Raw genomic sequence first — 70,319 nt, forward strand, 5'->3', positions numbered from 1 at the left:
CCCTTCTTAATAATTCCCAGCATGGCGTTGGCCTTTGTTATTGCAATCGCACACTGTCTTGACATTTTCAGTGAGTTATCTACCACGACCCCAAGATCTCTCTCTTGGTCTTACAGTCTCCTTTATCTTCCTCCCCCTTCCTTCTTCCTCTTTTATCTGTCCTTTCAAGGACAGCTCTGTGAGAGCTATGGCTGACCTAAGGCCATTCCAGCCACTGCAAGTGGAGGAGTGGGAAATCAAACCTAATTCTCCCAGACTAGAGTCCACACACTTAACCACTACACCAAATTGGCTCTCATTGTGGGGATGGAATTCTAAAGCTAAGGTGCCACCACCAAGAAGGTCCATTTCTGAAGGCAGAACACATAAAGGAGTTCCTCTGTAGAAGATCTTAACTGCTTGGCAGTTTATTCATTATTCAGGTTTTTAAAGCTATGATTCAAAAACTTCATTTTTAAAGGTTTCACAAGATTTTTGTATCATTTTAACAGCTTTTAAAATGCAATGTAAGACACAAAGGTATCATATACATGCACTTATCAGAGACATAGGATTAGCTGTAGCTTCCAGTCAGATGCAAGCTTGGTCTTCAGTCCAGCAATTTCATTTCCTCCCACAAAACATCATCATAATTATAAAATAGGGTTGTATGAGGGATACAATGTTGTAGGAGCAAAAATTGCACTTGTGCACTTACTGGAAATTGTTTATAGGAAGTGATAAATGTAGCTCTAGGAACTGCCAGAAACTTTATAGCAAAACCATAGAGCTACCTTTGTTGCTTCCTATAAAGAAGGAACACAAGGACACATTAAAAATGTATCCTACTGCCACTTGGAACAGTGGTACGCAATGGACCTGGGGTGGGGGATTCCTCACCTCCACTGGGGGTTTGGAAACACTATTATAAAGCCATCTGAAAAGCTGAATCACAGCAGAAGAAACATAATAAAACCCCTAAGAATGTGTTTTTAACTGACATGGTTTTATTTAATCCAGTGACATGGTTTTATTTAATCCAAGATGCCTTGTTGCAATGGAAATAAGTGTGGGTGTGGTGTGTGAATATCGAAGACACAATCGGATTAAGTCATTTCTTTAGTCACACTTAATTGCCAGGTTTTGAAGTCTGGAAGCAAGTTTCACAACTGCAGCAGGCTTTCAAGGCATTTCTCCACTTCTCCTGTGCATACCTAAAAGTATGTGCACATGCGTGCCCAATGTGGCACCCACACTATCCACGCTCACAAATGACCTCGATCACACTCTGTTCCATGGGTACAGGGTCCAGACAGCGGTGAGCTGTGCTGCCTACAATCTCGTCCAGCAAGAAATGCACCAGGTTCTCATCAGAAACAAAGCGCCACAGGTAAAGTTGCAGGTAGTAACAGTCTACTTGGATCTGCTGCAGGCCGAAGCGACCAAAAGTGCGCAAACGGACACACTCTAAAAACGTCTTCAGGCTGATCTTGATGATGCCAGTCAGCACAGAGACCTGGATGAAAGCCGACAGGCAGAGGTGAAATGTACAAGCTGATTTGTGAAACTTCCAACATTTCCTGTGGCACCTTAAATACTTAGTTTTATTGTGGTGGAGACTTTTATGGACTAAAGCCAGTTCATAAATTGCATGAATTGTCTCTTCAGTCAACAGCTAACATACACATACATGGCTACAGAGGAAAAAAGACACACGATACAAGAGGTGTATTTCTATAAAGCTTGAGTCCATTCAAGGTAAGCACCCACAGTGACTATTCATAACAGTGACAATTTGTTAGTTGAGTGGTCCTCATCTGATTGCAAACCCACCCAGAGCTGCATTTTCCACCACTTTTTGGAACAAGGTTGCCAATTCTGGGTCGGGAAATTCCTAGAGACCTGGGGATGGAGACCTGGGAGGGCAGGGCTTAAGGAGTGGAGGGGACTTAATGCGGATATGATGGCATGGAGTCAACCTCTAAAGCTCCCAATTTCTGCAGAGGAACTGATCTCTGTCATCGGGAGATCAGCTGTAATTCCAGGAGAACTTCACCTGGAGGTTAGCAACCTTGTTTTGGAAGGATCTGCACATGGAGAGACAATAAAGGTTCCACACCTCCTACCTCTCATTGCAGAGAGGAGGAGGAGGAGCAGCAGGATGGCAAGGCCAGGTCACTCAGCACTGGAGAAGGCTTCTCTGTAACACAGGCGGGTCCAGAGACTCTGGCTGCTCCCCTGGCTGTCACATGACATTCTGGCTGCTCCCCTGGCTGTCACATGACATTGTGACATTCTGCTGTGTCCTTGCAGCTTATGGGGTCCCATGCGCTTCCTGAAGTCAAACATGGTTACTGAGTCCGGAAAGGTTGAACACCACTGCCCAGGGCTTTTTTTTGTAGCAGGAACTCCTTTGCATATTAAGCCACACACCCCTGATGTAGCTAATCCTCCTGGAGCTTACAGCAGGCCCTGCGCTAAGAGCCCTGTCAGCTCTTGGAGGATTGGCTACATTGGGGTGTGTGGCCTAATATGCAAAGGAGTTCCTGCTACAAAAAAAGGCCTGCCATTGCCTAAGTCAACTATGAGAACAATCCTAAGAAGCCTTTTCAGAATCCTACTCAAGTGTTCAATGGTGATTACTTTTAAATACATTAACGGGTTTTTATGATGTTAAATTTAAGTTTTATTGTTAAATTTAAAGTTTTTACACTTATTATTGTATTGTATAAGATGTTGTTAGCCGCCCTGAGCCTGCCTTGGCGGGGAGGGCGGGATACAAATAAAATTTCACCTTACTGTAGATTTGAAACAAATATTTTAAGGACACTCCAACATCTATTGGACAGAAGGCTGCCCCGCCACTGAAGGGGAAAACAGACACTTGCTTGGGAGTGCTGCTTCAGCACCCAATCACCTTTGTTTCAGATTTTGGAGGGAAACACAGCAGCAGGTGAGTTCTGCCTCATGGAGGGAGCAGTGAGAGCTCAGGTCTGGCTCAGGAGAAGAGCAGAGAGAATAAAGGGTAGTTCTGCTTGGTAGTGCAACAAAATTATTTCCAGGAAAGCATCCTTAGAATTGCACTCTGCATCTGCCAACTGACAATGCAATGTTTGCATCTGATGAAGTGTACCCATGAAAAGTGATGCTACAATGAATCTGCTAGTCTTTCAGTCACTACATAGTTCATCCCCACTCTGATATGGAAGCACATGGGTGACTTTGGGCCAATCACACTCCCTCTCAGTCTAGCCAGTTCCCACGGGAGATAAAGGAGGGAGTAGATTTTAAGGACACTCCAACATCTATTGGCTTCAGGCAGGACTGGCCCTGCTCCTTCCTCCCTTAACAGATAACTCTTTATGCCCCTGCAGAGAAGCCCCATCTGGGTGTGTTAATATTCCTGGACTGTACAAACTAAGAATAAAATGAGCTCAAGGCAGATGTGCCCTGGCAGCACCCTCACCTTGTTGAACTCCACAGGGCTGAAGATATCGATGCGCTCGGAGAACAGCTTCTGGATATTACTCAGCAGGTTGGTATCCATGGGGGCACTTGGGGACAGGAACAGAAAGAATGAATTTATCTAACAGTCATTCACTGAGTTGCTTAGAGAGAGCAAAGGATCATCTCCAGGTGACCAAGCAAAGAGACTCTTGGTAAAGGCAAGGCATGTGGACAATTGTATTTAAATACCTCTGGTGTCTACTCTTACACAGTGTTCCAGAATTAATTTAGAACATGTAAAATGGCTGGAGATGAAGGTAGATCTAGGGAGAAAGACCCAATAGCTGTAGGCCCAATCTAAGTTGATGAAGTGGGGACTCCCCTCCTGGCATCCAACACATACAAGGAAGGTCAGAGAACTCCCACCTGCCCTGCTCACCTGGGCGTGTAGCTGGGCGCATAGCGACTCTGCTGCCGGGAGCTGCTGTACACTGAAAAGGTTCTTTTGCTGGAGTCGCTGCTCTGTGCTTTACGCACCCCTTCTTCATACAGAAGCCCAACCTGAGATGGGAGGCAACATTTGGGAGATGGGAGAAGGGAGTCAATAAAGTGGAGGCAGACTAGCATCTGACTGCATCAGGTCTCTGAAACAAGCCCTGCTGGGTCTTGATGAGGCTTCCTGAAAGCATAGCTTCCTGATCTCAGAGACTGGATGTGGCTACTTAGTGGCAAGTGCACAAACTTTGCACAAGCTCACTGTAGAGATGTTAAGGCCTGGGGGGGGAAAAACTGGGAAAATTTTTTTTGGGGGGGAACCAACATTTTTCCCTTAAAGCTTCCCCCCCCCCAATTTTTCCAATGCAAAAATAGGAAATTTTGGGAAGCACTGGAAAAAAACCCCTATGAAATATTTTCTTTTTTTCAAATGTGTGAAATGCTTTTAAAGACATGGTGGACATGCTGTAGACATATATGCTCTTAAATCCAAGAGGCATTTTTGCACCTAAAAGGATACCTAATCTTATGAGAGAAGCATACAGGACGTTAATGGCTTCCTAACAGTTGCGTGCCTTCTGCTGTCCAAACTTTCTGGTAATGTTACATCTCAAGCTCAGAGGCACCCAGAGGGTGAAACAAGTGGGACTCCTTCATAGCCCACCTCTTCCCACTTCTACCACTATAGGAACAAGAGAACAACTTCGATGAAATTGCTGAGCAGACAGGTTAAAACGGATAAAAGGAAGTACTTCTTCACCCAAAGGGTGATTGACATGTGGAATTCACTGCCACAGGAAGTGGTGGCGGCCACAAGCATAGCCACCTTCAAGAGGGGGTTAGATAAAAATATGGAGCAGGGGTCCATCAGTGGCTATTAGCCACAGCGCACGCGCGTGTGTGTGTATATATATATATATAAATTTTTGGCCACTGTGTGACACAGAGTGTTGGACTGGATGGGCCATTGGCCTGATCCAACATGGCTTCTCTTATGTTCTCTTATGTTCTTAACCACTTTCTCCCTGATGTTGTAAACAGGCTTTTGGGCAGAGGTGATGAATAAAGCCCAGCCCCCCCCTTCACCTGCACATCGATGGAGGTGGCATCCTCAACCACACGCTTCATGACGGCACGGACGTTGCGTGGCTCAATGGTTGTGATCCAGTCACGGGTCTCCACGCTCTTGCGCAGCATCTGCGAGATGATCAGGCCTTGCACCTTGACGTAATGGTTCAGCAGCTTCTGGGCAGCTTCACGGGCTTCAGCACACAGCCCCGTCACTGGGGTCACAGGGGAGTGGTCCTGGGGAGGGTGAAGGAGAAGCACAAAATCCCCCATCAAATATGCAGGTGTATGGCACTTGCTTTTATTGCAAGGCCTTATACCTTGTAAGCCATCTTATGTAGTGCTTATACTTTTAGACACTGTGTTGTCTGCACTGTTGTCTAATTCTGTAATCCTATTGTACTGGTTGCCTTATGCTGCGCTGCCTGTCTGCATTGGCTTATATCCTATAATCCACTTTGACTCTCAGTGAGAAAGGCAGACAACAAAGTAAATACAATTAAAATAGAAGAACTCTGTGTACATTTGCAGCTGTTACATCCACCCACTAAAGCAGGGGTGTCAAACATGCAGCCCGACAGTTGCTTCCTTCTCCCTCCCTCTTGCTTCCTTCTGCATAACAGCTTGCTTTGCAAGACTTGCTCAATTGCACAGGAGCTATAGAGCAAAACCTCTATTTTCTCCATTGGCTGAGGCTCCTCCTTGGGGCGGAAGGGAGGAGGAATAGCTTGCTTTGCCAGGCTCTCTCAATTGCACAGCAGGGCCACTGAGCCAAGCTTTTCTTCCTTCTACTGGCTGAGGCTCCTCCCCCTCCTAATCTCCTGGGGAAGGAAGGAAAGAGGGGGCTCCTCCCCCTCCTCTTCCTTTGCCCAGTTCCCTGGATCCCATGGGAGAAATACAAAGAAAGCACCTTTAAGACCAACAAATACTAATGTTTTAGGCAAGTTTTAAAAAAAAATCTTTGTGTTTGTCAATGTCCTTTATGAAGTTTACATCTCTACTACCTAGTCTTAAATAGGTACATACATGGCCCGGCCCGACAAAGTCTCATTTATGTCAGATCCGTCCCTCATAACAAATGAGTCTGACACCCCTTCATCAAGAAATTTTACTCAATGGCTAATTAAATTGTGCACTTCTCTTTCAGTGGGTGTAGTGATGGAGGACTTTCCACTCCAAAATAGCCAAGACCAAATATCTTGGTGATAAGAATAAAAGGGATCACTCTCACCTTTTGTACTGGCTGGAAAGGCTAGATAGTTAAGGGTTACATGAGCTAGCAGCTTGCTGACTTGATTTTATCTGTTCAAAATATTTAACCCCACTTTTTTGACTTGGCAAACAGTTCGCAAAGTGACTTCTAAATTCTCTGAAACCATACAATTATAAAAGAAAGTAAGCCAACAAAAAGGAATATCAGTACTTTAATCTGAGCCAGTAAAATGTTAACCTCCTAAATGTGACCATCAGAGAAAGAGACAAACAAGCCTCCAAGGGGGACATTCAACAATTTTTGGTGCTGCCAGTAAAAGAACACAGAGCATCTTTCTGCAGGACAAATCTGAAACTATTTTTGGGACTGCAGAATGAACAAGCTGCTGACATAAACACTGGCAGTATAAAATTCTGCTCAAAAAAGCAAATTTTCTGCAGCTAAAACGTGCCCCTGAAATCTCATTCCTAAGCACAGAAAATCTTATGCAACCCAACATCTGAGTTTACCATGCATTACCTAAATTATTTTCAGGCAGAACTTTAGAAACATTTTTAAGCAACATTCTCAACCCGCATACCTGTGGAATCATGGCATAGATAAGCCATGATCACAAAGAACCCAGTTCTGAGCAGAAGGAAATAGAAAGAGCCTTCCCTGGCATATGCTGATTTATGAGTTACACCCTCCCTGCTCTGGGACAACTTATCCAACAACCTCCCTCCCACACATTTAAAATTCTGAAAGGTGGTAAACGAATTTAGTGAATAAAGGGGGGGGGGGTAAGAATACCTGCACTAAGAATTGCTCATCAGTCAGTGTGAGGATGTAGCTGATAGTGGAGGTCTCATAGTCCAGGCAGAGGCGGGAGAGGAGTAGCAGCAGTGCAGGGGGTGTAGACCCACCCTTGTCCCCTGCACTTTCACAGAACTGCCGCGCCGTCTGACAGATTGACTTGATGAAGCTGACAATAAGGCCTTCGCGGACACCTTGGCTGCAGAATTCTCCCTAGGAGCATGAGGTGAAGGCCAGTTGATGAAGTGAATACAGATAGCCTAAAAGCTGCTCATGGTTAATTGAACAACAAGAAGAACACCCCGCCCTTCACTCAGCATCTCAGAGTGGCTTACAATCTTCTTCCCTTCCTCTCCCCACAACAGACACCCAGTGGGGCAAGTGGAGTCAAGAGTTCTGAAAGAACTGTGACTGACCCAAAGTCACCCAGCTGGCTGCAAGTGGAGGAGGGGGGAATCAAATCCAGTTCTCCCAGATTAGAGTCCACTGCTTGTAACCACTACACCAAACTGGCTCTCAGCAAGGGCTGATGGGGGCCACTGTCTTGCTCCCGCCTGAGCTGTGTCAAGAAGCAAGGCTCTTCAACTGTCTCCAACCCACTGTGAACAGGGAAGACAGGCTCTAGCATTATTTCTTCCTTATTATGTACCTGAACACACATGGACCTCCCTTATCCTGAACCAGGCCAAGGTTCGAACTGTCTACTCAGACTGGCAGTGGCTCTTCAAGGTCTCAGGCTGAGATACCTCACCTGTTGTGTTTTGTTTTTATTTTAACTGGAGGTTCTGAGAATTGAACCTGGGACCCTCTGCATACAAAGCAGAGGCTCTTCCACTGAACCACATGGCCCCACGCCTTAATATACTATGCACCTCCTCCTTGCCTTGGCTCATGCAAAGGGACAAGCCGACAAGAGGCTTAATGAGAGGCTCCCTGTAAAGTCTTTAGATGTTGTTCACATTGAGAAAGAGAAGTCTGAAGAGTTCTTGCAGACCTGATTAATGACAAAGCAGATGAATCACAAAAGAGAGTCCTAAACACTGAGGGACCAACAGGAAGCCTCTGCAGACAGGTTGAGCCTTTGGACGTCCAGGCGCCTGTTTCTACTGTAAGCTGAACTGGCTGATGTTTGGCACACCTGGCCCTTGTTAGGTGAGGCAGAGGTGGCTTTCCTGAAGCAGTTGCCCCAGAATCACAGAACTCTGTCCTAAGGGAGGTGTTTCACTGAGCCTTGGCCCCTCCCCTAAAAGGGGCAGCACTTATTAGAGGCTGGCCTTTTCTATTTGGGAAGGTCAAAATGAAATCCAGAAAGCATGTATATTAACATACGAATATTTCATTTTATTTTATTGCATTTATATCCTGCCCTCCCCTAACAGGCTCAGGTTGGCTAACAACAATTTTAATTTAACATTGCCTATCTTGGGTTTCTCTGGGCCACTGCAAAACTAAATACACTATAAGAAAATACTTTTAAATTTGTTTTACCTTGAAATAAGGCTTGTTGGAGAAAGTGATGTCCTTGGCAGTGAAGAGATGAACGTAGGTGAGCACTGACTTGATCTGGTTCAGGATGGAAGCCGAGATGGTGCTCAGGAGTTCTGCCAAGTTGGGGCTGTCCTTGCCCATGAGACGGGGGGCTGCCAGTGACTGGCGCACGTCTGTCAGGCAATCCATGTAGAAGCTCTGCAGGGCCTGGAGGTACTGACGGATGCGCTCCTTGGCTGCGCGCACCACAATCTCTGTGCCTTCAGCTGCTGCCCGAGAGGCTGGTAAGAGTTTGGCTAAGGCCTGCAGGCGCCGGTGGAAGCGGTCCAGGGCCCGCACCAGCAGTGAGTTGTCCCCCACACCCCTCTCCAGCTGGATGCGCCGCTCCACCAGGGCAAAGTAGCGCTCCATCAGGCCATCCACAAAGGTCACCAGCTTGTCACGGGCCATGCGGGCAATCCCTTCAGTGCCCTCCCGGCTGACAAACAGCTCCTGGTATGAGGCGATCACCAAGCACATGTTGCTGACAAAGCTGTTGCAGCCACGGTCGGTGAATTCGAGGATGTCAGTGGTCGGACCAGAGATACTCTGCGGCTGCCCCTCCCCCAGCTCGGCCTCCAGGGCCTGAAGTTCAGCCTCTAGACGAGAGCGGGCATGAGAGAGGAATTCGTCACATAGCTCCTCAGCCGGCTCACCCAGTTGCAGCAGAAGCTCCACGCACTCAGCTAAGTCCTTGGCACCGGAACCCCCATCCCTGAGGAAAAAGAATGAACTCTTACAGCCCATCTCTGCTACAGTGGATTTAGTAGTTGCACTCTCTCCACACAGAACCCTGGGAACAGTAGTTCTGTAAAGGGCTCTGAGCAGACTACAATCCCCAAGATTCCTTTGGGGAAGGTGTCCAGCTTCCTGATTCCACCCATTGCCTGGCAGACAAGTCCTCAAGTAGGGTATGATGGCAGTGACCCTTCCTTATTGCTTTCCCCAGTGGCTCCCGTTTAGTGGCATACTAACGTCTGAACACAGAGGTCATTTGGGGTCTGCCTCTTGAGTTTAAAGTCTCTTGATTTCCAGAAATAAGTATTTTGGCAGGTTACATACTGGCTCAGAGATTCTACCACTTTAAATGGCCAAACCCAATAACACAGTCCTGTCTACGACTGTTAACCACACGGACTCCCTGCAAAGAGGACCCTGATGCCTACTGTCCAATGTCATTGCTTACCTGAACTTCTCACGCAGCTTCTGAGCTAGGTCAGCCATGATCTTCTGGCAGTCATCCTGGATGCCTTGGAAGGAGGGCATGTGCTGGTACTGGTGGAGGATGGAGCGAGCTTTGCTGTAGTAGCGAACAGCCTGTGCATAGGCTTCAAGCTCCACGCACTTAGTCAGGCGGGCAGGCAGCTCGAAAAGGAACTGCAGCTTGCGCAGGAGTGCGTGCACACCTGGTGAGAGAAGAGAGGAGAGCGGTCAGATCAGAGCACAGCCATGGCCATGATGAGAATTCTCTCCTGATCTACATCTTGCCCTATCTGTCTGTTCTCTGCTGCTTCTAAATGAGGTTTTCAATGACCTCCCAATCAAAATACTGGGTCAAGTTCATGCCTGCACAGCCTCAGGAACACTGCAACAACTGCAATGTCCTGAACATGGTTCTTGGAAAAACCACAGGTAATAGCAACTGAAAGGGAAGGTAACAGAGTGTGTGTTCCCAAGGCAGGCTCCAGATCTGCAAGCCACACTTTACAGCAAGCCAATGATTCTGTAAGAAGCTATCAACAAAAAGGCAAAAACAACTGTGTTTCAAAGCAGAAGGTACTAAGAAATACATGGCTTGCACCAGGGCACATGCTTGAAAGGGAGACTTTCCTGAAAACCCCCATCTATGTCCATTATGAGGGAAGAAAATAAAAATAAAAATGCACTGAATGAATACTAATTGAAAGTATGCCCATGTGTCTAATTCAAATAATTTATTCTGTATTGTAGGATTTAGGGTCTCTGGTCCATCTTTAAATCCCAGCAGCTGAAGAGCTCCTCTGCTCATAGATGTCCATTTGCAGCCAATAGGCTTCTCTCCAAGGTCTTAGCCACTCCTGCCTCACCCACACAAGCCCTGTAGCAGAACCAAGGACCTTGTGCTCTCCTTCCCCAACAGTGGCCACCAAAAAAACACCATTCCTACCTGACAGCTTGGTGATCTGCTCGTGCTGATCCTGTAAGGTGCTGCTGATGCTGGCACTGAACTCTGTGATCACAGCCATGTTGGCTGCCAAGCAGTCCATCTCATCCTCCATCTTTTTGAAGTCGTTTTTCATCTTGCGGATTGTGTCTGAACAGCAGACAAAACGGGAGGGATTCAGGCTCCAAACGGGCACATACTTCAGAGCTGGTGGGCTCCCTGTACATTGCCATGGGCCAGCCAAACCTCTATCTGCATCTGGTCCCTGTCTTTAAAATGGGATCTTCTGTACCTGACTAGAAAGCTAAATATAGTAATAGACATAAAGGACTTTATAAACTGTTATAAAATGTGCTGTTATAAAATGAGGTCATGGCCACTGGCTTACTTGACCTTAAAGGAAGATCAGAGAAATTAATGGAGAAAAAGTCTACCGATAACTATTAGCCATAACAGACAAACTAAACCTCCAGGCTCAGAGGCAGTGTGCCATGGACTAGCAGTAACTGAAAGGCATGCAGCAGGGTAAAGCTGTTGAATTCAGGCTCTGCTTGTGGGCTTTGTTGAAGAACCAGCTTGGCCACTGACGAAAGTGTTATGCTGAATTAGGTGGGACTTTGAGACTGACCCAACTGGGGTCTTTCTATACAAACTTAGGAACTAAAAAAAAAAAATGGGGAAGAAAAACAGATAGATCTCTTTCAGGGTTATTAAAGAAATCAACCCCTAGCAGCAGCCCAACCACATCTCACCAGACTACACCAAGGCAGGAGGGCTCAGGTGCCCAAGTCCCCTCAGTACCTGTGGCGGAAATGAACTTGTTGTAATTCTCATAGACCAGTGTCTGCATATCGCTGTCCAGGGCTCGGATCTGCTTCACCATGTCAGTCTCACAGTCCATCAGCTGAGCCAGGGGGCACTCTTTCCGCAGCTGGTGCACAGAACAGAGGAGTAAGTAGCAGGCCTCATTTGGCCCGACATCCTTTGCTCCTAAATAGTATAATGCAGTTTCATATATATGGAATGTCCAGGGACTCAGACAAAGGTTTGGACCACCCTGCAAACTGAGACCCTTTAATGAGATAAGCATTTGCTTGACCTCCTATGAGACTGCTAGACATCAAGGCTGGTATTGTCAATTCAGACTAGTAGCAGCTCTCCAGGGTCTTGGGCAGAGGTCTTTTACATCAGTTGCTGCCTGGTCCTTTTAACTGGAAATGTCAAGGATTGAACCTGGGACCTTCTGCATGCCAAGGAGGTGCTCTACCAGTCAGCTCCCCTGACTGCTCTGACATATTTTTGTTCTGGTTTTCATTCTCCTATTCGACTGTATCAATTAAAACTATACTAATTAAGACTGAAGATAGGTTACAGAAATGGTTTAAAGCAACTGTATAGTGATAATTTCTTGAAACATTGGGAGCAAGTTCAGTTTTCTTGCAAAAGCAAGGGGTCCCAGCCAGGTTTGCCAGGTGGTGGTTGGAGATCTCCTGGGATTACAACTGATCTCTAAGTGACAGTGATTAGTTCCCCTGAAGAAAATGGCCACTTCAGAATGCAGACTCTATGGTATTACACTCCAAAGAAGTCCTTCCCTTTCCCAACCATGCCTTCCTCAGGCTCCACCCCGCAAATCTCCCGGTATTTCCAAAACCAAATCAGATAAACCTAGTCTCAACACTTCTCCCTCAAGCAGAGATTTAATTTATACCCCGCCCTTCGCTACCCAAAGGAGTCTCAGAGTGGTTTACAATCTCCTTTCCCTTCCCCTCCCCACAACAGACACCCTGTGAGGTAGGTGGGGCTGAGAGAGGTCTCTCAGAACTGCTTTTGAGCAGAACAGCTTTGAGAGAACTTGTGGTTGACCCAAGGTCACATTAGCTGGTGTATGTGGAGGAGTGGGGAATCAAACCCAGTTCTTCCAGATAAGAGTCCATGCACTTAACTATTACACCAAACTGGCTCTGAGTAACTATCCTCTTTCCTATTACTCCTTCCCTAACCTGCATGAAGAGTAAGGCACCTGTCTTTTTAAAGATCATTTGGGGCACTGAGCACTTTAGGCAGAATCCAGAAGACAGGGCATTTGAGGGGGCGGTTGCTGTGTGAAAGAGGCTTGTTGCTAAGGGGCGGAGTCCTGAAAATCACCTTAGTGAGGAAGACTTCCGGGTCGAAGTGAGGCCCGTTGATGTCCGTGGGGCCCCCGAGCTCCCCTCTGGCCGAGCCCAGGGTCTCTCCCGAGGGGTCCGGGAGCCCGTAGTAGAGCTTCAGCATCCCGTGTGGCCGACGCTTCCCGCCCGGCGGCTCAGGGCCACGCTCGGCCGGAGAAGCCGCCATCAGACTGGGTGCGGGTACAGCCCAAAACCGCCTCCAATCCGCTCTGGAAAAGACAAGAGCAATAATAATAGCGGGATGTATTAAGGACACAGCGCCGAATGCAACTTCCGGAAACAAAGTGTTGAAAAAAAACTTTCGCTGTCAGAATTCACTTCCGGGGAAAAAGTTTTGTTGAAACCCTCCTCTCTACGGAAACTAATCCCCAAAGGCTCCCTGCTTTATTAAAAACACTTCCGGGAATAAACAGGAAATTGTTGGGAATTCACTTCGGAGAGTTCTATTTCTATAGCAACCACCCACCTTCTGACCCATCCTTTCACTTCCGGCAAAGCGACAGTAAGCAAGACTAACGTTCTTCCTACAAATACAGTCCCCCCCGCCCCCCAATATGCTGGGGATAGAACAAAGCTCGAGGCCAGTAGCACCTATAAGACCGACAAAGTTTTATTCACACTGTAAGCTTTCGTGTGCGAAAAGCACACTTCATGAGACAACAGTGTGGGATGGAATTAGCAGTCCTACATATATAGAGAGAGGGTAGTGAACTAGTAAGCAAAATAATGAAAATTGGAGTTCTGACGATTGTTGCCTTTGCTGTTTTTTCTGGCCAGTCCACACAGGGTGACGATTTGCTGTTCTTTTAATCTGCTAAAACAATTTTCACTATTTTGCATACTAATTCACTGCCCTGGAGAGTTGGGGGTGGGCCTGGGGAGTAGGGTTGCCAAGTCCAAGAAATACTTGGGGACTTTGGGGACGGAGCCAGGAGACTTTGGGGGTGGAACCAGGAGCAAGGTTGTGACAAACATCATTGAACTCCAAAGGGAGTTTTGGCCATCACTTTTCAAGGGACCGCACACCTTTTAAATGCCTCCCTCCACTGGAAATAATGAAGGATAGGGGTACCTGGTTTTAGGGCCCATAGAGTTGTACCCCCTGGTTCAATCATTTTGAAAGTTGGAGGGTATTTTGGGGAGAGGCACTGGATGCTATGCTGAAAATTTGGTGCCTCTACCTCAAAAAACAGCCCCCCTGCAAGCCCTAGATAACCACAGATCAAATTTTCCATTATACCTTATGAGAATTGGTCGCCACAGGGAATAATGGCGTGCTAGCAGACATTTCCCTCCCCTGCTTTCTCATGACCCTGAAGCAGGGGGAGGGGTTCCAAACCAGGGAATCCCCTGCCCCCACCTGGGGATTGGCAACCCTACTGGGGAGACTGCAGCAGTGGTGTAATTCCACAGCATGTGCCCTCTGAAGCTGCCATTTCCTTCAGAGGGATTGGTCTCATGCGATCTGGAAATCAGTTGTAATTCCAGAACGCCAGGTCCCAGCTAGAGGATTGCAACCCTACTCTACCCTACCCCTGCCCTTCTAGAACCTTTGGAACATTATGACCTCACGAGTCCAGAATCCAGCTTTCTCCAAGCCTTTATAACAAGCAAGAAGAACAAAAGCACGCCAGCTAGCACCTCCTGCCCCTTAGCTTTCTCAAACGACAGCTGACTACAGGAGGGTACAGAAGATGAGCTGGAAGGATCCATTTATAACCATCACCTTCCCCAGTAAAGTTGTCCTCACCATTGCCTCCATCCTCCTGTTTCTCATTCACACGGGAGTCATCATTGGAGACCTGTATCACTTCCTTGGATCCCAGAGGGTGGATCTAATGAGTTTCCGTTATACCATAACTCTTTTGGTAAACATAATGCCCCTTTGCCTAAATTGCAGAAGCTTGTGTGGGAGAGATTATTTTTGGATTGTGGCAATAGAAATAGGCAAGCCCTGGCAGGAGATAGAAACCAAACTAGGGGCCAGGTTGTATGAAACATTAGCCACCTGTACAAACAGTTTACAAGGATTAAACAATTTAACTTCAGAACTGTATAAAAATATCAGATGAAGAGCTATTTGAGTCTCAAAAGTTTATTCCTTGAAAATCTTGTTGGTCTCTGAAGTGTTATTGGACTCTAATCTTGCTAATAAAACCTCGTATGCATCAGTTATATAGTGCTTTCCATTATCTTGTAACCCTGGTTAGTTCGTATCTGGGAGACCACCAAAGTCCAGGGCTGCTACACAGAGCCAAGCAGTGGCAAACCATCTCTGAATATCTCTTGACTTGAAAACCTCATGGGTCACTGTAAGTCAGCTGTGATTTGATGGCAAAAAAAAAAACTTGTAACTCTTACAAAAGAGCTAGTTTGGTGTAGTGGTTAAGTATGCTCTTACCTGGGAGAACCTAGTTTGATTCCCCACTCCTTCAAATGCACCTGCTGATGTGACCTTGAGTCAGTCACAAGTTCTCACATAGCTGTTCTGCTCAACAGGACCGGATCTACGTGTTTTTTTTTGGGGGGGGGGGGGTGGGGGGCAAAATAAAAAATGGTGCCCCCTTATGGGCCATTCTCTTATGGTCCCATAGAATACAATGGGCTCCATACCCAATTTGGTGCCCACCCCTCTGTCAGCGCCCAGGGCAAGCACCCCCCCTGCCCCCCCAGATCCGGCTTTGCTGCTCAAAAGCAGTTCTGGGAGAGCTCTCTCAGCTTCACCTACCTCACAGGGTGCCTGTTGTGGGGAGGGGGAAGGAAAGGAGATTGAAAGCTGCTCTGAGACTCCTTCAGTTAGTGAAGGGTAGGGTATAAATCCAATCTCTTCACAAATTGCAGACTTGGGACGTGCTGAAAGAATGCTTTGTCTAAGGCTACGTACCTAGTGAGTCTGTGGCAGAAACAGGTTTGAACCAGGGATGTCTTGGCCTGTTGCTCCCTCTTTTAGCCAATGTATTAAACCAGCTTGATATAGTTTATAAGTCTCTTTAGTACCCACCAATTAAGTAGACAGAACAGTTAAGGCGGACAGCTTTTACCCGCTGACGAAACAAGGATTCTAAATGGTACAAAACCAGGAGACTGGTTGTTGTTCCAGATTAATTCAGAAGCAGAAGATGAAGGAGACATCTTGGAAATGTAATGTAGAACTGGAAAAATAGTAAGGTAGACACAGGCAGGATTACAGTGGGTGAGGATCAGAATGTACAGTACTTTAAAAACAATCGTAGGAGATAGGAAATTGGAGAGGGGTCAAAGTGCTGGGAAGCAGCCTGTCTACAAGAGTGTGATCAACTTCCTGAGCTCACTATGGGGGTGGGAGGAGACAGAGGAAGATGTGTCCTTCTCACCTCTCCTCTTTCCCCCCTCCCCCCCCCCAACTAAGAATTACCATTGGCCAAGAAGACAGGTACATTTACTTTTTTTTTTTTGCTTTCCATGGACTAATATTTTCAAGGATAGTTTTCTGCTAGTGAAACCCAGTTGAACAATGGAAGAGAGAAGAAAAGTGCTAAGAGAAAACCCACCACACTGAGAAAAACCTTTCCGTACTTCTTGCCAACAACGAATGTGCTCATGCACACCCAAAATATCTCTTTGAGACAAAGATTTTTACATTGCCTTTTTTGTTCTGCAGTTCTCACAAGTGGTCAGCTTTTACTGGGCTCTGCTCGCAACCATCTACACCTTGCAAGCAGAAGACAGCGTACTGATGTGCTTTGCTCTCACATCTTTCGGTGAGGACTTGAAACTTAAGTGAGGGGGAGAGATGGGAGGATAGCCAATCAAATCAGAGACATGGCAAGCAGCTAGAACTAGAGTCCCAAACGCACTGAACAAGCCCCCAACTTATTAGGTGGGACAGCCTAGTTCCATTCAAAGAAAAAGACCAAATCCTGATGTACCACTGGAGAAGCCAAAAGCTGCCTGGGGCAGTAAGATATTTCCCCCTTATCTTTGCCCTTCTAGCCTTGAGCCTCTAAAAGTCTATGGCTTTACTACTGCTCCTGAAAGTATACAACCCTTCCTTCTGCCTTGCTTCCCCCTTTGCTAAAAGGGATTTTCTTCTTCCTTCACAGCAATAATTCAGGTGTCTAGAATGCTGATGCCCACCTCCTCTTAAGTTGGGGGTTCCTAATGCTGTGCCCGTGGGCACCACAGTGGCTCACCAACACCTTTCTTGGTGCCTGCCAAGTGTTTTTAGAAACTGAGTGGGGCCAGATGGGACTATTGGCAGAAGGGCTTCTGATTTGACACTGGAGATCTGACTGGCTGTGCAGATTTTCAAAAACGTTGCTTTGGCAGCAACTGTCACCACAGCATGAGGGTCTTCGCTGTGTGAATGAAGGTAACCTGTGTGCATGCAAAAAAAAATAATTACAAGCAATATGCTCATTTAAAAAGACATCCTGTTATAGAGCTTCCACCCGAAATGTTGAAGAGCTACTGTTAGAATCATGTATAACTTTACGCCCCGATGTGTGGTTTCCTCCACTTCCTGCAGCAGCCATTCTGTGATTTTCTTTACCCATCCTATGTCAGAATCCCGAAGTAGCCCATAGACTCAAAGAGGCTAGGGACCCCTGGCCTGAGATGTTAAAAAGACAGGCAAATGCTGTAGCACAGGAGCTCAAAGAGGTAGGAACAGGGCTGGCCCTAGACTGTCTGGCACCCTGGGCAAGGCTAACTTCTGGTGTCTCCCTGGCACTGATATAGTCACCAAGTCACATGGGGGCACCCAGTTTGGTGCCCCCAGAAGACTGGTGCCCTAGGAAATTGCCTAGTTTTCCTAGTGGCAGGGCCAGCCCTGGGTGGGAAGGGGAAAGAAAAGGCTGAAGGCAGTACTAAATGCTATTTCTTTCCTCAGGGAAGATGTTTTTAAACATTGCTTGGTTGTAAGAAAATCCTACAATGCATTCTCTCCCCAGTGTGGTGGTAGGGGAAGAAGGAACCATTTATCTAACCTGGAAGAGATTCTCCCATCTCCTCTTTGGCCTACATGTGTACTTAGTTAAATAAGGTTTTTAGTAATATAGAGCGGAATCTAAGAAATCCAACAGATTTGGATTTCCTCTGTCCCAAATCTTTTTTCCCATTCACTGAAACTAAACATATAATTAAGTCAATGTACAGCAAGATGGGGGAGGGGGTGTCACATGACAGTGAACCATCTGGCTGGTATTAACTCTCCAAGGTCTTTTGCACCCCTACTAAGATCTTTCAACATGGGATTTCAGAGCAGGGGTGGCCAAACTGCGGCTCAGGAGCCACATGTGGCTCTTTCACATATATTGTGTGGCTCTTGAAGCTCCCACCACCCCATTGGCCAGCTTGGAGAAGGCATTTGTCTCTTTAAATCACTTCTCCAAGCCAAGCCAGCTGGCGACTTGGACAATGAATTTAAAGTTGCTTTCTTTCCACCTCTCTCCTCCTTTCCCCATCTATTTTCCTTCCTTCCCTCCTTCCTTGCGGCTCTCAGGTATCTCATATTAATATATTGAGGCTCTCAAACACTTGGCATTTATTCTATGAGGCTCTTACGTTAAGCAACTTTGGCCACCCCTGTTCCAGAGACTCAACTAGGGTATTTTGGATGTAAAGCACATGCTCTACCACAGAACCCTCCCCAAAGTTCCCAATTAGGAAAGGAGAAAGCATGGACTTAGCAGCTTCGTCCTGCTGCTTGGAACACAAGACATGATCGATCTCATCCTTTTTCTTTCTGCCTAGCCCTGAACTTTGCAGTCTTCATTGCTCGTTTCATCATGGAGTATCTCACCATTGCCTACAGAGAAGAGCGCTATGAGTAGAGAATCACTTCAAAAGAGAGGACTGAGCAGTTCCCCAAGGAATCTGGGAAATGCCGTTCCAGTTTAACTTTGAGGAACAGAAGCAGCAAAATGGGCTCAGGATTTAGCCAACAGCATTTAATAGAATTGCAACATACAAGTCTATTGCTTTAGTCTCTTACACAGTCTTGTGTTTCTACCAGGCCCTCCACAAACCGTATGAATTGAGGCAGTAAATAAAGCCACATGGGCCTTCTTAGTGTTTTGCAACAGCAGAGTTAGAACAGAGGAATAATCCAGGAGCTCAGGGGGCACACAACTCATCCAGACTCTCAGCTGCTTTCCACACAGTATCATCTGCCGTTTTAAAAGCAGAGTCTTGGGTAACATTTGGAAACTGCTCTCCTCAGAAACCACCACGAGGCTGGTAGTGGTGGTGGAGAGGAGCCTGCAACAGATAGGCAGCTATCTTGAAGATCTGGCAGCCCATCTATTGATTTCAGGGCATCTCAGACCACACACACAAAATAACTTAAAAGCAAACTCCTTAAAGCCCCACCCCCCCAAACAGTAAAAAAGGGAAAAAAAGTGCAACCCACCAACTGTTCTTAACCAGGTTTGAAGAGATGTAGCCATTACAGCCACGAATGCTGTAACATATCCCAATAATCAGTTCCCCTGAATCTCATCAAAAGGCCCACTGAGCCAGATATGGAACTTAAGCCCAAACAGGACAAATTTTTCATCAGGGCCAGTAATGCAGCAAATACTGTGGACCTATGAGAGCAAGGTCCTGCCCACCCACATATTATGGAGTTTGTGTGTGTTTGGCGGGGGGGAAGAGTTCCTCCATTGCTTGATGCCTTTCTTAGCTACAGAAACTCCACAGATGGGCAAACCAAAGGAAGCAGGGGTGTCATCCGCTGGGTCGGCAGCTTGTCTCTTTTAGAATGCCACCACATTGAAAAGAGAGACTCAGGAATGATATAAGTCTGGCAAGTGTCCTGGTTTGGATAGCACCCATCTCTTCATGGCAAGCGCTCTCATGCACGCTCCAGATCGATGGAGGCACTCCTGGCATTCATGGAACACAGGTGGCTTGTCGAAAAATGGTCCCGCTCGATATAGGAGGAGGAGGAGGACCAACACCAGGGGATCAAACAGCATCAGATACTACTGCTGGCTTGGGAAAGTGAACACTGGGGGGGATTCTACCATTCCCTTCAATGAAAATCTTAAACACTATGTCAGGGAAAAGCATACAAACAACCCTCTCAGCCTCCACTACCTCCTAAGCTGAGGACGTGGCCAAGTGACAAGGGAAACCTGGAATGACCTTCCCAACAACAGATGTAGGCTTGGATGAATACAGCAGGAAGGGGTTCCAGAAAGTGGCAGCTGACAGAACAAGACTCAGTACCCTTGTTTTCCTCTAAAGCATCAGGGCAATCTGCCAAGCAGATGCAGCAGCCCCCTGCTGGAAATCCATCTGGTGGGCCTCCTCTGTTGCCCACGTGACTTTGTAGACCAGTATCCCTGAAGGCTACCAATAGCAGGCTCCAAAAAGCGAAAGTCCCGAGCTTGGGATCCACATTGAACAGGAGAGAAAGAGGAAGACTGCCCCCCTTCACTCAGGGCATCTTCCTTTAAGCTACCAAGGTGGGCCTTGCGGGCTTCAGAGCCAGGCTGTGCTCTTTCAGGGAAAGAGGTTCATCTGGCTGCAGAGATTTTCCAGGGAGCCATCCCCAGTTCAGTCTTCCCCAAGTAGCCGGGAGCTCTGGAGCAGGGCAGAACATACAGCAGGGGTGGGGGAAGCTGCCCAACTCACTGCTGCCCAACTCGGATGTGTGGGTTGAACATGGGGTCCAGGTTGGGGTCATTGTCAGCTGAGGCCCGTCCCAGCTTCATCATGATGATGATGAGTGTGAGGAAGCCGATCCCTCCAATCAGGAGCAGGATGATGAACCTCTGCATCAAGGACCGCGGTTGCTTCCTGGAGCTGAAACGGTTCCTGCCAGGAGGAAGGTATAGAAACTATCATTGACACCCTCTCTCAATATGGTGAGAACATCTGCATGGAAGAAGCTGAAGCCAGACTGCTTGAGCTTCTATGAGGTCACAGCATGGCCAACCATTCAGCCGAGAAGAATGACAGAGACGGAATACTAAGAAACAATACAGGCAGAGGAACTGAAGCCAAAAGGAAAAGCAGCAGTTGAATGTCACCAATGAAACCAGACAGCCAAGGTTTATATAACACAACTATTAAACACAGAAAACACTTAAATATTGATTTGGGGCAATGATCTGACCTAACTCAATACTGTCTAATCTTACCCAAATTGGCTCCCCAAAGACTGAGGCAAGGAATGTTTTTCCAAACACTTGTTACTTGAGATTGTGTATTTAAAGGTACCAGGGATTGAACCCAGGGCCAAATCTCTTGCGTAATAGCACCCATTGTCTGCGCCTCTTCTCTCAACCCCTGTCAGAGCATCGAGGACTGAAGTGCTCCAGGGTCAGATAAAGCCTTGCCAGAAACCATCACTCTGCAACATTTTGCATAATTTATTTTTACTTATTTCATTGGTTGGATTTCCATCCCGCCCTTCCCACAAGTGGGCTCAGGGTGGGTAACATCACATTTCTTCCAGCAGTGGATATACCCAGTACAGGATATGGAAAAGATGAACAGCAGTGACTGGGAAGCAACAGTTTCCCAGCCCAAGACACAGCAAAGAGAAGCCTTCGCCATTTCCTCACCCTGAAAGTCAGCCCAGTTCTTCTGCACTTACTTAAGCAGCTGGGCCAGCCAGCCAAGAGCCGGACGCCGGCGGTACTTGTCTTCGTCAAAGTCTATCCGAGTGTCAGAGGCTCTGCCACCACCGCCTTCTCGAGTGTCATAAACTTTCCGTGGTGAAGAAGCTGGAGGAAAGAGAACAGATTATGGAGTGGAAAGCAGGAGCTGAAAAAAGCTCCTCACCCCCCAAATGTATTGAGGCATGCAAAACTAGTTGCCAAACGGATCGCAATGAATCCTGCCCAATGTGCCATCCTTGTTTTCCAGTCATAACTTTCCCTCTCTTCTTCACTTGGCATGGGCATACACCCATCTCTTCTCACTCTCATTCTGCAGACAACCACGGCCATTGGGGGTGAGGGGCAGAAGCAACAAGGCAGTGATCCATCCAGGCTGGACTCAGCTCCAACCAGGAGTGCCTCCTCACAACTTTCAGATTCCAACTGCTGTTGGTGAGGCTATTGGAGGAAGGCAGCATGCAGCCGGGCACATCTCTGCTATGCCCCACTCCTCTTTGCTCTTGCATATTTGCTGGCTTTTGTTATGACATTTTGGGTGATAGGGTGCGTGCATGAGTGAAATCTACCCTCCCACCCCCCCACCCCCCCGATGGGGATCCTAAGCAGCTTACGCAGTTCACCTCTCCTCCAATTTATCCTCACAAAAATCCTGTGAGGTAGTTTAGGCTAAGTGGCCCAAAGTTACCCAGCCAGCTCCCCTGGCAGATCTGGGACTTGAACCTGGGGCTCCCATATCCTAGGTCTAACACTTTAACCACTACACCACATCGTCTTTCACTGTGGATACCATCTCCACTTCACCAACCAAGCCACAGCAGATCTTTCAGCCTTGGTTTGCTTGATCTGTAAGCCCTGTTAGCTATGACTATGAATTCTTCCTCTTTCCCTGCATCTCTAGCTACTCCTGGAACACTCCTTTGCATCTCTAAATTATTCAGCATTCTAAATAATGCTGGCTGGGACTGCTAAAACTCAGAAGAGGTTGAATTCTTCTACAGTGAAGGCAGCCAAGGAACAGAATTGTCACCTTTGACCTCAAGAAATAGGCCTAGCCAGCTTCCAGAGACCACAAGGCTCACCAGCTTGTCTTGTTACATTAGGAGGGTGGACAAGATCAGCTTACCCTCTTTCATTTAGCCCTGTCCCCCAAACTAAAGGAACAGAACCACCCCTTTGGCTCTGTAAGCAAGAACCTCCCCCCCCCCCTTCAAGAGGCAACCCAGAATGTTTTGCAGCTGTGCTACTTCAGGTATGAAGGTGGCTGCAAGCCATTAAAGGTAGAATACCAAGAAGGGAGGTTCTGCTTAAGGGTGTACCTGCATTCATGATGACTGGCTCCCCACCCAAGGCGTTCATGCTGATGACCGTGTGCTGCTCCTGCAGGCCCCCGTTGTTCAGGCCTTGCTGCTGCTGGGAGGAGGGGAGGGCGGCACTCGTGCTGTAGGCAAAGGCGGACTGGGAGCTCTGCTGGCTGGCATCCTCTGAACTGACGACTGGAGAGAGAAAGGACGAGAGAGAGTAATGACTTGGTTGGGCCTTGGTTTGCCTCTTCCCACCCATCACAGGATGTGTTGCTAGGATCTTGGGCTCCTCTTAAAGCAAATGCCTAGCTCTTATGGGGACTGAGATGCACTTCATTTATACTGTCTCTCAAAGCATCACACGTCGCCATAAAAAAATGGGAAGAAGACTTTAAAATGTAAGACCCCCACAAATACCCAAATCATCAAAGCAGCAGAGTTCATGAAAACAGATGACTAAGAAAAGGAAAGACCAAGAACACGTCAGATTAACTACAAAAAGCAAGCTAAATGCTTTTCACTCATCTACGGAACATCCCCAGACAGGAAGCCAAACTAACCACCCTTCGCTCAGCCCAGGGCAGCAACCAAGAAGGCTCTGCGTCTTACAAAGGCCAGTTGCCAATTTAAAACGCTGGAGCAAGTTCATACAGGAAAATGCAGTCCCCAGTATACAAAGGGGTCCATTCTGAGTTTAGAAAACACAGTGAATTAGGCCTAGAAACATACTGGTAACCAACTGGGTGGTTTTAATGTATGGCCCTTAATAATTGATCAAGTAAGCCAGGGGTGGTCAACGGTAGCTCTCCAGATGTTTTTTTTGCCTACAACTCCCATCAGCCCCAGCCAGCATGGCCAATGGCTGGGGCTGATGGGAGTTGTAGGCAAAAAACATCTGGAGAGCTACTGTTGGCCACCTCTGAAGTAAGCAATGCATGATCTGGTGCTTCCATGGACAAGAGATGGTGCTTCTGCAATCTGCACAGCTTCTGGCTGCTAAAACTCACCTGTGAAGCTGGACCAGTCAGTATAGTCAGTGGTGTCATGTGAATCTATTTCCTGGAGCACCTCAGCTTCATCAATCTGATGGAAACAGAAACAAAGCAGAGGATAATGATGCAGACTGAGAAAGCAAGGGGACTCAGTGGGGACTCAAAGAAAGCTTCAGAAGCAAGGAGACAGAGAGAGGCTGACACTGTTGCCCCAGCCCAAAAGTCTGTCTTTGGCTAGGCCTGCCTGGCTAAGGGTTTTCTCTTCATTGGCAGGGATGTGCCAAACCTGTACTTTCATTTCCATGGATGTTTCCATCGCCCTATAGCAGGGGTGGGGAGCCTTTTTTCTACCAAGGGCCATACAGATATTTAGAACATCATTTGCGGACCATAAAAAATTATCAACTTAAAAAAGTGCTCCGCTGAGGGAGAATGATTCTGGCCAGCAAAATTGATGCAAATTGTTTTTCTATTTGAAGTCATGCGGGGAGAGCCTAATCTGGCCCGCGCGCACACACACACACACACACCTGGCCCTCCGCCCTCCGCAAATGCATAGGTCCAGGGCTTTTTTGTAGAAAAAGCCACAGGAACTCATTAGCATATTAGACCACATCCCCTAATGTTAGCATATTAGGTCACACACTCATTAGCATATTAGGCCACACCATCTGGGATAATCAAGTGCAAACTGAACTGTGACAGTAACTTTTCCAGGCCCTGCAGTAATTCTGGCCAACCAGCCAGGACCCAGGGAGGCTGCTGCACAGTACATCTGGGCCCTGTGATTCCTGCCTGGCCCTGGGGAGGCTGCTGCACAGTGCAGCTGGGCCCCACAATCGTTGCTGGCCAGCCAGGCCCCAGTGAGGCTGCCATATTGCTCAGTTTGGCCCAGCAATCCCCGAGGGCCACACCAAGTGACCTCAAGGGCCACATATGGCCCTTGGGACAGAGGTTCCCCACCCCTGCCCTATAGAATAGGCATGAGCACTCGAGAAGCAATTCAATAACTGCTAGAAATGTAAGATTTCTAGAAATTTTGAAGCAATGAGAAAAAACTAGGTTGAAAACACTGGGGGGGGGGGGTAAACAGCTTCTTGGGGGGGGGGGCTAGGAAATATACAATACTTAAGGTAAAGGTGGTTCCCTGTGCAAACACCAGTCATTTCTGACTGGGGTGATGTTGCATCACAACGTTTTCACAGCAGACTTTTTCAAGGGTGGTTTGCCATTGTCTTCCCCAGTCATCTACACTTCCCCCCAGCAAGCTGGGTACTCATTTTACCGACCTTGGAAGGATAGAAGGCTGAGTCTACCTCGAGCTGGCTACCTGAACCCAGCTTCCGCTGAGTTTGAGCTCAGGTTGTGAGCAGAGAGTTTGACTGCAGTATTACCACTCTGCGCCATGGGGCTCTCTACACAATACTTAATGTCCTATCAAACCTAAACCTATTTTGCTGCTTTAAACAACATAGAATGCACCACCTAAATTCCATAACTTATTCAGCATATAATGCAGTGCCATTTGGCATGCCTGTGAATATATACAACTAGTAACTCCTTAATATAGACAACTAGTAACTTCTTAATGTTCTACCAACAAAAATGCAAGTGTCCCCAATACTTGGGAGACAACTGCAAACTGATACACCCCATACTACAGTAGAACATTTTTATTTGTTCAGTCTGACATATTTGGATATCGTCAAACTCCGTAACACTGATAATGCTGATACCTAATAATTACCAAACTTATTATCATCATCACTAATTGTTGTCAAAACTATTCATACTTAAACAATAAGTGTATCCTTAAAACTGTTGTACTTATCTGTAGCGTACACAGGAATCATCATCTAATGCTGCAAACTGTCTTACATATTCATCTCAAGTATGTAAAACCATATCTTAAAAAGTATTCCAAAAGGGTAAAAATCAGTCTTTTTTTAGCACTCTCCAAAATTTCTTTTATGAGAAGTGGAAAATGAGGGCTGCCATCCCTTTAGCAAACATGGGGACTTATCTCACCCACCCCAAACCACAGATCCTCTTGTCCCTAATGGATGCAAGAAGGCATATATTCCTCCCCTGCTCCCAACCAAGAGCTTCCCCCCACACCCAGTTCTATTGCTTTATACAAGATGAGCGCACAAAATTAAAACAAGAATATTGTAACTCTTAAGATGCGGACATATTTGAAACACTGGGCACAGTTCTGATCACCCCTTTCAGCTAAAAAACTTTCTTCTATGCAGAAAAGTTAAAACATTTAGGGCATTTAAATATGGGGGGCATTTAAATGTAGAGGTAGGAGTGGGGGGAGGTCACTGAGAAAGCAGGTAGAGATTTTTCTGTTTCAGTATCAGATGCTGGATTCACCCAGTGAAACTGACTGGCAATTGGAAGGGACCTCCAGGGTCATCTAGTACAACCCTCTGCACAATGCAGGAACTTCACAAATACCTTCCCCCACACACCCTTCCAGCTCTCCTCATGATCTGCCTAATTCACAGAATCAGCATTGCTGTAAGATGGCCATCTAGCCCCTGTTTAAAAACCTGCCAGGAAGGAAAGCCCACCACCTCCCGAAGAAGACTGTTCCACTGAGGAACCGCTCCAACTAATCCAAGGAAGACGAAAGAACCTGACTAACAATTGATCCAAGGAAAGACTATTAACTTACATTGTTGTAAAGGCACACTGGTGAGATTGCTTCATTAAAATTATTTGTCCACAGCAATGAGCCATAATGGCTAAACAGAACCAATTATTTCAGGGGCACTGAATACCTGTCGGCTAAGGGACAGACAAAGCAGGGAAGGTAGGTGCTGTTGTACTATGCTTGGGGACTTCTGAAAAGCATCTAGCAAAAAAATAAAATGTGTCTTTTTGGCTCAATCCAGCACAGCTCTCCATCCGCCAAGGGAAGGCAGGATATAAATTTGATAAAATAAAAATATAAAATAAATCAATGCTCCCCACCATGGCACAATCAGAACACTTATTTGTGAATTTGTATTTTATGTCTTGGCAGAGCCCCAACAATATTTTGTGACATTTCTACTTGGTAGCCATCATCCTTCCTATCATGCTACCCTTATTCCTTGCAGTCTTTTGCTCTAACTTGATAGTTTGATTTCTTATGCTGTACACCGAACACATACATACAGCAACCCCCTTTTAATTCAAGAACCATGCAAGCCCTCCCTCGCAGCCACAATTATACAGCAGATTAAGATCTACATAAACAAAACAGGCAACAAGATATCAGGGTTTCCATTTGCATGCCTCTGCCCAGAAGTGTACTGAAAGACATGCTGCTTACCAGTGGGAGCCCAAGGCCAGCCCGAGCCCAGTTGACTGTTGATAGCTTCTCTCGCAGCACTGATGCCACTGGACTGACCAGGTTGGCAGAGGGGAAGATGGGGGCCTGGCAGCTGGGGCACTGGTAGCCTGCAGGGGCAGTGTTTGGGGGCAGTTGATTTGCCATCTCGTTGAGGCAGGACCAGTGAAAGAGATCTGCAGAGAAGAGGGGACGGGTTGTTAAGGAGACTCCAAAAAAAGCAAAGGGGTTTCAAATTACTTCTGAGAACTGTACACATCTGCAGATGGGCTGACAAAGAGATTACTGACCATAACAGACAAGCCGAACTGTCTCTTTGGTGGAGAGAAGGGTATTGCACAGCCGACAATTGGGATTGTAATCGCTGTCCTGAAGCCACTGGAGGTACGACTGGACAATGCACTGAGAGAGAGGAACATTTGGTGAAGAGGTTGTGGCGATGTACGGCACCTGCTTACAAGAGGCCCTGATTCAACTTTAGCATCTCTGTTTAAACAAGATCTCAGAAAGCACAGCTGGGAAAGGCCTCGGTTCAAGACTCACAGCCAGACAATGAGAGCCAGTTTGGCATAGTGGTTAAGTGCGTGGATTCTTGTCTGGGAGAACCAGGTTTGATTCCCCACTCCTCCACTTGCACCTGCTGGAATGGCCTTGGGTCAGCCATAGCTTTCACAGGAGTTGTCCTTGAAAGGGCAGCTTCTGGAAGAGCTCTCTCAGCCCCATCCACCTCACAGGGTGTCTGTTGTGAGGGGGAAGGTAAAGGAGATTGTGACCGCTCTGAGACTCTGAGATTCAAAGTATAGGGTGGGATATAAATCCAGTATCTTCTTATTCAATATTGAGCTATATGAACAGAACTCAGATATTTCACAAGCCCCTACCACAAAAAAACCAGCTGGAATAAGAAATTTTTATCAAAAGTTGGCAGAACTAAACAACTGCAAGGCACCCTCTGTGTCTGTGAATTTTTTACATGATACATTGGTGGGGACCTCAACGGAAAAAAGACAGTTGCAGAGTATATAGCTGCTGAAAAGACCAAACTCTACTGATTTAAACATTGCTCCTCTGAAGTTTTCCTCCCCATTAGCTGGATTTCCCAAGGTGGCCTTGACTGATGTAATGTTGAGCCCTCATGGATGAGAAGTTCTACCTGTGAGTGGCCATTAGAAACATACTTCTAGGATAGGGGAATTATTTATCCTGCCTAGCTCTGTGAGAACAATACTAGAAAAAAGACACCTGAACGCTGGAGGAAGGTTTTAATATCAGGCTCCCACACCATCTCTTGGAAATGCTTCACTGTCAAGAGATGGAGCACAAGCCATATTCTCGCACTGTTTTGATCTGCTGCAAGTCATCTTCAAGATCATGTGATTGAAAAGCAGGGTATAAATCAATCCCACTCTTCTGTGCCCAGCCCAGCAGTACCATTTACCTTGGCATGGTTAGCAACGATGCAGCTCTCACAGACATTCACCCGGTGCTCAAAGCAGAACAAGTTGGTGACCTTCCTTTTGGGGCATTTACAGAGCCCCATGTTAGTCAGCAGAGTGACAGTTCAGGACCCAAATGAGCTGGACAGGGTAAGAAAACACAGAAAGTGGAGTTACAGTCTTGCCTGGGAGCTTTTCATTTGCATGCCTGACCCAATGCCTCCCACAGTAACGGGGCATAGTTATTTGCTTTTCAGACTACAAAATACACCCATCTGCACTAGTTCCTATATATTCCTTGCTAAAGAAGTTTACAGATCACACAGTTTAGCCTATCCTCCCAGACATTTTAATCAAAGCCTTCATAGCTCCACCTTTCTTTTCCTTTATTCCTCTTGTAGGGCTCCTGCACATTTATCAAGGGAACAAGTGGGCAAACATGAAGATGCACTGAAGGGAAAAGAAGGGCCTGGAAACTTACTCAGGAAGCTGCCCTGAGCCTGCTTCAGCTGGGAAGGCAAGATACAAAACCAATAAGCCTTAAACCTACTGCCTCTTATGCAATTTTCAAAGGTGCAAGAAGGCACAATGATGGAAACAGCCCATGCACAGTGATTTAGGAATAAACCATACTGAATTCAGGTATGCCTTTGATTAAATAACGTTAGTAAGCTGTATACATGATCAGTCTTTATGAAGAAAAAGTGACAGATACTTAAGAGAGAATCCAGGCATTCTCCCCTCCACCCCCGTACATTCCAATCCTACTATGTGGAAGGAAGTCCCAATAAGTGTACTGGTGTTTACTTTTTAATAGATATACACCAGCTTGAAACGTTAACACTTAAAGGATTAAGTCTGATATATTTAGGAAATCTATATACTTCCGGCCTCCAGACACACCAGCTGGTCCTCTACTCAGAGGAATTCCACTCACAATATTACTATATCTCGGTGAAACCTCCCCAACTCTAACCCATACGTCCTAGCCGCAGGACCTTCCTTTGAATCCTGCCGTCCCCGAGAAAGGAAGCCAGGCTCCCTGGCGCCGCCTTTTTACCTCCTCTCTGCAGGAACCCTGGCAACCGGGCCCTCGCTCTTCTCCACCAGCTTCTTCTCCGGCTCAAAAGAAGCCTCTATCCAAGAAACAACAAAAAGGGCGGAGATAGCCAGGCCGGGGGGGGGGGGGCGTTTTTGACCGTTGGCTCCAATGCCACGTCTCTTCCGGGAAAGTCGCGCTGTGATGGCGTCATACATAACAGTGGCGCCCGAGAGGAAAACAACATATGACGCTACAGCGATCGCTTCAAACCATAGAGGCAGAAAGAACTTCCTGTTTGAAGTTGAAAAGCAGGGACCTCTATGGACGCGCAGAGTGGTAACCGCTCTATGTGCTGGCATCTCTGTGGTGAATTCCATCAGCCTTGACATTGGAAGGTAGAATAGGAAGCTGGTTGGCCGGATGTGCCGATCATAGAGATATCACAATACGCAACCGGTTTTCCTTTTTATTTCCCAATAGGGGGATTTCACCATAGATTTGCTAGTGCCTAGAGGTACACCACAGACCGGAAACTCGATCGCTGGCCGTTTTTTGCTCGCCCAGGAAATTCAGGATCGCTACATGTGTAACGTCACTTCCGGTGAAGTGGTGGCGGGCAATTCTAAACGGCGAACTGAACTGCGGGCGAAAGGAGGTTGCCATGGCGGCAGGAGGGGGTGGCGGTGCTGTCCGCTGTCGACTAAGGCGGGCTCGATCCGCTGGGGAGGCAGGGGCAGGTGAGAAGGCGAGGGCGGTATGGTCCTGAGGCGGGCGTTGCGAAGCGGGCTAGGTGATGACTCCATGGGAGTCCTGGGGAAGGGGTTGCCTAAGGGGACTTCTGCTGAGAGCGGGAGGGGAAAAGAGATTTCGGCTCTGGAGTGAGGCCTCCTGGCCTATTGGTTATGTGTCTCACGAAGATTACGGGAATATAGTTTATGTTCCCGCTCAACCGTGAAACGCACTAGGTTACTTCAAGCGACTCACTTCTTTCACTTCTTTCATTTCCTGCATTTCTTCTTTGGATTTCCTGCATGGTGTGGAGGAACTAGAGATGACCCTTGAGGGCCCTTACAACTCTGTGATCTGCTCCTACCTCACAGACCTATTCTGAGAATAAACTAGCTATGATTGCTTTGAATTCTGTAATATTTTTGGACCCCTAGATAACAGGGTACCATATTAAAAGATGACTTGAAATAGCTTTAGCATGAAGGAAAACAATAACATCTTGTGCAGCTGCTTAGTTTGACAGATAATGTGTGATCTTTGGGCAAGTCCTCAACTTACCAGTTCCTTAATACTGCTCAGTATAATACAATAGAATACATCCTGTCTCTGCAACCTCCTTAGGGTATGCAAATATGCACTGGATGGGTAGAATTGGAAACATTCCAGGAGGCCCTATTTGCTAGACACAGGTTTCTTGGCTGGTCTGGATGTTGCTCTCTTGATTTTTGGTGGCTTCTTTGTTTTTCAGGGCTTGCCATCATGAAATGAACCAGTCTCTGCAAGAGAATGTGTGTGCAAAATGTCATTCAGTTGATACATTAGCACACTTATGCATTAGCAAAGCTACTAAGAAACCAGCAGGGGAATGTTTCAGTTGCCTTGGACATTGAGTAATGGATATGAGTAGATTTAGTAATAGAATGAGTAGGCACATTGATGAACACAAGTTATTGAGGAAGACTCAGCATGGGTTCTGTAAGGAAAGATCTTACCTCACTAACCTGTTGCAGTTCTTTGAGGGGGTGAACAAACATGTGGACAAAGGAGACCCAGTAGATGTTACCTTGACTTCCAGAAAGCTTTTGATAAAGTTCTTCATCAAAGTCTCCTTAGAAAGCTCAAGAGTCATGGAGTAAAAGGACAGGTTCTCTTGTGGATCAAAAACTGGCTAATTAATAGGAAGCAGAGAGTGAGTATAAATGGGCAGTCTTCGCAGTGGAGGACGGTAAGTAGTGGGGTGCCGCAGGGCTCAGTACTGGGTCCCATGCTCTTTAACTTGTTCATAAATGATTTGGAGTTGAGAGTAAGCAGTGAAGTGGCTAAGTTTGCAGATGACACTAAATTGTTCAGAGTGGTAAGAACCAGAGAGGATTGTGAGGCACTCCAAAGGGATCTGTTGAGGCTGGTTGAGTGGGCGTCAATGTGGCAGATGAGGTTCAATGTGGCCAAGTGCAAAGTAATGCACATTGGGGCCAAAAATCCCATCTACATATACAAGTTGATGGGGTGTGAACTGGCAGAGACTGACCAAGAGGGAGCTCTTGGGGTTGTTGTAGATAACTCACTGAAAATGTCAAGACAGTGTGCGATAGCAATAACAAAGGCCAACGCCATGCTGGGAGTTATTAGGAAGGGAATTGAAAACAAATCACCCAGTACCATAATGCCCCTGTATAAATCGATGGTGCGGTCTCATTTGGAATACTGTGTGTACAGTATTCCAAATACTGTACACACAGTATTCTGGTCACTGTATCTCAAGAAGGATATTATTATGACATTGGAAAAAGTGCAGAAAAGGGCAACTAGAATGATTAAAGGTTTGGAACACTTTCCCTGTGAAGAAAGGTTAAAACGCTTGGGGCTCTTTAGCGTGGAGAAACATCGACTGCAGGGTGACATAGAGGTTTACAAGATTATGCATGGGAGTAGAGAAAGTACTTTTCTTCTTTTCTCACAATACAAGAATTTGTGGGCATTCAATGAAATTGCTGAGCCGTCGGGTTAGAACAGATAAAAGGAAGTACTTCTTCACCCAAAGGGTGATTAACATGTGGAATTCACTGCCACAGGAGGTGATGGCAGCTACAAGCCTAGCCAGCTTCTAGAGGCGTTTGGATAAAAATATGGAGCAGAGGTCCATCAGTGGCTATTAGCCATAGCATATTATTGGAACCTTCTGGGGCAGTAATGCTCTGTATTCTTGGTGCTTGGGGGGGGGGGGGGCAAAGTAGAAGAGCTTCTAGCCCCACTTATGAACCTCCTTTCTTTTTTGGCCACTGTGGGACACTGAGTGTTGGACTGGATGGGCCATTGGCCTGATTCAACATGGCTTCTCTTATGTTCTTATGACAGGCCTCAGATTCAGTGGTAGCTCACAGGAGCACAGCTCCTGAACCTTTCTGAGAGTTCCACCTCCTTATCCATTGAATAGTATGTGCAGCTGCATAACAATCCCTGGATGAGCTCCATCACCTATTTTTCTACAACATGACCCCTGGTAATGGATGAGAAGATTAATGTACTAAAACAGAAAAGTTTCAGAGGGAGTCTCTGGAGACACTGTACCAAGTTGGAAATTATATGCAGATCTGATGTTATCAGACTTTGACGCATTAGGGATGTTCTAAAATAAGCAGTTCTTACTGACAACCCAGATTCATCCTATTTTGATAATTTAATTAATCACCTGTTGAAAGTGGTCGACCCCCACTCTGGTAGATTGTGTTGTTTTGTTTTGGCTGAATCTTGTTTTCAAGTGTGCTCTGCAGTATAACATAGCATACCTTGTAGGAAACTGGACCCACTGACCTCTTTGCAGTTACTTCTTTAGGGATGCTGGAAGTAGCAGCAATTAGAGTTTGAGTATCTGAGGTTGCTCTGAGTGCATCCTATTCCTTTCTCTTCCCCCAGATGCTGTTTCCATTCTCCCAAGGCGCAGATCTGAGAGGAACATGGTATCCACTGCTCAACCTGTTTCCCAGGGAAAGCCTCGCTTGATGGCGAGCAAGATGGTGGGCAGCCCAGTGAGTAAAAAAGTCTCCTTTTCCTTTTTTCCTCTCATATCCATTTGATGGGGGAGAGGTTAAGAATTATCTGTGACCCAACAATAACGCCCTGCCTCAGTTTCCAGGCAGCAAGGTCTCTACCCTTCTTGTCTGAAAACATTTATTTGTTTCGAGAAAGCCACCAAAGTGGCTGTTAAAACATAAAAAACAATTAATTCATAAAAACAATTAAAATCAAAGCTGAAATAATAGTAAAAGCACATAAAGCAGGAATTTAAAAAGGGTAGCGCAGGAAGGAGGGATCACTGAGGAAATGCCAGGTGAAACAAAAATGTTTCACCCATGGGTGGAAGACAGTGATAGAAGGGCACAGATGAAAATCCCTGGGAAGAGAGTTCCCTAGCTTTGATGCCATGACCAAGAAGAATGACTCGGAATGTGGAGGCACTCGAAATAGGGGCTCAGAAGGTTACCTTACTGGTCAGGTATGATTGTGTGGAAGTAGCCAGTTCTTCAGGTATGCTGGTCCTAAACCTTTATAGGTCTTTAAAGATTAACTCCAACACCTTGAATTGTGTCTGGAAACAAGCTAGGAGCCAGTGTAGATGGGTCAAGACTAGAGTGGTATTTTCCCTATAATCCATTCCAACCTCCTGGCTACAGCATGCTGAGCCACTTGAAGTTTCCAAGCATTCATCGAGGGCAGCCCCATTTAGAGCACATGGCAGTACTCTAATCCTGATGTTACCAGGACATGCACCACAGTGGCCAGATCTTTTCTGTCCAGGCTAACCAGTTGAAGCTGGTAAAAGACACTGCTAGGTGCAGCTGCCCCCTGCTTGTCTAGTAGTAGGACTGGGTCTAGAAACACCTCAAAGATGCCTTGGCAGGGAGGGCGGGATATAAATAAAAAGTTATTATTATTAGACCTATTCCTTCAGGAGGAGTGCAGTCCCACTGAGACAGGACACTATAAACCCTAGCTCAAGACTTCTGTCCATCAATAGTACTTTCATCTTGCCAGAATTAAGCTTAAATTTATTAGTCCATATCTCCTTCCAGACACCCTCCAGGTACTGGTTCAGGGTTTGTCCAGCCTCCCTGGGATCTGCCCAAAGCGTGAGATAAAGTTGAGAGTCATCTGCATATTGATGATAGCTCAGCCCAGATCTCCAGATGACCTCACCAAGTGATATAGTGTAGATATTTAAAATTAGGAGTTTATTAATCTGTCACAGCTTTTGAGTGATTTCTCCAGCAAAGCCTTCATCTTGTTGTGCAGTACAGAAGGGGATGCCTTGTGGTGGAGGAGGCAGCCTTGCTCCCAAATAATATCTCTGTTCCAAGGATGGAGGGCACTACACACCTTTGCTTCCCACCATAAAGGGACTTGTGTCAGGTTTGCTTCCACTGTTAAAAGTGGCAAAGTAAAATTGGCCAGCTGCCAGACTATTCTTACTGCTGGGTGGATGGTGAACAAAGACCTTGTTTGGTGTAGTGGTTAAGTGTGTGGACCCGGAACGGTTCCAGATGGCTCTGCGGGACCCCTGGCCCTCTGGCGACTCCCTCGATGGCCTGATTGAGACCTGGAATAGCCGGCTCTCTAGGGCCATCGAGGAGATCGCACCTCGGCGCCCTCTGCGACCTCGGACTAAGCTGGCTCCGTGGTATACCCCGGAATTACGCCAGCTGAAACAAGGCCTTAGACGGCTAGAGAGGCAATGGCGACGTACTCGTGACGAGGCGATTAGAACATCTTACAGGAAGTTTATGAAGTCCTATGAGATGGCAATCAAGGCCGCAAAGAAAACATACTTTGCGGCTAGGATTGCATCTGCAAATTCGCGCCCAGCCCAATTATTTAGAATAATTCGGAATCTGACTACATTGCCTCAAGGCAATTCAAAAGCTAAGGAATTGGAAATTGGCTGTGAGGCTTTTGCGAAATTCTTTGCGGACAAGGTCCAATCGCTCCGCCAGGACTGCCCCGCCAATTTGGAGGCAGTAAGTGGACTCGAAGCCCAATGCGTGTCTTCTGATTTAACTCTGGATTGCTTCGACCCGCTCAGCTTGGAGGAAGTCGACAGAATTCTTGGCACTGCACGATTCACGACTTGTGACCTGGACCCATGCCCCTCCTGGCTAATTAAGGCCTGCCAGGAGGAATTAAGATATCCTATACGGGATATTATAAATCGATCCCTTTCAGAAGGTGTTTTTCCAACACCCCTGAAAGAGGCATTGGTCCGCCCTCTCTTGAAAAAACAGTCATCAGACCCGGGCGAATTGGCACACTACCGGCCGGTCTCAAATTTGCCCTTTTTAGGCAAAATTATCGAGAGGGCCGTGGCGGTGCAGTTACAGGAATTTCTGGAGGACGCTTCCGTCCTAGACCCATGCCAGTCCGGCTTCCGCCCGGGCCATGGGACAGAAACAGTCCTGGTCGCCCTCATGGATGACCTCCGACGACAACTGGATCGAGGCGGCTTGGCGGTATTGCTGTTGCTAGACCTATCGGCTGCGTTCGATATGGTCGACCATCGGCTGCTGACCCGCCGCCTCGCCGACGCAGGAATTCGGGGGCTAGCCTTACAGTGGCTCTCCTCCTTTCTTGATGGTCGGGGACAAAGGGTGGCAATTGGGGGGGAACTGTCTCAGAGGTACCCACTTCATTGTGGAGTGCCTCAGGGAGCAGTTCTCTCCCCGATGCTGTTTAACATCTTTATGCGCCCCCTTGCCCAGATTGCACGGAGGTATGGGCTGGGTTGTCATCAATATGCAGATGACACCCAGCTCTATCTACTGATGGGCGACCGGGCTGGTGATGTCCCTACAAATTTGGACCGGGCATTACAAGCCGTGGCTGACTGGCTCAGGCTGAGTGGGCTGAAGTTGAATCCGGCGAAGACTGAGGTCCTTTGCGTGGGCCGCGGCGGACCAGGAGGGGAGATTACTTTACCGGCCTTTGACGGTGCGCCACTGGTACCAGTGCGCAAAGTCAAGAGCCTGGGAGTGCTACTGGAGTCCTCCTTATCAATGGAGGCCCAGGTGGCCGCCACTGCTAGATCCGCCTTCTTTCATCTTAAGAGGGCGAGGCAGTTGGCTCCCTTCTTGGAGCGCACCGACCTAGCAACTGTGATCCACGCAACGGTCACTTCGAGGTTAGACTACTGCAATGCCCTCTACATGGGGCTGCCCTTGTACCGAACACGGAGACTTCAGGTAGTCCAGAACGCGGCGGCCAGGCTGCTGGAGGGACTACCACGGTGGGAGCCTGCGCGGCCTGGGCTGCGGAATCTGCATTGGCTGCCGGTTGTATACCGTGTTCGCTATAAGGTGCTGGTTATTACCTTTAAAGCCCTATATGGCCGAGGACCTGCCTACCTAAAGGACCGCCTCTCTCCATATGTGCCCCAGAAAGCACTGAGGTCTAGTTCTCAGAACTTACTAACAATCCCTGGGCCAAGAGAAGTTAGGTTGAAGGCCACTAGGGAGCAGGCCTTCTCGGTGATAGCCCCTCGTTGGTGGAACGACCTTCCAGAGATGGTGCGAGCCCTGCGGGACCTGAATCAATTCCGCAGGGCTTGCAAAACATTTCTTTTCCAGCTGGCTTTCGAGATAGAACCTGATTAACCCAACGAGCGGACATCTAGCCATCTTGTGTACATTATGATTACAGCATTTTAGCACCTATTTTATATATTTTATCTATTTTAAATAACTTATTTGTAATCGATATATTTAAATTGTTCATGTTGTTTTATGTGAATCATGGGACTCCCATGTCTGTTAGCCGCCCTGAGCCCGCCTGGCGGGGAGGGCGGGATATAAAAATAAAATATTATTATTATTATTATCTGGGAGAACTGGGTTTGATCCCCCACTTCTCCACTTGCAGCTGCTGGAATGGCCCTGGGCAAGCCATAGCTATCACAGGAGTTGTCCTTGAAAGGGCAGCTGCTGTGAGAGCTCCACCCACCTCACAGGGTGTCTCTTGTGGGGGGAGAAGATATAGGAGATTGTAAGCTGCTCTGAGTCTCTGATTCAGAGAAAAGGGCGGGGTATAAATCTGCAGTCATCTTCTTGTGTATCTCTTGTCAACTCTGATCTTGATTGCGATGGCCAAATGGATCTTCCCTGTTCAGTGGCAGTGTACCTCTGAATACCAGCTGTGGGGAGGGTCATACTGAAAGAGAAGGGCTATCACCTTTGTCCACTGCAAAGGAATTTCCTAGGACATCTGACTGGCCACTGCCAAAAACAGGATGCTGAACTAGAGCGTCCCATGGTTGTGATTGATTGGCTTGTGTCATTGCTGTTGAAATCTGGAAATGGTCATTTGTTTAGCAGGCTTTTTAAAAGGACTGTAGCGTTGGCTAAGCCTCTCTGTTAGGCAAAGTAGAATGCTGACCTCAAGCAGCTGATTTTGGACACTGAGTGGACTCAACAGGACACAATTTCAGTTGCACAAGATGAACTGTAATGAATGGGAGCCGTGCTCTTGCATAGCTGTGTTTGTTTTGTTAATGTTTGAGCATCAGAGCATCCCACTGGGTCATGCCCCGAACCCCATTTATATTTTTCATTTCCAACGCTGAAATACCTTCAGCTGACTGCTTAATTGTATTTCTTGTGACTGAAAAGCAAGCTTAGTTTTAAACGAATGGAAGCAAAACCAAGATACTGCATATGTTATTTGCGATGCTAAATACATGTTGCATTGCAAAGTAACCTAAAAAGATAGAACCTCACTCCCAAGGGTTTGACAGTCTGAAGCTTGAGTGGCCTCTGCAGTGGACTAAACTTGTAACCCAAAAGCTGTAACTTGTAGACCAAATTTTATTATTTTTGAAGTGTATTTTTCAATACATTGCAATCAAAACCCAAATATAATCAGCCAATACATTACAAATTTTCCTCCCCCTCCTCACCTCTAATTTATGACCTCCGCCGGTATTAAAAATATATAAAAAACATTCTAAAGGTAAAATTCACAGTTATAGAATCTTCACTAAAAGTTACCATTATCTTAACTCAAAGATGATTATTATGCTTTATCCTCAGCTTAATTCTTATTCATCTAACTTACATATTAAATCAAATAACAATAATCACAGTTCTTCTTTTCTCTTTAAAAGTTCAATTATTGTTGTCAAAACACTCTAAATATCTCTTCACTTTCCATTGTAACTCCACATAGTTTTGAAACTTCTCCCAGTCTTCTTTGAATTTCTCCAAATTACAGTCTTTTAAGATTCTAGTAAGTTTGTCCATTTCACTCCAGTTTAATACTTTTAAGACCCAGTCCCATTTTTCTGGTATTTTGTCTTGCTTCCACATTTGCGCATACAATGTCCTCGCAGCTGAAATCAAGTACCACAACAGTGTCCTGTCTCGCTTCGGAAAACTTTCCATTTGTAATCCCACCAGAAAGACATCCGGTGCTCTCTTAATATTATATCCCAAGATTTTCAAAATCTCTTGTTGAATCATAAGCCAAAATTGTTTCGCCTTTTCGCAAGTTCACCACATTTGGTAGAAAGAACCTTCATGTTTTTTACATTTCCAACACCTATCTGAAGCTTGATTCCCAAAAGCGGTAACTTTTGCTGGTAGGATGCCTTTCCTCTTCTCACCTGTGTTTCCTTTGTTGTCTCTGCAGATTCCAGTACCATTTGCAGTGCGGCCAATAACCCTAAAAAAGATCATGCCACGTAATCAGCAGGTACGTGGAGCAGTTTTCCTCATGGTGTAGTGTTAGCTGTGAATTTATTGTTTATAATCTAATTGTTTTAGATCCAGGATACAAATTTAATCACCAGCCATCACATGGGATTCATTAAAAATATATATTTACTCTACCTCCTCTCTTTAGGGTGACCAGTTGCAGAGAAAGGAACAGTATTTGTATTTTTAATTATTGTCTTGAAAAAGGAATTTTGGTATGTGTCTTTTTAAAGACACATGACTTGTGCATGATACTTTCGACATACAAGCAGATCATAATCAAATTTGCCTATTGTGGGAAAATCATCTTTGAGATCGTTCTCTTTTATTATAAATTGGTTGCCAAGCTCAGATGCCAGTACTCAGTATTATAAGAAGGCATTGCTGTTAATTCTGCTAGTTTCATTCTGCATTTTTGTAAGAGCATAGTGGTGATCTGGAAGGGACCTGATCTAAAACTTCACCTGGGGCAGTTGGACTGATTTGAAGATTTCCTTGCTCAGAAGCGGCAGCCCACTTAGTTTCTCCCAATGGGGCTCACCTTGCTTTCATGAGAACATGTCTTTAACTCAGTCTTAGAACAAAGGTGACTTAATTACAGCTACATCTCATGTCAGACAGCTCTATTATCAACTCTGGATAAAAGTTTTCCCATCAGGAGGGCTTTACCTGAAATGTGGAAAGCCATTTTCTATGGAAACAGATAGTACTGAACCATGTGAGCTTTTTCAATATAAGCCTCTCTGACCTTGATTGTCTTTATACCAATTTGAGCATATTGCCTACAAAATGGTTGTCGTTGAGACAATCCGAACTTCTGATTTGGTTGCCTGATGTGATGCAGACTTCTGATATGGTTGCCTGTGGCATCAAACAGAAGTGAGTTGATCTGCAGGAGTTAGCTCTGTATTTCTGGGCAAACAAGAGAAGTTCCCTAGCAGGGGAGTTCCAGGTCACGAGGGCCTGCTGCCTTAAAAGCTTTATTGCCTCTGTTTTTCTGTGTAAATTTTGCTGTTGATTCATTATCACTGTATTACATCATTTGCTGGTGTAGCATAGCAGCTAAGAAGATGAGTTAGATTCAGGAGGTTAGATCTCAGTTCTGTGTGGCCTTAGGCAAGTTATCTCCATCTCAACCCCTCATTTGCAATGAGATAATATTGGTCTGTCTTATGGGGTTGTTTTAAGGATTGCAAGATAATATGTGTAATGACTTGAACACTGAACACACTTCATAAATTTGTTCTTTCTTTTTCTTTTCTTTCCAACTTAGGTAAAAGAGTCCATCATAACCCCCAGGCGCAGTCCTCGGGTAAGCATCCTTTGTGTTTCATATGTCCGAACAGCCAACTCATGGGCCTTGTGAGATAACCTTGCATGGTTATCTGTCCTTAATCTGTACCTTTTTAGTTCCCGGTTAACTCTATTGGTCTCTGCATGCCAGGGGGCTGAATGAGTTTTCACAGTAGTGCAAGTGTGGAACACATTACAGAGTTTGCTAATAAGGATCTTTACCCTTGGGAATTGGAGGCCAAAAGCAGTTATTAAGAAAGCATTTAGTAAAAGAATTGCCTTCCAAGCATCATTGAGTTCTGCCTAGTTCTTTAAAAAATGGAAACTTGAACTTGTTGAGCAAACATCATGCGTACAGGGGGAAGCTAGAGCCACCCATTTGCAAAGCCCAGAAAGCATGGTGTGATAAGTTCCTAAGAAACCACACATAATTTTTGTCACAGTTTCCATTACCAGTGGCTGGAGTTTTGCAGTGCTAGGGAGGAACTCCCATTGAGACCCAATAGCTTCTCCCTCAGACACTGGGAACAGGAGTAATGCCAGTTTCTCTGCAAGTGGTTTGAACTCCTTGGGGCTGAGTCGCACATATTTGTACTCAGAGAGAAGTCTTAATCTCCAAGAATTTCAGGACCACCTCTTGCTGCTAGGGCCACCAGGAGTGCCAAGGCCGAATCCTGCCAGAGCAAAGGAGATGGCGGCAGGTCGTGCTGTGAACCAGCCTTCAGGTCGGCTTCTATGTGCTTATAGCATCGGGGAGGTTTCAGGCAGTTTGCTAGTGGCTTTAGGGCTGGGGCCTTGGCCGAAGCATCTGTTTTGTAGGCTGAAGGTCCCATGTTTGGTTCCTAGCACCTCTAATAAAAAGAATTACTTTATTTATTTATACTTTTGACTTCTGTCCCACTCTTTCCTGCACAGTAGGACTCAGTGGGTAGTAGGAGATTAGGTAGTAGGAGATGCGAAAGACTTCTGCCATAGACCCTGGTGAGCTGCTGATTGATATTAATCTAAATGGACTAAGAGTCTGATAGTTTAAGGCAGTTTTGGGTCTTCATGCCAGAATTTGATTTCTACGTGGCCTGGGCATGTTTTGGAAGCACTGGACTATTTCCCTACTTGATCTGACCTTCCCTTTGAGGCAGAGTTGGGGGGAAAATGGGAGAATTTCCTTGCATTTTAATCTAAAGACATTTCCTTTGGCTGCCAGCCTTGAGCCTTCTGGATGAGTCAGGCAGTAAGCAATCCCGTGGCTTTCTTCTCCTCTGTCACGCTATCTGTTGCCATGTAGTTGCTGAAACACTCTGAGCCAGCTGCAAGGTAGGCGGGTTGGTAACGCTGTACAGAAGCTGCCAGAATGAGACAGACCCATTCGCCGCTTGTGCAGCATTACTCTGACAGGCAGTGCCTTGCCATAGTCTGAGACACAGCAGCCATTCCCAGCAGTGCTACTTGGGAAGCTATTTAACTGGGAGACAGAACAGTAACCCGTCTTGTGCAAAACATTTCTTTTCCCACTGTGCAGTGGGCCTTTATTGAGACACTGCCTAAACATGAATCAGAGTATTGCCTCTCCTGGCCGTATCTATTTCTATTTTGAATATTTATAACTAGGTTTTCTCCAAAGTGGCTTGCAACGGTGAAATAAAAATACAATATAAATAAGCCAAATAGACAAAAACAACAATATATCTTGGGCTTGCTGAGGTTCAACAGCTGGTTCATTGAAGCATAGTCTGAAGGCCAGGAGCCCTTTGGGTCTTGCCCTATGCTCAAGCCCAAGGGCTCACACTGGGCCAAGCTTTATAGCTACTTGCAGAGGGAGGAAGACAGATTTAGCCCAAGGGAGGCTCAACTACTGCTTCCTCTCTTTCCCCTGCCAGAAGCATTGATCTCTCCAAGCTGACTGGCATTAGTCTCAGGCAGGGAAATGACTTTCCTGACCTGCTTTACAGAGTCTCTAAATAGTGATGCTGGGAGCTAAAGCTGGAATATTCATCTGCAGCAAAGCATTAAATGTCACCCCCAGACTGAGGTCCCACAAGCTCGTTGTATATCCTTGCTGAAGGTTTGTCTCTCCTCTCTTACAGATCTCCTTTAAAGAAGACAAGGAAAACGTCCCTGTGCAAAACAATAAAGGCAATAGCCCAGGCAAGGGTGAAGCCAAAGCAAAACTGTTGCCTTCGCCACCAAACCGTTCTTCGGGTTCTGAAGCAGGGGGCCTGCTTGGAGAAGCAGATGTGCTGTCTCCGATCAACACCAATGCGCAGGAGTCCCTACCTGAGAATGAGCGGGATGCGGCCATGGCCAAGAGAGTACGTCGATCTTACAGCCGTCTAGAGATCTCCTTCAGCCACAGCTTCCTGAAAGACCGGGAGTCCCCCAGCTCCAGTTTCTCTGATACCTCCACACCTAACCGTGGCCCAGACAAGCGACACACGCTCTTTGGCTTCGACAAGCTCCTGGTTCCGGAAGGGCTAGACAGTGTACCTCCAGAGGACACAAGGACCAACCCCAAGTTGGCAACAACACTTCTGGGATCCAGTGTCTTCAAGGAACCCGATACAGACATCCCAGGCATTTCGTTTATAAAGGAGAAACGGAAGAAAAAGAAGGTGCCACAGTTCAATGTAAGGATTCCTTGTGTGATAGAGCTAGAGAAAATAACCCCTGATGGCCCAGACCTTTTTTGGTTTATGATAAAGAGTGAGACAAGAAATCCTCAGTTCAAAAAAGGATATCATTAGTCAAAGAACTTTCTAAGAGCTGTTCATCTTTGGAACAGGCTTCCTTGGGAGGTGGTGGGCTTTTCTCCTTTGGAGGTTTTTAAGCAAAGGCTAGATAGCCATCTGACAGCAATGTTGATTCTATGAATTTAGGCAGAATGTGAGGGAGGTGACAGGAAGGGACAAGCCAGAGTTTGGCTCTCATTGCCCTTTCTCATATTCCCAAGGTAATTCCAATTGCCTCTTTAGGGTCAGGAAGACCTCCAGGCCAGATTGGCATAGGGATCCTGGAGGTTTTCTGCCTTCCTCTGGATATAGAGCAGCGGGGGGAGTAGCTGTGAATTTTCTGCATTGTGCAGTGGGTTAGACTAGACGCTTGAGGTCCCTTCCAGCTCTTTGTTTCTAAATGCATGGAGTGATTGTGGGAAAGGAGGTAACAGAGATCCAGAAGCAAATACAGCAGAGCATCATGCAAAACTCTGCCTTCCTTTTTTCTCTTTTTTAATAAGTAAGTTTCTAGCCCTTATGGCTTGGATGCTATACCTGTTAGCAACTTCAAAATTGGTCTGTCTGTCTGTCTCTCCCCCTTCCCATATGCACTGACCAGGATATCTAGCAATCAGTGCCCTGCCTTCTCTTTGCAACTGGGGAGCAGCTTGCCCTGAAAAGTCCTAACTGACTAGCAGACAATGTTAGCTCTACCAGTCTTTGGTCACCCAGTTAGGGCTACCCTTTTAGCAAACATGTCTTTTCTTTTCTTTTCAGAAGACAGAGCTGGATGAGTGGGCTGCCCAGATGAATGCAGAGTTTGAAGAAGCAGAGCAGTTTGACCTTCTTGTGGAATAAAGATGCTGCTTCCACTGGAACTTAGCGCACCAGTCACTGGAGCACTCTTTGTACATATAGATCCGGGACCTCCCAGGACTGCACCTGATCTTGAAAATGCGAAGCCTCTTTGCTTTCGGGAGGACTTGCCAGCCATTGCATAGATGCTGTTTTGTAGATGGTTATAAAAACATCAGGACGTCATGCAGGTCCAACTGCATAGCTTTTTGGATTCCTCTTGAGTTGTGACAGTGGCCATAGTGTGTCAGCAGAGGAAGAGGAGGAGTTACTGGCTACATTAAAATATAACATCTCCTAAAACAGTTGTTTATTTGGAACTAACCGCACAAGTCGGTGTTATATTTCTGTCCAGAATTAGACTCATATGACACTTTATGCTGGGGAAATTAATGGCTGCTTTTCCCAGCAGGCATTTTTAACTGTCAAAGCAGACATTATTTGGACCAGGCCCAGCATATAGGAGAGTTGGTGGTGGAATTTCCCGGATACAAAATCCCTGTCCAGCCCCCCTCCCAGCTTCTGTTAGCAATGTACACAGCTCAACTGTGCCCCTCCTGTTTTCCCTACTGGGGCTAATAGTTCCAGGAGGGCTGTCTTCTAAGGCACAGGCATACCACCCTCATCCACTAGCCAAGCCCCAAATCAGAATCAAAAGTCCCTATGGCTGCTTTTGAACATGAAAGTCCATTTTGGGAGATCTAGTCTCACATCCCCAGTGTATGGTGTCGTTTTGCTCTTCACTTTTTCTATTCAACTGTTCTGAATATTCTCAAGGAGTCCTAGCTAGGTTCTTGCCTGTTTTTATAGACGGCAGGTATAGAATGTTGTTTTTTCATTTTCAAAATGTGTGGCAATGTATGAAGCAGACCTCTCAAACACGCCCCCCCCGGTATGATTTTTTTAAAATTAAGTGGTTTGTTTTTCTGTATTGGCTTTCTATGAATTCATATTTTGCCTGCTTAGGAGTACAAAAAGAAAAGGAGCTAGGCCTTCTCTGATTGGCTGTCTGGATGTTTGTAGATGAATCTGTGGATTGGATCCCACTCTTTCCCCTGGTTCTTTGGAGCCTCTTGAGTTTGAATGAAGTACTGATGTTTAGCAGAATAGGTCCACTGGATCTAACTCCATGATTTCATTCAAGAACCCCTTTCCCCAGCCTTTTCTGTCTTGTAATATGAAGCTGGATTACAGGAGTTTGTCCTCATGGTTTCGTTTCCTTGTTTGCGGGGTGGGGGGAGCATCACCACAATCATGCAAGTTAGCTTTCAGAGTTTCTGATCACTGTTTCATGCATAGGTTTTGGAGAGCTTGTTCCTTATAAGGAGGTTTTTTTGAGGTGCGGGATGCTGCATAAGCTAGAAAAACTTACAGAAGACTCAGAGTAAAGATGTAATTAAGGCGAGTTGGCAAAACTGTGTTTGACTTTCAAATCTTGTTACAGAAATAGCTATTAAACATCTTTGCAACCTGTACTGGTCTGAATGTCTTTGTCCTGGCCTCATACACAAGCCATGCTTTTGCGTGCTTTTGAGCAACCAGCATGTTGGTACAAAGTGCTGGTAATAAAAAGGCCTTTAAATCATATTATATGCTTGCTTGCCCCCCCTTGGTGATGGTCTATCATACTGCAAGCTGTGCCACATTTTACCAAGCATATATCTCATTTGGTGCCTCTGTGCAGGATCTGGAGACCAGTTTAAATATTGCAGCCATCAAAGAGGGCTGGGATGCACAAGAGAGCCAAGTTCTGTTCAGACGTCACAGCAAACCAAAGCTCAGAATACAAACAAATGTTTTGAGGTCCCAAATGTAAAAAGGCAAACTGGTTTAGAACCTCTGGGCTGCTCTCATAGGCTTGCTCAGCACTCCTGATTCTAGGTACAGTGGCCTCTGGAGGTGAAGCTAGAGCAGTGAAGGTCCCAGCCAGCGCTGAGTCATTTGTGGAGGAGGGGGTGGGACAGGCAGCCTTCCCTATTGGGTGTCAGCTGATTATAGTGATTCCTCTCTGATCTAATATGATTTACCCCTAAATTGATTTCCTGCCGGTCACAGGAAAGCAACAGCTGCAGGGTGAGGCCAGGCGTGACCTTGAGGTCTCCTCGCTTGCGGTGAAGAGGGCCAAACCATTGATCTCTGAGCTGGACACTCTGATCTCTATCAAGCTGGGCAGGGGAGGGTTCCAATGTGATCAAAAAGGCTTCTGGATCAGTCATCTGGTGGTTCAACTGGTTCGGGGTGAGCTCTTGAAGGAGAATGGTTTTAAGACTGAAATTACAAGAGTTTTGCTCTGCAGACTTCCGCCTGCAACCAGTATGCAAAGTCTGGCTAAAAATATCACTTCTGGAGGTGAAGCTAGAGCAGTGAAGGTCCCAGCCAGCGCTGAGTCATTTGTGGAGGAGGGGGTGGGACAGGCAGCCTCCCCTATTGGGTGTCAGCTGATTATAGTGATTCCTCTCTGATCTAATATGATTTACCCCTAAATTGATTTCCTGCTGGTCACAGGAAAGCAACAGCTGCAGGGTGAGGCCAGGCGTGACCTTGAGGTCTCCTCGCTTGCGGTGAAGAGGGCCAAACCATTGATCTCTGAGCTGGACACTCTGATCTCTATCAAGCTGGGCAGGGGAGGGTTCCAATGTGATCAAAAAGGCTTCTGGATCAGTCATCTGGTGGTTCAACTGGTTCGGGGTGAGCTCTTGAAGGAGAATGGTTTTAAGACTGAAATTACAAGAGTTTTGCTCTGCAGACTTCCGCCTGCAAGCAGTATGCAAAGTCTGGCTAAAAATACCACTTCTGTCAGTTAATTTATACAAGCACATTGTAATTTGTTCATGTGGCTATGACTGTTCAATATTTTTTGAAGCCTCTTGTAACTGGAGGCCAGGAAAAGCGCTATCAGCCATATACCGATCCTGGGGACGGGGGGGGAGGAATTTTTGTTGAGCTCTCTTCCAAATCTCTCTACTGCAAATGATGACACTCCTTACTGACCCATCTTCTCTCTTCTGGTTTCTGTCCCTAGGTAAATTATATAATGTCTTCCATCTCAAAGATGTTCTCACGTCAAGCATCACTGTTTGAGCCTCACCCCCACTGCACATTGCTGAACACTCTACTCTGTAATGGTCTGTCCTGCTATGTTTTAAAAGCCAGTGCATTGGTCCTTTAGGTTAAAGCAAAATGTAATTGCCTTGCAGTATGTTATCAGCCACTCAAAAAAACAAAAACCTCACCAGCTTCAGGATGTGGAAAAGGCAGACGGTGCAAATCACAGTGCCTTGCTGACCACCATCTTCAAGTATTTGAAGGGCTGTCATAGAGAGGATGGTGTGGAATTGATTTCTGTTGCCCCAGAAGGTCGGGTTGAAATTAAATCAGAAGAGTTTTTGACTAAGCATGAGGAAGAGCTTCCTGACAGAGTGGTTCTCTAATGGAACAGGCTTCTTTGGGAAGTTGTAGGTTCTCCTTCCTTGGAGGTTTTTAAACAGAGGCTAAATGGCCATCTGACAGCAATGCTGATTCTGTGAACTTGGGGGCGGGGGAAGTATTTGTGAATTTCCTGCATTGTGCAGGTGGTTAGACTAGATGACCCTGTGGACCCTTCTGATTCTATGATTCTAGTGTTTCCAGGTATGGGCTGGATTCCATGAAGGCACATCTTTCTCCCTCTCCCATCTACCCCCCAAAGATGCCCCAGAAAGGCAGTATTGGTTGCGGGGGAGGGAATCTTACGGACAAAATGGCATGAGGCACAGTGGTCTGGGGGGAGGAAGAAAACTACAGTGAAACTTTTGTGGATAAAGCAAGCACGATGGAGGAAAAGTTCCATTGTTTTCCATTCCAGATTTGCTCTGACCCAGTCCTCATTGCAGTCTCTCCCCACCTTCTAGCATTTTTCCACTTCATAGGACCTAATGCTCCTTATACATCTTGTTTTTGTATGCAAGAGGTACATTTTGTGCCACAAGATGGAAGGGGCGTAAACGGGTGAAGGCAGTGGGGTTCAAGGCCCATCTGGAATTTCCTGACTGGGACAAGCCCCTCCCCCCACAGCTACAGCATTATGCTGCTTAGGCTCCTGTTTATCACTGTAGCACCTTAACAACTTTCTCAGAGGAACAGGGCTATTTTTGTAAAGATAAGAGCCGGAGGGGACCTTCAGCGGATAATGCTGCCTGAATAAAGAGAGAAAGAGCACAAAAGGGGGAAGGAAAAGATCAATCCATCCAGCAATCAGGAGGCCTCATTGGTTGGACTGAAAACTATATTTCCTGTAGCCTCCAGCCCAGACTCTGGTGTAAGTACAGCTGGCTTTGAGTCCAGTTGCACCTTAGAGGCAAAAAGATTTTGAGTGTGTAAGATATTGAGAGTTAAGGCTTCCTTCATTGATATCTGGCAAAGGGAGCTTTGATTCTCAAAATCTTATACCCATAATATCTTGCTGACCTCTGGTGCCACTTGACTTGAATCTAGATGTTCTACTGCAGGGCGACATGGCTACAGAATTCAAGAGAATTCAGGTTTGCTCTCACAGTTGGAACACTAAAGCATTGTTACTGGGTCCTGTTAATCTTGCCTTAGAGAGAAAAAATGGTCCCATCTCCATTTTAACTTTGGGTGTGATGGAGTGCTACCAAGATCCCCCTTTCTACTAGAGTTACCAGGTCTGATTCAGGAAATGTTGGGGGTGGAGCCAGGAGCAAGGTTGTGACAAGCGTGATTGAACTCTGAAGAGAGTTCTGGCCCTCACAGTTAAAGGGGCTGTGTTCCTTTAAAATACTTTCCTTCCACTGGAAATAATGGAGGATGGGGGCACCTTCTTTGGGGGCTCATAGAATGAACTGGACCCCCTGGTCCAACCTTTTGAACATATGAAGCTGCCTTATACTGAATCAGACCCTGGGTCCATCAAAGTCAGTATTGTCTTCTCAGACTGGCAGCGGCTCTCCAGGGTCTCAAGCTGAGGTTTTTCACACCTATTTGCCTGGACCCTTTTTTTGGAGATGCCAGGGATTGAACCTGGGACCTTCTGCTTACCAAGCAGATGCTCTACCGCTGAGCCACCGTCCCTCCCCTGGGGAAACCTGGGGCGCTTTTCTTTTTTTTTGAACAGAGGCACCAGATGCTATGCTGAAAATAAAAACAGCCTCAAAAAACCAACCTCCATAGAACCCTGGATACCCACGGATCAATGCTCCATTATACTCTATGGGGATTGATCTCCATAGGGTATAATAGAATGCTCAGTGAACACTTCCTCCCCACCACCCTGCTTTTTAATAACCCTGAAGCAGGTGAGGGCCTCCAAACCAGGGGATTCCCTGCCCCCAACTGGGAATTGGCAACCCTACTTTCTACCTAGATGTGTGCAGTCTTTCCTGATTCCACCCTAGCTAAAAGTGCCATGCCAGCCATGTTAGGAGCTAGCAACATTTTGCTTTAGAGAAGGTGAGGTCAAAGCTCTCCTCAGGCTATGCTAATGAGTGGTCAAAACCATGAGCAGGGGACTGATTCACTGATGGGGTAGCTGCATGCCTACCCATTGCCACAGGGGCTTGCAAAGCAAGGCACCCACCTTGGTCTATCCAGGTAATGTCATCGGCAAGTGCAAGTCTCTCAGAGTGCAAAATCTAATTACGCTCGAACAGCCAGGTGAGCTGATTACCTTTTGCCAACCTTCTCTGAATGGCCCCCAGCCCACCAGCCTGCTCCAGGCACAGGGGCAGCCTCCACCATGTCTGGATGCAATCCACTTTTGTAACCTTTCTGGGAAGACCCTCCCCCTTAACTCAGATCCAGGGAATCCATAGATTCTCATCTTGGATTCCCCCTGGATTCCTGGACCTTTGTTTCTTTGAAATTCTTTTGGGGTGGCTGCTATAACTATCGCTCTGTGTGCCTGGCAATGGATGTTTCCTCTTGTGCTAGGAGACATAATGGACCCACTCCCTGCTCAGAAGTTTAGCTAATGGAGATCTGAAGGAAGGGTAACTTGCTAATACCTCACTCTAACAGCAGTTGGATAAGTGTAGTGTAGTCGTTAGCGTGCTTGACTAGGCCTGCACAGAACCTGATTAAAATCTCTGCTTGCCTTGAGACTTTGGGCCATTCTCTTTCAGCCTAAATTACCTTCACAGGGTGGTTGTGAGTGTTTCGACATGAGGATAATTGGAGAAGGTTGTCATCTGCTCTTCAGAAGAAAGGTGAAATAAGAAAGTAACGAGCATAGGAAAATAATAAAGATGCTGAATTTGCAGAGTGTTTGTTTGCTTCTGTTCAAATGTTAACAGTGCAGATCTATAGCTCAATGCTAGAAGCATATTTTTGGCACACAGAAGATCCCAGGTTCAATTTGTGGCACCTCTAGTTAAAAGGATCAGGTGGTATGTGATGTGAAAGACCCTGGAGAGCTGCCAATCATGGTAGAAAATACTGGCTTGATAGGTCAATGATTTGACTCAGCATAAGGCAGCATCATGAGTGTGAGTCCTTCAAGGTTCTCCCTTCTCTGGATCTAGAAATCAAATCTCTGCATGGACAGGTGGATGCATCTTATCTCTGGTCCACATGCATGCATATGAACATTAAGGCGCCATGTACTACACAGCTGCTATTTTGAAGAGTTGATAACCTGTTGTGGGACAATTACATGCAGCACTACCTGCACAGGTAACAGAAAACACTCATCAGTGTCTTTAGGGAAGATGGCTGTCACTTTGCAGAGTGCAAGGTCTGCATGCAGAATGTCCCAGGTTCAACTACAGAATCTCAGAACAAAGTCTGGGTCCAGTGATACTTTTAAGACCAACAAAGTTTTATTCAAGGTATAAGCTTCCATGTGCATGCACACTTCTTCAGATACAGTGAAACAGAATTTCCTCAACCATTACATATGGCACCTGATTTTTTTGGCCACTGTGTGACACACAGTGTTGGACTGGATGGGCCATTGGCCTGATTCAACATGGCTTCTCTTATGTTCTTAGAGGGGGGTGGTGTTTGGTTGCCAGGAAGGGCCAATTACATTCAAGACAGAGACAGGATCAAAACATATAGGTGGAGGGTGAGCAGTAAATTATCATGCAGCATAATGAAGATGTTTAACGGATTCAGGAGTCAGACAGGAATAATAAGCTCAGTTTATATGGTCTGGATTCAGAGAAAGAAATGTCAGCATTGGAGATTGATGTATCCTTAATTGTGGAAAGCTGAGAGTGATTGATTGATCCAGGTGAGCAGCTGTGTTGGTCTGAAGCAGCAGAACAAAGTTTGAGTCCAGTGGCACCTCCAAGACCAGTAAAGTTTCAAGATCTCAGGTAGAAGATGCTAAGAGAGGCCTGTGCCTTAGATCTGTAGCCAGACAATCAGCTAACAGCAAGGTGGGCCACTGGTCTGACTTTGAATAAAGTGAACTTTGAATGTTTACTCTGCCACTGCTTGCTGGGTGAAAGGAAAGCCAACTGATGTGTGTGTGAGCTGTATCAAGTTACAGCTGACATAACGGTGACCTCATAGGGTTTTCAAGGCAAGAGATAAACAAAGGTGGTTGGCTATTGCCTTCCTCTGCAAAGCAGCCCTGGACTTCCTTGGTGGTTTCCCATCCAAGCAGTAACCAAGCCACACCCTGCTTCGCTTCTGAGATCCAGTGAGACTAGGCTAGCCTGGATCATCCAGGTAGAGTCCCAACTGATATAGTATCCTGGAAATATTTAGTTTTCCTTGTCCAAATTTCTGAGAGTGCTCTGCAAGCATGTGAAGCAGCAACCATGCCACAATCAAGTGGGTCTGGGTTTGTTCAATGGGAGACTCCTTGGGAACCTATCATCTATTCTGCCTTCCATTTTGATAGGGAGAAAAGCAGGGAATCAATGTACAAAGTAAATAGAATGCTTCCATTTGGCAATCCTATTGCATCCAAAATGTGACATTTTGGGGAGGGGAGGGGGAGGCAGAACCAGTGACACAAACAACTCTTTGCTCAGTCTGATGCTTCAGTGCTCATTATATTGGCATACTTATTTTCCGCTCTACTCAACCAGCCTGCATGGTTAAATAATTGCGGGAGGTAGATGACGTTTAGCAACAGACGGACTTAGCCCAAACATCCTAATGCTCCAGAATGAGCGCTTCAGCCATCCGCCGAAAGTCCTACAAGAAAGCCCAGGAGGAAGCAGGGGCTTTCGCTCCAATTCGGTGGGAGGGAGATCATGGTGGAGGTGTGGAAGTGCCAGCTGGTAAACTACAAGTCATGGAGAAGTTCTTCACACCTGTCCAGTCAGGCAAAGAAGGGAAGGGGGGTCCTGATATGGCCCTACGGAATTGCCACCAGCAGTGGACAGACAGCCGCTGTTCCACTCTCTCATGGTCTTCTTCCCCCACAGCCTCCACCTCCTCAACGTCCTGGTCTTCAGAAGCCAGTTTCAACAAGGAGGCCTTCCTGAAAACCAGTCCTCACTCTCAGCATTCTCAGTCCTGCGTAGACATTTCAAGTGAAGCCAGCGCTTTCCACCACAGCCGGGCTCGGGAAGTGGCCTACAAGGCAGAAGACTCCTCTGGCTCCTTGGCTCGTCTGAGGAAAGGCCAAAGCAAGAGTGCTGACCGGCTGCCCCGTCGCCAAGGTCATCAGGATGCCCAGTCACTACCAGACCAAACCGACAGCCTCGACAGGCACCTTTACAAGGCCCCTGGACTGGAGCGCAGCCTTGTGTTCAGTGAGCAAGCTGAAATCCTTGCCCCTCGGCAGCCTCGCCAAACAGGAACTTCGGGCCCCAGCAAAGGCATCTTGAAAAACAGGGCAGTTACCAGAGGTGACCGGCTGCGGAAGGCAAAGTCCATTGAGACCATCACTGTGCGCTCAATGGAAAGAGAGTCTCAGGCTCCTCTGGAACCTGTTAGCCCTCTGCACCGGGAGAAGCAGCCCCCAAGCAGCCTAGATTTGAGCGCCCCCAAGAAGTCACCCAACACAGGACGGAAGAAGCTGGTGGAAGAGAAGCTGCGTTTTTCTCAGTTCCTCAATGAGATTACCCAGCAAGTGATGAGCCCTTCCAGTCTCTCTTCTCTGGGCTGGAAGCCCCCGGAGCCTGCCTTGGGTAGCAAAACCCCCAGCACTGATGGATCTGATTCAAAAGGTTCCAGCAGCAAAGCCAGCTCACCCGCGTCTTTTATGGATGTGGCTGAGGGGAAGGAGGAGAAGGCTTCACGTGGGCGAAGGAGGCCGGTACGGCCCTCAGCCAAAGGGAATGCTCCTCTCATCCACCACACTAGGCAACAGGCCAATCCATCTCCAACCAGGACCACTGATGAAGCGAGCACCAGTCCAGAATGGGGCCCTGCTGCTCCTCTGACAGCCAGCTTGGTGGGGTCACCAAGAGAATCGGGAGAGGCAAGCGAGGGGCAAAAGAAACTGAAGGAAACCAAAGCAGGTCCTGGCAAAGACTCCGACGATCAAGAGCTGCCCCTTAAGAAAGCTGAGGAGGATGTGACAGGAACTGCTGAGAAACCAGGCCCCAAGGAGCAGCAGAAGAACCTGGGAGAGAAGGCTGGGACACTCAGCAAGGTATGAGGGCTCTCACCGAGGCCTTAGGTGTGCAGAGAGCATTTCCTGCTCCACACTAATGTGGCAGATGGAAATCTCTCATCTCCAGGTGACAGATATTGGTTCACCTGGAGAAAATGACTGCTTTAGAAAAGGTGGATTCTATGGTATTTTACCCGGGTGACGTCCCTCGCTTCCTCAGGCTCCAGCCTCAAAATCTCCATGTAGATTTTAACCTGGAACTGGCAATCCTGCTTCATACTCATCTCCACCATATGGGCGGGTAGAAGGGCCTGCTGTGTTCTACCCAAAGGATCACAGGGCCTTTTCTTGATTTTTGATGTTTGTATTGTACTTGTTTCAGAGTTCTACCCATGCACGTAAGCACTCTTTTTAAAAATTATTACTCTTTTACATTTTCCAGAGCTAAATTTTGGCATTTAAAAAAACAGGTTCTTAAGTCTTAATTTTAAGGTCAAGATTTTTCTAGTGCTAGGGACACCTTTATTTAGGATTATAGCATTTTGCACATGTGAAGAATCTTATTTTTTAAAAAATAGCACCCCCATAATGGGTTGGATCTTGCTGCTGAGAGAAGAAGGTTAGACTGCTGATCCTGTGACCTGTCTGGACAAAAGCCACATAGTGCAATTTCAAGGGCTGTTGGGTAAGATTCCCTTTGCTGCCTCTTGTGTCAATGGAAAAGCTGGTAGGATCTATTCAATATATAGTTATTTTTCCCCCCTGGAAGGTCGAACCTTAATAGCATACTGTTATTGCAAAGCTAATGGTACAGGTCTGTGCTAATTGCTCTAAAGCCCTATATGGGGTTGGCTGCTATCACGAAGACCTTGTCTCTCCCCACCCCCAAATTTCCAAACAGATGTTGTAAGCTCTGGGAAAGTTACAGAAAAGGGCATCCAAAATGGATTGGAGCATGCTTCCTAAATAAAGGCTACAAAGTTTGAACCTTCTTAGTTTAAAAAAACTATAAGACAAGAACACGGGGTGGGGGGTGAGGAATGAGATAAGCATATAGAATTAATCGTAGAACGGGGAAAGTGGATAGAGAAAACATACAGCACTACAATTGAAGAGGCTGGATCCCATAACTGTCTTCCAATAAGTTTCCTCCAAAGGAGAATGACGTTTTTTCCTAATGGAGAGAGGCTTCCTGTGATGGAGAACAGTTAGGGTTGCCAAGTCCAATTCAAGAAATATCTGGGGACTTTGGGCGTGGAGCCAGGAGACTTTGGGGGTGGAGCCAAGAGCAAGGGTGTGACAAGCATAATTTACCTCCAAGGGAGTTCTGGCCATCACATTTAAAGGACAGCACACCTTTTTAAATGCCTTCCTTTCATAGGAAATAATGAAGGATAGGGGCACCTTCTTTTGGGGCTCATAGAATTGGACCCCCTGGTCCAATCATTTTGAAACTTGGGGGGTATTTTGGGGAGAGGCACTAGATGCTATACTGAAAATTTGGTGCCTCTACCTCAATACACAGCCCCCCCCCCGAGCCCTCAATACCTCCAAATCAATTCCTCATTTTACCCTATGAGATCGATCTCCACATAGGGAATAATGAAGTGCCCAGCAGACATTTCCTTCTCTCCTCCCCTCCGCTTCTGCCAACAAGGGATTGGCATCTCTACTGAGTTGCTGCCAACTTCTTCAAAGTAACAAAGCCACACATGGTGGCTTTGGGGGCGGGGCTCTCCCCCCCCCCCCGCTGGCCAGCTGACTGGGGGTGGGAAGGAGCCTGGGAAAGAGGGAGAACCCCCGCTGAGACCTGGGGATTGGCAAGCCTAAAAACAGCTAGATTAAAGTCCAGTAGCACCTTAAAAGTTAACAAGATCTTGGGGCTATAAGCTTTCAAGAGACAAAGATCCCCAGGGCGGAGTTTTGACTCTTAAAAGCTTACACCTCCAAAATCTTGTTTGTATCTAAGGTGGTACTAGACTCCTATGTAGCTGTTTTGCTGCAGACCAAACACACCTACCCTCTGAAAAATCTTACTTTGTTGAAGGAAGTCTGTCTCAGCAGGAGGAGGATTTGGTGGAAGGGAATGCTAGGACCCAGTTTTCTAATGAGGAATTCAGGACGGACCAAATAAAATATTTGTTTACACAGTGCACAATTAACGTATGGACTCACTGTCCTGCTGTGGGGATGGATTGACCATGGGCTTAGATGACTTTTTAAAAGTATCTACATATTTTTGAAGCAGGAAAGATCTACTGACTGCCGTTAATCCCATGTTAGCTAAATGGAACCTCTGCATTCAGAGGAAGTCTATCTCTGAATGCCAGTTGCTTAGGGAACAGCAGCAAGGAATGACTTTTTTCTTAATGTCACATTTCTAAGCTTCTCCGGTGCATCTAACTGGTTCCTTTGGGAAACAGGAAGCTGGATTTAATAGGTCTTATGTTCTTCTACTCCCTGTCTCCAGGATGAAAAAAGCATGCAGAAGAGGGCTCTACCAGGAAGTAAGGCAGTAGGGCAAGGCAGTCCTTCTTTCAGTAGATGTTGGCAAATGTGGAAGAGTACAGAATAGATTTAATTAATGTCACATGCCATACCCTGAAATTCGTCTGTGACAGCCCCGTTGAAATGACAGCATGGCCTTTGAGATGCAGGCTCTTGATTCTGAATATGCAAGCCTTTGGGAGCAAGCCTGAGCATGTCCACTTAGCTATAAGTCTCATGTTATTCAAGGATGCCTGGGGGTAGAGAGCATAAGAACATAAGAGAAGCCATGTTGGATCAGGCCAATGGCCCATCCAGTCCAACACTCTGAGTCACACAGTGGCAAAAAAAACCCAAAACAGGCACCATCAGGAGGTCCATCAGTGGGGCCAGGACACTAGAAGCCCTCTCACTGTTGCCCCTCCCAAGCACCAAGAATATAGAGCATCACTGCCCCAGACAGAGAGTTTCAACAATATGTTGTGGCTAATAGCCACTCATGGACCTCTGCTCCTTATGTTGCCAGATTCAGGTTGGGAAGCTCCTGGAGATTTGGGAATGGAGCCTGGGAGGACAAGGACCTCAGTGGGGTACAGTTCCATAGAGTGTACCCTTCAAAGCATCCATATTCGCCAGAGAAATTGATCTCTGTTGTCTGGAGATGAATTGTAATTTAGGATAATCCCATCTGGAGACTGGCATCCCTAAAAAACATTGTCTAAATCAATGGGCGACAAACTATGACAGAGTGTTCAGCTGTAATTAATGGTAACCTTTGACAGGGAACTTTAGTGTGGGAAAGAGAACAGTGGTTGTACGAGTACCCCCCTGTTTTTGTTGTGAAATGGGGATAGGCTGCACAAGGAATTTTGGGCTATTTTGGTATGGAGTATGAGCCTCTTGGAGTCTAACAGTCCCAGTACTGCAGATATAACGACTTTTGCAGATTCTGGAAAAGTGGGGTATAAAATCTCTATAAATAAATAAATATAAATATCTCAACGTTATCTGGAGTTTGGATCATATATATAATTCTTTTTTCTCTCCAGGAATTTCTGGAAGAGGTGAACATGGAACAACCTATGTGAGTATCTAGCTGTTTTGTTCTTCTTTGGGACAACAATTTCAGGCTTCGGTTATGAGTCCATGCTCTCCACTGTCTACATTTGCTAGGGTCAATCCCTACTAATGTCTGCACATCAAGTTACTCTGCAAGTGGTACTGGCAATCCCTACTCTCACGTTCTCCCAAGTCCAGTAATATCCGCCACTGCACACTTGATAAACAGAGGCTGTGGGAAACTGAAAGTATGAAGCAAACTTTGGCTGATTCTACATTCATGTTTGAGCCTGATTTTCTGAGAACTGAAATCGGCTTATAGAAATCCAGATTATTTTGTAGCATTTACATTCCAAATTCTGTTCCTCGCATTTTCTGCATTATATACTACACACTGGTTGCTTTTGCTACGGTTCTTGTGTCCAGCGGTTGTTTTTGTGTGTTTCATTCACAAGGTGGCACTATTGCTCTCATTTTTACATCTGTGGTGCCGCGTTGGTGTGAATTTCACCTCAAAGCTTTATTCAGAATTGAGTGTCCACTTTAAGCTATGCATTTTAAACTATGCAGTATAATTACTACAATACATCCATGCTAAAGTATGTGAATGTTGATTTGAAATTACCAATTCCATTTCATTTTGCGAACAATATACAGTCCCACATATCCTGGTACAAATCAGCCTTTTTTAAATACTGCATATCAGCTATACTCAGTGGCTGGCTGGGGAACCACATAAGGCTTTTCTGTGGACTATCCCCCAATACGGCGCCTGCCTCTTGTTTCAGAAAAGTGTGCAAAGCCCTTGCCTCACGGGCCTTGTGCTTGACTGGTGGTTTTCATCTTGAAATGGTCATTTCCAGAAGAACAGGTAAGCCATGAACCTCCCTGAGGCCTCATAGACTCTTTTAACAGATAGTAACCATGAACATGACTCTCCACAAGCTGCAGAGTAAGTACTGCTGCTGTACGCCATCTAAAACAATGAATCTAAAAATGGCTGCCGCCTTTGATTTCGCTTTTCCACTGCTTCCTCCAGGCACGCACTCATGGACCACTTTGGTTCCTGCTGCCATTACAGGTCCCCCCAGGAGCAACTCCCAACATCCTCAGTCATAAAGGACGAGGAACAGTCTGGATCAGGTCAGAGAGATCTACAGAAAACTTGGGAAGAACTGGAAACTTTAAAAGGAAAATTCAGCAAGTAAGGAGGCAATAGCGTGGCCCTTGGGCAGGGGGACAGCCTTCTTATGGGAGGAGTTTAATATGGAGCTTAGAACTGCAAATATTTTGAACAACCCCCTCCTACATCAGGGATACTGTTTCTGTGTATGCTTCCTTCCAGGCTTCAGCAAGATTATTCAAACACACAACAGACCAACCAACTGCTGGAAGAGAAATTACAGACTATTGTAAGGGAGGCTTTGTTTTTTTTCTGGGGGGGGGGGAGGAGGGAGGGTATGGCAGAGAACTTATTAGAGGAACCCTTGATTTTAAGCACTTTTGGCAGGTTATGTGAGTTGTGCAAACTGGCTGGCAGCTGCAAACCCTTTAACATCCATATTTCACAACTGGAAACAGGGATACACTTGTAACCCCGCTCACCCATAGGGCTGGAGAAAAATGCCCAGTCCCTTTAATACAGGAAGGATGACTAGGTCCTCTTTCCCCACTGGTGGGGGATGGGGGGACAGGGTTGGCAGGTCCAGGTTGGGAAACTCCTGGAGACTGGGAGATGAAGCCTGGGGACAACAGGGACCTCTGTGGGATACAAAGCCATGGAGTCCATCCTCCAAAGCATCCATTTCTTTCAAGGGAAGTGATGATCTCTATAGTCTAGAGATGAGCTGTAATTGGATCCCCAGGTTCCACCTGGAAGCTGGTATCCCTAAGAGGCTTAATGAGTGGAAATGGACAATTTAAATTTTGTTGGTCAAGGGCATAAAAATAACCTCACCTGGTAAATCATGTCATCATAGGCCTGTATTAAAAGGATCAGGACATTTCTCTCCAGACAGTTGATAACCTGTTTTGATACCACCACCCCACACTATTTGAACTTGCTGAAAGCTCTTTTTTAACCTTCAATATGTTGCACCCATCTATCTTCCACTGGCTTTAAAGCTATGGGGATCGTCTTTTGGTTATAGATACACATCCAACATAATTGTCCCCAAATATTTTTTTTTAGCAGTTGAAAGTACGCCTTAGCCACACCTTAGCTCACAGTTAGTGTGAGCTAGCTCACAGCTTTTTAGCCTCTGGCTCACACATCTTTGTCTCAGCTCAGAAGAAATGGCCCCAGAGCAAACTAATTTATGCAGTAGCTCACAATTTTAATGCCAGTAGCTCACAAAGTAGAATTTTTGCTCACGACTCCACAGCTTAGAGAGAGTATTGGTGACAAGGTATGTCCACTCCCAGCTTGGAGGTTTAACTTCCAGAAACTTCTATTGGGCTGGGAGTGCAGCCAAGTAGCACAGTGTCTGCTTTGCACACAGAAAGTCCCAGATTCAGTCCCCAGGTTCAGTCATCTCCAGGGAGTAGAAGATGTGAATGGCTTCTACCTAAGACCCTGGATGGCCATTGCCAGTCAGAGTTAGACAGTATTGACCTTAATGTCAATGGTCTGGCTTGGTATAAGCTGTTTGTAGACGCGTGGTAGGCATCCAATTTGGCCCAAACCCCCAAAAGCATGGGATGATGATGATATGCCAGAAGACAAAATGGAGAGAGGAGGGTGGATCCAACCAGATGCTGAAGGAAGTTCCCCTAGCCTTTCTTCCAGCTGAAGTGACTGATCCCTGGCGATGCTGCCATCATCTCAGGGGGCTGACATTTGTGCAAGTCTGAGAGGTCATGGCTGGTGTAAGCCATGCCAACAATCACCTCCTCTCACACTGCAATCCCAGCATTGCTGCCAGTATCTTGGGGGGCTCTTGTTGGTTGCTTGGGCAGAGAACAGGCCCCGCATGCTGCTGTTAGGGGCATAGGTGTGGATTGCCTGCCCCTGCTGATGGGGTGTTTTAAAACAATAATTTCCTTACACTGGAAACTTTCATTTCACAAGCCTTTATTGGCCTCATTCTATAAAGGTCCCCCTCTCTGACCGATTTCCCACTAGCCTCATGCCAGTGTCACACTCCTCTTCTCCACGGGGCTTCCCTTGGATTTCACACTATCTGCCCTGGGGCTGCAACTCGCTTTGCCTTTTTCATGTGGCAAACAGAAACTGGTTTTTTAGAGGATCTTGTTTGCTGCGCGAAATAGGCGGGGCGAGTTGCAGCCTCGGGGCAGTTTGTGCAAAATCCGATGGAAGCCCCACTAAGAAGAGGAGAGTGAGAGCAAGGGAAAGCTAGTGGGAAATCGGTCTCTCTCTCTCCAGGGAATCCTGGGGGAAGGTATTTTAGTGAAGGAGGTGCAGAGGTCTCTCAGCTGTTCCCGCTTTTCAAATCCCCAGAAGTGTTTGGAATTCTGACATAACATTCCTGTCTAGCATGAAACAGATAATACATTTGCAGTGTAGGAATGCATTCTTTTTAAACCGACTTTGCCCTGCTCTGCTGTTCCTCCTCTCTAGGCTCACAGCATGGCTGAAGAGAGGGAAGCGTTGAACCAGAGGATTAATGAACTCCTGGAGAGACTTGTTGTGGCTCAAAACACCATTAGCACCTTGGAGAAACTAAATGTGAGATTTGTAATCAAAGGGGGTGGGAAAAGAGATGTGTGTTGAGGGATAGTCTGTGGTCTGAGATGGAGCTTGAATCCTAAAGGAGGCAGGCCTAAGCCCATTTCTGGATAGCAAAATGTGGACAGTATCTCAAATCTTTGGCCTGCCACTCTTATTCTCGGAAAAACCTTAAGGGCTAGGCAAAACCAAGGAATAACTGGCCCAAGATCAACCAGGTAATCTTTATGACTGATTTGTAAAGTTAAAACAAATTTAATAGTCAGTCCTTCTTTCCAGGATATCCTGGGAAATGTAAGGGCTAGGCAACACTAATATAGAATTCCCAGCAACATCACCAAGTTACAGTTCCCATGATGACACCAAACTATAATTACCTGTACCTCTGGTTTAAGAGCCCTGTGGCACAGAGTGGTAAAGCTGCAGTACTGCAGTCAGAGCCCTCTGCTCACGACCTGAGTTTGATCCCAGCGGAAGCTGGTTCAGGTAGCCGGCTCCAGGTTGACTCAGCCTTCCATCCTTCCGAGGTCAGTAAAATTAGTACCCAGCTTGCTGGGGGGAAAGTGTAAAAGACTGGGGAAGGCAATGGCAACCCACCTCGTAAAAAGTCTGCCGTGAAAACATTGTGTAAGCAACGTCACCCCAGAGTCGAAAACGACTGGTGCTTGCACAGGGGACTACCTTTACCTTTTTTTTTTTACCTCTGGTTTAAAATTAACAAACTGTGATTTTAAACTGTGATTTTTATGGGTTTTAGTGTTGTTTTTATGATGTTTCATTTATATTGTAAGCTGCCTTGAGTTCCACAAGGGAGAAAGGTGGCCAATAAATATTTTAAATAAATAAATAAAAGTGTGCAGTTGTCAGTGCATAAGTAATGTCTGACTGGCCTATGGTGTCTCTTCAATCCTTTGACCCTTTTCAGATCTCAGGGCTGCTGTCCAAATCCAGCATGGAACCCCAGCACATTGAGAAGGCCGACTCCCCTGATAGTTTTTGTTCTCTGAACCTCTTGGATGTTGCACCCCCTCCTGCTTTCATGGATGGTGCCTCTGACACCCACCCCACCCTCAGCCAGTCTGACTCAGCCACCGAAAACAGCAAGTTAGGCTGCAGCTCCGAGTCAGACACCACTGCCCCCAACGGAGAAGAGATCCCACTGCTGCGCTACGAGGCTCTTACCCCACCACCAGAAGTACCCAGTAGGCATTGCAGGAGCCACACCCAGGTGACAGCCTTTTCTCCTTGGAAACAGACATCCACAAAGTTCTCTATGGAGCACATCAACTCAACAGAGAGTGAGTGCAGCGGAGAAGAAACAACTCCGCTATGCCCTCTCTCGACACCACGTTTCTTATACTTGAGGCAAGAGGCCCTAGTGGCTCCCTCGGGGCCTAGCTGTTTCCCTCCTTTGCCTGGCTCAGAGTCTGTTGGCTTTGGATTGGTGCACCCTGGTACACCCTCCGGCATTCCACCAAGCGGACAACTGGATCTGATGCAGGAGCTCAGCAGCTCGGAGAGTTCTGATGCTGGTGAGGTCTCATGGTGTCCGGGCTTGATGGAGAAGACGTCAGGATCCTACCTGGATTATCAGGCGGCCCAAAAGATGTTAGACAGTCTTCTCCAGAAGAACTCCGAGCAGGAGAAAAGCCAGGGGAAGGAACCCTTCAAGACTGGCAGACTGGGAAGATTTAGCTTAGCCAGCTACCAAGAGGGGAGTGGGCAAGGGCAAATGACAGGTCCCCAGCACAGAATCCGCTACTGTCAGGACTTCTCAAACCCTGTGGAGGAACTGCTGGAAAGGAAGAGCTACCACTGCCCACAGTATGCCAGAGGATCACTCCCAAGGGGTGCCAAGGGGGAAGCTGTGGGGCTAAAGAGCATTGATGCTGCTCAGGACTCTACCTCACTCTGAAGTGGGAAGTTCACTACATGCATGGGGAGAAAGCCCTCAAATGCTCCTGTTCCCTATTTCTAGAGTATGGGTGGGGGGAAGCTGGTACTCCTCTAAGCTGTGGAGTCTTGTGAGCAAAAATTCTATTTTGTGAGCTACTGGCATTAAAGTTGTGAGCTTCTAGCCCCACTGGTGGACCTCCTGATGGCACTTGGGTTTGTTTTGTTTTTTTGCCACTGTGTGACACAGACTGGATGGGCCATTGGCCTGATCCAACATGGCTTCTCTTATGTTCTTATGAGTGCATAAATTAGTTTGCTCTGGGGACATTTTTCCTCAGCTAAGACAAAACTGTGAGAACCGGAGGCTAAAAAACTATGAGCTAGCTCACACTAAAGGAGCTTAGAGGGAACACTCGACTACTTCATGCTGAGAAGCATGTGGTTTACAGGAACTTTTGCCAAATACCTTTGTGGTATTTGGGCTGAAAATAGGTTCTGGGGTTAAGTCCACGTTCGTGTGAAACCCTGTCAGACCCTTGCCACTTCTTCCAGGACCATCTTTGTCTTGTTTCCCTTTAATAAAAAAAAAAGATGTGAAGCTGAGAAATAAAAAGCTCTCTGTCTTTGCTGTGGTGTATGAGGTTTTGTTGTGGGATGGTAGATAGCTTGTGGGACAGACCAGGCCTGTGTCTGCTAGCTGGTATGCTGACCTGAAGGGGCCATTCTACTCTGCCGCCTCAGGGTATCGCTGCCACCACTGTTCCTGTCCGGGGCTCTAGTTAGGCGGGACAGCCTCCTAACCTCTTTCTGGACTCACTAGGAACCCTGCTCAGTGCTTTCCAAGGATCTTTGGGGCTCCCATGGAGAGTTGGCAACTGGCTGGTGTACTTCTCTCCACCCTAGGGATTCCCCAATCCAGTCCTAGCGTCCCAAGCAGTTGGGGGAACTATGTGGCACAGAGGGACTCCACTTTAAACAAACATAACATTTATTTACAGGTATTTCAAAAAGTGAATGGAAGAATTTTATATATATATATATATATATATATATATATATATATATATATATATATATATATATATATATATATATATATATATATATATATATATATATATATATATATTATTATTATTATTATTATTATTATTATTATTATTATTATTATTATTATTATTATTATTATTATTATTTTGCCACTGTGTGACAGAGTGTTGAACTGGATGGGCCATTGGCCTGATCCAACATGGCTTCTCTTATGTTCTTAAGAAACAAATCAAAATAGGGAAAAAATGCTCCTTCTCTCCCTGTTCTAATACTTACCCTAACTGGATGACATGCAGGGCAGGAACCTCACTTACACTGTTACAGGCTCCAGCCAGACCTTCCTCAGGCTGTTGCCAGACTAACTAATAACTGAACTGAGAGCTTCCCACCCAAAATCCCAAATACAATTCCTGCCCAGGATCTGGTTTACCTCTCTTGCAGCATTCTGCGAGCCAGGCTTGAAGGACTTCCTGTCTGTCTAGACCCCTCCCCCAGAATTGCTGGTTCCAGAGAAGAGGAGAGGGGGGGAAGAGGAAGAGACTAGACCAAAGCCTGCCTCAAGTTTGACAGCCTCTTCCTGCCAACTCCCAAATAAACACAGCCCAAAATGGCGTTTCTCCACAGCTTGGATGGATTTTTGCACTTGTCTCACAACGAGAACCCTGGGAGGTAGGCCACTGTAAGAGTCCCAGGTTACGCTCACCCAGGGCTTTTATTGTAGAAAAAGCTTAGCAGGAACTCATTTATATGTTAGACCACACACCCTGATGTCACCATTGTTTTGCAAAGGGCAGGAGCTTATTTGCATATTTATTTATTTATTTTATTTACGTTATATTTATATCCCACCCATTCTGTACAGACTCAAGGCGGCTAACAGCATAAAATAGGCAGTAAACAAAAACAATATTAAAACAATAAAACAATCAGATAAATGACAATGGTGCTACTTCAGGTGGACCATGTAATATTTTCTTTCTCACGCACACAGATCCTATCATTTTAGGCCACACTCTCTGACACCAAGCCAGCCGGAACTGCATTCCTGTGCGTTCCTGCTCAAAAAAAAAAAAAAAAAAAAAAAAGCCCTGCTCTCACTAAGCCTCCATGGTAGAAGTGGGAATTTGAACCCAGGTCACCCAGGGTTCTAGTCCACCTTGCTACCTACTGTACCACACTGGCTTGGATGGTAGTTGCAGCTTATGGGTTGGACCCTGTGATGCCATCCCTCCTTCTGAACCAGGCAGCCTCTTGATGCATCGGGGACAGGCTCTTTGCCCTCGCAAATGGTGCAATTAGTGGAACAGATCTTCAGATAATTACCACTGTTGATAAGCTAAAATGTAACTAGTGTTCCAGCTTGTCACTGTCAGGAGCAAGAGCCGCATGTGTATTACATCAGAACTGGTTCCTTTGCAACAATATTTGAAATTCAAGCGCTTCCCCAGCCCCCAGCCTTGGTCTACATCCCTTGTACCCTTTGCACAAGGCCAGTCTTCCACCAGAAAAAAGCATCCTAGGTGCTGTGCGACACTGGCTCAGGTCTAACATCCATTAAAGCGATGTTTATTCACTTATTTCTTAATTCAATTTATAGCCCACCGTCCGTGAAACCAGCTCAAGCAAGCTATGATTAGTTTACTCATCCAAATAGAGGATACATACACAATTAATAAAAAAGCAGCTCTTGTGGCATCTTGCAGATAAGGTACCATGAAACTCCTGGGTTTTTGCTGCATGTGGCAAAAGAAGCAGACTGAGCCTGGTCTCCAGTACTCACCATGTTTATTTTTCTGTTTACAGCTGTGCTCCCAACCTCCCTTGCCACCTCCAGCTCCTGTTTAAATCCTGTCAATCCACCTGGCGCTCGTCTGGCTGGTGCCCTCCCCTATACCATCACACTGCAACATGGCTGCTGCTGCAATGCTGTGCAGAGTTACTCCAGTTTAAACCTGTTGATTTCAATGGGCTTAGGCTAGAGTAGCACTGCATAGGATTGCAGTGGGAGGGGGAACCACATTGGCCTGGATTTATTTCAGACTTTTTTTTTAAGCAGTACTTGTGTCTGCGCGTGTGTGTATGTCTGCATGCTTGTGTGCCTGGAAGTCCTGATGAATTCTGGGAGCCCTTAGTGGGGCTAGGATGTTTCAGAGAGGTGGGTTGGAAATTGCGTACTGGCCTGAGTATTCCTTGGAGGTCTCCCTTCCAAGTACTTGCCAGGGTCGGCCCTGCTTAGCTTCTGAGATATGATGAAATCAGGCTTGCCTGGGCTCTCCAGGTCCACTCAAGCTCTTTTGATTCCCCTTCTCACTATAGCCACTGCCTCATGTGGCTTTTGTCTTCATGGCCCCCATGAGTTCCAGCATAGTCTTTCTGGTGGTCAAAAGGGACCCCCTCCTCCCAAATTTTGCTTATGGGTAAAATTGCTACTAATTAGGAATGCACATCACTTTCCAAGAAGTTCCAACCTCCCAAAAGGACCTTCAGGTTTTTTTTAAGCACAAAAAAAGGACGAACACACCAAAAAGAGGACAGCTGGTAACTCTAATTTAGCTCATAGAAAGTCTTTACCTGCGAATACTCCAAAATACATAGAAAAGTGAAAAAATCTCTATAGAGCAGGCAGAAAAACAAGCCAGTTAACAAACCCTGGAATGCTGACAACCACTATAAGACTACATCCACAAGTCACATCCACAATTGTCTGTTAAAGGCTGCAAACAGCCACTGATGGATCTCTGTTCCATATGTTTCTCCAGTTCCCTCTTGACGATGTCTATGCCTGTAGCTGCCGCCACTTCCTGCAACAGTAAGTTCCACATATTAACTATTGTTGTGTAAATCAGTGGGGAGTAATATAAGCAGAAGCATACATATGTATGTTTATAGCTTTAAAAGGATAAACTTTACCTGCGAAAAGTTAGGAAGGGTTACATGAGGAAAAAGCAAGAAACTGGTCTAACTGACTAGCTACATTGCATCTGGTTACTGATTACTCCATGATGAATTCTGCTCTCTAAATAAAGGGGGGGGGGGCATTCCATATCTGCAAGACCATAGGTAACATCACCAACATATCTATGAGTCAATAGCCAGGCTAAAGGTAACTTCTCTTCATTATAAATAAGACTTCCCTTCCTAGCATGGAAAGTTATACTTGCTATCTCATTGGTTCTAAGCTAATTACCACACATAAACAGGTTAACTCCATGACTGAAGTAATTGAACTTGCAAATTCCAGCAATTACTCTTGGGGTGAAGAAATACTTTCTTTTATCTAGTCTAAGCTTACAGCTAATTAATTTCATTGAGTGCCTATAAATTCTTGTATTATAAGAAAGGGCAAAAAGTACTTCTTTATCTCCCTTCTCTCCTGTGCATAATTTTGTAAACCTCTATCATGTCACCCCTTACCTTACTTTTTTGTGGGAGCGTCAAACACTCAAAAATGCTCAAAAGGCATTTGAGAGTGTTTCATGGGATTTTCACAAAATGTTAATGTGTTCATATAGAGAGAAATGCTTACCTCTTCCCACCTCACCAGTTCTTGCTTCTCCCATTGCCACAAACCTTAACTATCCCAAGGACAGAGAATAAGCCTCCCTTGTAGCGGTAACTGTTAACATCACTAACTTTTTCCCATTGAGTTGTAAGAACATAAGAGAAGCCATGTTGGATCAGGCCAATGGCCCATCCAGTCCAACACTCTGTGTCACACAGTGGCCAATATATATATATATATATATATACACACACACACACACATACACACACACTGTGGCTAATAACCACTAATGGACCTCTGCTCCATATTTTTATCTAACCCCCTCTTGAGGCTGGCTATGCTTGTAGCTGCCACCACCTTCTGTGGCAGTGAATTCCACATGTTAATCACCCTTTGGGTGAAGAAGTACTTCCTTTTATCCGTTTTAACCTGACTACTCAGCAATTTCACCGAATGCCCACGAGTTCTTGTATTGTGAGAAAGGGAGAAAAGTACTTCGTTCTCTACTTTCTCCATCCCATGCATAATCTTGTAAACCTCTATCATGTCACCCCGCAGTCGACGTTTCTCCAAGCTAAAGAACCCCAAGCATTTTAACCTTTCTTCATAGGGAAAGTGTTCCAACCCTTTAATCATTCTAGTTGCCCTTTTCTGGACTTTTTCCAATGCTATAATATCCTTTTTGAGGTGCGGTGACCAGAACTGTACACAGTATTCCAAATGCGACCACATCATCAATTTATACAGGGGCATTATGGTACTGGGTGATTTGTTTTCAATTCCCTTCCTAATAATTCCCAGCATGGTGTTGGCCTTTTTTATTGCAATCGCACACTGTCTTGACATTTTCAGTGAGTTATCTATCACGACCCCAAGATCTCTCTCTTGGTCAGTCTCTGCCAGTTCACACCCCATCAACTTGTATTTGTAGCTGGGATTTTTGGCCCCAATGTGCATTACTTTGCACTTGGCCACATTGAACCTCATCTGCCACATTGACACCCACTCACCCAGCCTCAACAGATCCCTTTGGAGTGCCTCACAATCCTCTCTGGTTCTCATCACCCTGAACAATTTTGTGTCATCTGCAAACTTGGCCACTTCACTGCTTACTCCCAACTCCAAATCATTTATGAACAAGTTAAAGAGCATGGGACCCAGTACTGAGCCCTGCGGCACCCCACTGCTTACCGTCCTCCACTGCGAAGACTGCCCATTAATACTCACTCTCTGCTTCCTATTAATTAGCCAGTTTTTGATCCACAAGAGAACCTGTCCTTTTACTCCATGACTCTCAAGCTTTCTAAGGAGCCTTTGATGAGAAACTTTATCAAAAGCTTTCTGGAAGTCAAGGTAAACAACATCTATTGCGTCCACTTTGTCCACATGCTTGTTCACCCCCTCAAAGAACTGTAACAGGTTAGTGAGGCAAGATCTTCCCTTACAGAACCCATGTTGAGTCTTCCTCAATAACTCGTATTCATCAATGTGCCTACTCATTCTGTCCTTGATAATGGTTTCTACCAACTTTCCTGGTATTGAAGTCAGACTGACTGGCCTGTAATTTCCCGGATCTCCTCTGGAACCCTTTTTAAAGATGGGGGTGACATTTGCTAACTTCCAGTCCTCAGGAACGGAGGCAGATTTCAATGAAAGATTACATATTTTTGTCAGGAGATCCACAAGTTCAACTTTGAGTTGTTTCAGAACTCTTGGATGTATGCCATCCGGACCTGGTGACTTATTAGTTTTTAATTCGTCTATCAGTTGTAGGATCTCCTCTCTTGTCACCTCAATCTGACTCGGGTCTTTCAACACCCCTTCTGTAACGTACTCGAAGCGGAGACGAGAGTAGGGCAACATAGTTTATTAGGAGCACGTTGCAAGAGAGAGAGCACGTGGGCCGGGCCCCGCTTATATACAATTCCCGGTACAGCCTACTGGGTCGGTCAGGCCAATCCTGACCTGTTGAACTACCCGCCGCAGCTGTTGATTGGCGGGTGATTCCGCGCCCTGCGCTGGAGGCTTCTGGGACAGCCCAGTTGCCTCCGCGCGGGGCGCATGTTGTTACTGATACACTACACCCCTCCCCCCCTAGTTAAGGAACATAGTCCTTGAGATACGCGGGAGGTCGGCGCTCCCGGGTGGACCGCCTAGGGAGGTCCGGTGGGGGAGGCGCTGCTTCCGCGGTTGGCGCTTCGGCGGCCCGTGGTGTGGCCGGAGGCGGCAGAGCTGGCTCAGCGGGTCTTTCGGGCTCGGACCGTTCTGGTGTTCCCTGCGTCGGCGTGATGGGCGTTGGGGCCTCGTCCTCAGGTCGGCTCTCGGTTGGCCCCTCCCCGGACCACGCCTCTTCTGTGTCCGCCGGCTCCTCCGGTAGCGTGCGGCGGCACAACTGGTCTATGTGCCGCCGTAATACCTGGCCCCCCTCGGTTGATATATCGTAGTGGCGGGACCCCGGCACTCGTAGCACTCGGCCCTCCACCCAATCAGGTCCCCTTGCATAGTTCCGGGCGTAAACTGGGTCGCCCGCAAAGAACCCCCTGACTGCGTCCCGAACCTCGGGGCTCTCGCGGGTGTCTGACGCCCGGTCGGAGTGTAGTCTGTCCAGTCGGGTTGTCAGCTTGCGTCCCATTAGGAGCTCTGCCGGGCTCACCCCTGTGACCGGGTTGGGGGTGACCCTATTGTCGAAAAGGAATGCCGCCAATCGGTGGTCCCAGTCACCCTGCACAATTCGTCCCAGGGCTTCTTTCGTGGTGCGGACCATCTGCTCCGCCTGGCCGTTGGTGGCTGGGTGGAAGGGGGCAGATCTTATGTGCCTAATCAGGTATCTATGGAGGAATGCCTGGAAGTCTGCGGACGTGAACGCGGTCCCGTTGTCTGAGACTATGGTGTCCGGGATACCGTGTGTGCATAAGACCCTGCGCAGCGCTCGGATTGCGGCGGCGGATGAGGTGGACCCTACGGGGATGACCTCCAACCACTTGGTGTAGGCGTCCACTATTATCATGAAGATCTGCCCCTGGAATGGCCCCGCGAAATCGAGGTGGAGTCTCGACCATGGTTTCCGGGTTGACTCCCACCTAGTGGCGGGGGCGCTGGGAGGCTCGGGCCGTGACTCTTGACACGTTTGGCACCGTCGGACCCAGCTCTCTATCTCCCCATCCATCCCCGGCCACCAGACGTAGCTTCTGGCCAAGGCTTTCATTCGGACTATGCCGGGATGGGTCTCATGT

General features: G+C 46.5%; 3 protein-coding genes and 1 long non-coding RNA gene across 4 annotated transcripts; 2 read left to right on the forward strand and 2 right to left on the reverse strand.

Moving 5' to 3' along the window:
* Window positions 1-377: 377 nt before the first annotated feature.
* VPS51 (VPS51 subunit of GARP complex) lies at window positions 378-13,128 on the reverse strand. Its single transcript, XM_060252877.1, has 10 exons — window positions 12,816-13,128; window positions 11,469-11,598; window positions 10,671-10,817; window positions 9,711-9,930; window positions 8,486-9,239; window positions 6,995-7,210; window positions 5,008-5,226; window positions 3,866-3,987; window positions 3,446-3,533; window positions 378-1,495 (listed from the first exon to the last, which is right to left on the reverse strand). The coding sequence occupies exons 1-10, from the start codon at window positions 13,002-13,004 to the stop codon at window positions 1,235-1,237; spliced, it is 2,346 nt and encodes a 781-aa protein (XP_060108860.1). The 5' UTR covers window positions 13,005-13,128; the 3' UTR covers window positions 378-1,234.
* Window positions 13,129-16,471: 3,343 nt separating this feature from the next.
* LOC132581581 (uncharacterized) lies at window positions 16,472-18,900 on the forward strand. Its single transcript, XR_009556131.1, has 2 exons — window positions 16,472-16,578; window positions 18,572-18,900. It is a non-coding gene; the product is annotated as an uncharacterized LOC132581581 (long non-coding RNA).
* ZFPL1 (zinc finger protein like 1) lies at window positions 18,754-29,766 on the reverse strand. Its single transcript, XM_060252888.1, has 8 exons — window positions 29,583-29,766; window positions 28,525-28,663; window positions 27,377-27,488; window positions 27,069-27,262; window positions 23,759-23,834; window positions 22,767-22,943; window positions 21,426-21,555; window positions 18,754-20,641 (listed from the first exon to the last, which is right to left on the reverse strand). The coding sequence occupies exons 2-8, from the start codon at window positions 28,624-28,626 to the stop codon at window positions 20,455-20,457; spliced, it is 978 nt and encodes a 325-aa protein (XP_060108871.1). The 5' UTR covers window positions 28,627-28,663; window positions 29,583-29,766; the 3' UTR covers window positions 18,754-20,454.
* A 261-nt stretch (window positions 29,767-30,027) lies between these two features.
* CDCA5 (cell division cycle associated 5) lies at window positions 30,028-45,359 on the forward strand. The gene is made up of 6 exons (XM_060252908.1): window positions 30,028-30,301; window positions 33,207-33,319; window positions 38,964-39,026; window positions 40,302-40,340; window positions 42,406-42,945; window positions 43,807-45,359. The coding sequence occupies exons 1-6, from the start codon at window positions 30,226-30,228 to the stop codon at window positions 43,885-43,887; spliced, it is 912 nt and encodes a 303-aa protein (XP_060108891.1). The 5' UTR covers window positions 30,028-30,225; the 3' UTR covers window positions 43,888-45,359.
* The last annotated feature ends 24,960 nt before the right edge of the window (window positions 45,360-70,319 follow it).

This window comes from Heteronotia binoei, chromosome 1, assembly GCF_032191835.1.
Source record: "Heteronotia binoei isolate CCM8104 ecotype False Entrance Well chromosome 1, APGP_CSIRO_Hbin_v1, whole genome shotgun sequence".
In the NCBI taxonomy this organism is placed as follows: domain Eukaryota; kingdom Metazoa; phylum Chordata; class Lepidosauria; order Squamata; family Gekkonidae; genus Heteronotia; species Heteronotia binoei.

Bases quoted from the DNA above. Each gene is read 5' to 3' on its own strand.
- VPS51 (XM_060252877.1), bottom strand. From the start codon at position 13,004: ATGGCGGCTTCTCCGGCCGAGCGTGGCCCTGAGCCGCCGGGCGGGAAG. The intron at 9,931-10,670 runs GTAGGAATGGTG...TTCTCTCACCAG, and splicing joins GCAGATCACCAAGCTGTCAG to GTGTGCACGCACTCCTGCGC. The intron at 3,534-3,865 runs GTGAGCAGGGCA...CCTGTCCCCAAG, and splicing joins GCGCCCAGCTACACGCCCAG to TGCCCCCATGGATACCAACC.
- ZFPL1 (XM_060252888.1), bottom strand. From the start codon at position 28,626: ATGGGGCTCTGTAAATGCCCCAAAAGGAAGGTCACCAACTTGTTCTGC. The intron at 27,489-28,524 runs GTAAATGGTACT...CCTCTCTCTCAG, and splicing joins TCGTTGCTAACCATGCCAAG to TGCATTGTCCAGTCGTACCT. The intron at 23,835-27,068 runs GTAAGCAGCATG...TGTTTCCATCAG, and splicing joins CTGGCCTTGGGCTCCCACTG to ATTGATGAAGCTGAGGTGCT.
- CDCA5 (XM_060252908.1), top strand. From the start codon at position 30,226: ATGGCGGCAGGAGGGGGTGGCGGTGCTGTCCGCTGTCGACTAAGGCGG. The intron at 33,320-38,963 runs GTGAGTAAAAAA...TTGTCTCTGCAG, and splicing joins GCAAGATGGTGGGCAGCCCA to ATTCCAGTACCATTTGCAGT. The intron at 39,027-40,301 runs GTACGTGGAGCA...TTTCCAACTTAG, and splicing joins TCATGCCACGTAATCAGCAG to GTAAAAGAGTCCATCATAAC.